Here is a 70,322-nt window from a genome sequence, read left to right on the forward strand (position 1 = left end):
ACCTGCTGCAGTTTGTCTGCTCTGCACAAATGTCTTTACAGCACCTAGCAACCTCAGATAGCACCATGACATCACAGGAAAAACAGACCCTCATTATAGCTCTGAGCTCACTGGTTGCTACTGAAGTCATGTTTGCGAGCATAATCGTTGCTCTAGATGTTCCCTTAAGCAATTTCCTGTTGTATCATTTCCTGACGTATTATTTTAGATCCACAGCAGACAAGGAAAGTGTTGGGAGGAAATCTATTAGGGTTTAAAGACCTCAGTTTGCACATGACAAAAGTGTGTTAGGTTCAGGCCTATTTGCGTCTACAGTAGTGCCACCTGTCCTAGTCTGTACATGACATTGACCTTCTTGCACATGCATTCCCCACCATTGTGGTTAACAGCTGAAGCTAACGCTCTCTGCCCTGTCTTGTGGCCTATCTGCTGCCCTGTGTGTGCACACAGGTCTCTGCTGAGCACACAGAGACATCCTGTCAAATATGCCTGGTATCCCACACCGGTCAGTCTATCAAAGGGAGCTGTTGTCCCTCCTTTTTTTTCCGATTCTCCACGGCTCTGCACCCCGCTTTCTCAGACAGTGGGCTGAGGGATTATCGGACAAACATCAACACTCTGGATGAGAATTTAAAAGAGGAATGCCACTGCTGACAGGTGCCAGGGGCACTCAGAAGGTGTCGCCACTTTGGTGTCATTGCAGAGTTTTTCCTCATCACCACACCGATGTCTGACTCACCACTGCGTAATGGTGTTTGAGTTGATTTGTTAATGATGAGTCACTGGGAGGGCACTATGTAGAGAGTATGTGTACAAGGAGTGACTGTGTAAAGTGTGTAAATGCTGAAAAACTACGGTAGATGCTGATGCAGACAATTACACAATGAATGTCCTAAAAACAGCTAATAAGAGTGAATCCTCACATGGGCTTCCCCACTGATAAATCAAAAAAATGCTCCCTTCTGAGGTAATTAGCTTAAGTAAGGGAAATTCCACACTGCCAGGATTTATGCTCGCATCATAACAGTTGTACATGGAGTTGAAATGGGGCTGACACACATTTTTTTTACACAATAATGGACCTTTTTACATATTACATATCATATTTAATGTCATGATTTTGACCTTTTACTACCTTGTGCACTTTTTTGGCAAATTTAAAGCAGCACAATAAACTGAAAACATAAATCATGTTGTAAAAGTTGTTTTGAACCCAGAATTGCTCCAGATGGCTGTTCCATCGGTCTGTGAGTGGATGTGTGACCGGCTGAGCACAGAAATGTGGTGGGGCACTTTGGATAGGAAGCGCTGTATCACTCCTGATGAGCATACTGCACCTGGCATGACAGCGTCTGCCATCAGTGAATTAATGTGTGTGTGTGTGTGTGTAAATAGGGAAATGTGATAAGCTTTGCAAAGTGCTATGTGTGGCTGGACTATGAAAGCGCTGTTTTAATGCTAGTGCATTTACCATCAGTCAACACAAAGCAACATTAGATTAATTCCGACTAGTTTTTCTGTCTACATGATGTTCACTCTCTCTTAGGCTCTGTTTTGGTCCGCACGAACACCTGAGAGAAATATTTGTCTCTTTAAATTGCTCGCAGACAAATTGCGAACTTTTTTCTGTCTGACATTTGGCGCTGAGCAGGTAGTGTTCAGTGGGTTTATCAGAGCCAGAAAAAAGGCACTGATGAGCAGTGAGAGTGAAGCAAAACAGTGAAGGGCTATAAAATATGGCCCCTAAAACCAAAACAATGAGCTGAAAGAGGCTAAACCACTCCTGGGCTGAACTGCAAAATTGGGTTATGGTTTGGTATAATATAGTTATAGTGTTGTTTGTCACTATGAGTGAGATGTTTCATATTATGTGAAGTCATAAACACGCTACAAGGAGAATTTAACTGGTTATGAAATAGTCTCAATTTAATACTGATGCCTCTACATGATCTGCTGTGCATGAGCAAACAAGACCATCAGTGAGAAGAATGACTATTTCTATATTAGTTATTCCTAATGCCTGTCACCGGGTCAGATTCTGAGTATTTCGGGTTAAATAAGTCTTAAAATTAAAACTGGGGATTAATTGAGGGCTCTCACAGCCTGAGGAAAGAAGCTGCTCTGTAGTCTGGCACTAAAACAAAGTTCGCTTTGTTTCACTAACGTCATATTACAGTTAATGATCTTCCATTGCCACAAAGAGATACATTGCTTCACATTGCCTGTATTTAAAAAAAGAACAATAGCGTTGAAAATGTCGTCGTTCTTCCGCTTGTTTTCAAAACAACACGCACATGCTCGCCGAATCAGGACAAAAATTTGCATTAAACTCGCTTCGCAGTTGGATGGATGCATAAAATCACCATTGAATCTTGTGCGAACCCGTGTTAATCCAAGGGGATGCATTTGTAAAAAGATCAGTTGTGTACGCCAGGTAGTGTTTAGTAGGTCACTCATGATGAATATGCCAGACCCAGGAGATGAGCTGTGATTTGCAGCAATACCCCAAACAAAAGCAGTTGCTAGGAAATCATCTGCGACAGGCTGGAGCTCGGGATGGAATCAACTGCATCATTCACCGGTAGAAACTGAAGCCCAGGAGCCAGCTGGACCCACTGATGTTCTTGTGTGTGTGTTCAGTTTTGACGCAGACGGTCAACACACCCATACTGGACACATGAGGCTCACGAGAATAGAAGGAATGTACTTAAGTCGGCAGTTACTAAAGAAATAAAAGTAGCAGCTATAGTTGGACAAATACACCATTTCAATACATTTTTATGATCAGCGAGGAATGATGCTTTTACACTCTAATGGTGCATGACAGCAAATGTGGTTTCATCCTCAATAAAAGCTTGAAATACTGTAACTCACGGTGTTTTTTTTAGATACATCCATCTCCCCCTTCACCTCCACGTGAGCTGCTGTCGATGTGTCTGTGTGGATAACCATATGGGAGGCAGACCCGCTGAGCAGCACACTGACAGCAGCAGCTAAAGAAACCTTACACTGTCAAAACAAAGTGTGGCCCACACATTTCAACCGTGCCAGCAGAAGCCGCTGGATTTGAAAGCCTGTCAAAGGAAATGTATACACATAAACATGCATATATAAAGACAAAGACAGTCACAAACAAACCACGAGCAGGGACCACCATGAGTGTTTTCTCTCTCTCTCTATGTGTGATAAGAAGTCCCTTTCTGTCTGCCCGTCACGATGACAAGATGATCAACCGTCGAGCGTTCGCAAGGATCAGAGGTCACCGTTCGGCCTCATCCTGCCCTCGCATCAAACCACAGCTGTCACAGCTCTGCGTCTGATGTTTGCCCTCAAACACCGGGGTTTCTTTCCAATCGCCTTTTCCCTGAAGGCTCTCCAATTGCTGCGTAAAGACAGGCTATTTTTGCTCAAACGCCCACGTGCGGAGAGGAAATGAAGTCGTTCTCCCCCTGCTCTCCAGCTCTATCATCATCACAGGGTGGAAAAAGAGTGCAAGACGGTAGCTGTGTTCAAGTGGTCTGGGATTCGTAGAGAGTGAAAGTGATGAGTGGTGACTTAAAGGTCAAGGGGTGACGGCGGAGGTGAGGAAAACACCTACAGAGAGGGAGAGGCATGTGTGTGTGTGTGCGTAAGGGAGATTGTTGAGGAGGCTCAGAGGGGTTCAAATGGAAAGTCAGTCAAGTGTTGTGTTACGTTCTTTTTATTTCCCTTCTTCATTCCCTTCTTCCTGTCTGTCTGAGAGGGAGCTGACGAGGATTACTGCGTGCGCCTGCATGCACGTCTGCAACTGTGCTTTTCACACACCATTTGATTATGCCTTCCAGTAAATGGTTCATGTAAATTTTAAAACATCAGGACAAGAGGTAGGATTACACAGTAACGCTTGTCCTGGAGAGCTTATTTGATTTTAGTGGTTGATGAGCAAAACAAAAAACAGGACACGTGATTTTAAAAAGTGATCGATCAAAAGGAAAAGAAGCAACAGCAAGAAAGCAAAGTAGAGAATAGAAAAGTGACCAGAGAGATAAGTGTTAAACTGAATAGCAGCAAGTGTAGCTGCTGACTTCTCTCCAGGAGAACGCATGCTCCATGCAGTCCTGATCAGACCCAGATGTGCAGAGATGTGCACAGCTGTGGGAAACATGACTGCATGTAAATATGGACATTTGGGAAACTCACCGTACATACAGTATGTATGGCCAAATTTAGGTTTTCATGTGTGACAACCACAAAGAGACGTTTAGATAAGCATTTGCTTAGGAAGTGAATGCTGCTGACAAATGACAATCTTGTCCCAGACACAGGAAGTCACAGTCACGGGAGCACTATGGACCGAAGGGCAGAAGACCATCAGGGTCATGTGATGAAGACAAAAGTAGATACCAACAAATTGTCCCTCAATTCCTAAAAATATAATATTTTCAAAGAGAATATGTTGTGAAACCTGCAGGGGGAAATGTGAACTGAAACACAACAAGGGTCATATCATTATAAACAAAACACACCAACGTAAGCAGCATGTAATATAGTACTCTGAACACACAGTGCGCATTACTACTAACAGCACAGGAGTCTAAAATAATGTGGAAATGTTTTTTTGCATTGACATTTTAGTGATGCTTAAAGGTTATAAAAGTTATAGAACCATCAATAAATGTGCAAACAAGCAATATTGTCTCATTATTCTACATTTAAATACATTAAATGACAAAACGTAACGTTGAACTGCAGCCTGTACGCCAAAAAATACCAAAGAGACCAGGACAGTAGACTCAATTGGTGTTAGCCCGTTAGCTTGGTAGCTCATTATCCTGTGGACATTGTTCTCGGCTACCTGCCAGATTGATTGCTGCAGTTCAGTTGATAGTCAGACAACTTTTCATGGCTTGATTTAAATCCTTGATTGTGTTGAGGTCATTTCTTATTTCTGCTACTGTCTCGATACAATATAGCCTACATATAATGTTTTTAATTGTCTGTTTGTTTATTTAATGTGAAGATGATACAACAATGGACAACACAGCCGCAGTCACAGTAAGTAAAGGAAAACACTTCTTAATTTCACCAGTTTTATATCAGCCTAGCTCTCACTAAATAGGGCAGATAATGATGTAAACATCACTGTACATCCACTTGATACCCACACATCCTTTTAGTAATGGCCCACAGGTTACTCTTGTGTCCTGGAAGGTGTGCAACTCCCAAAACCTAAAAGCTTGAATATATTTAGAGGTCTGGACCAGGGTATACTTATGCAACATAAATCAACTTTACAACAAGCAATAAACTCACGACACACTAGACCAAGAGGAACAACGAGACTGGACTTTGTTTGCTTTTGTAATTTTCTTTTGCTTGTTTTGGTAAAACTTTATCCACAGAAACATTGGAACCCGTCCCCATATACACTGTTAATGAACCTGCACCTGCATGTTGTTATTGCAGTAACCACCCAAAACAGTCCAAACTCGGTCGGAGTAGGCAGAGTTCCCTAATACTACACAACACACAAGAGTTTGGGGAAGTTGCTTCACGCACTGTGTCTAGGAGACGGAGGTCAGAGGGTGAAAGCGCTAACATTGAGACAAAGGTTGATTTCACAACATGGATAAAGTCCTCGAGACGCCGGGGTAGAAAACCAACAGGACGGGGGAAGGCAGCGAGTTCAAAATCTGAACGGGATTGTGAGCAAAGTTTTATATCAGTGAGGCATCTGCCAATAAACCGTTTCATATTTTTTCCACCTTGGAAGAGAAGGCTTTACTGCCATGTGCTTTCAAGCTGTTTGTTTTTAGAGGGATTTCATCATATCATATCAAAAGTCTTATTTACTCTATTTAAGGATATATTATGAATCGTCAAAGCTGCCACAATACAGAAATGTGTGGTCGAGGGATGAAAGCTCAACTGTGTTGCTGACTTGACACTGTCCAGATTGCTTTTCTGCTTTTTGCCCAGTGCATGCTGGGATAGGGAGCAGTTCAAGGGAGGGTGAAGGAGATGGATGTGTTAAATGAGTCACTGTCTGACAAATAATTTCTGCCTTGCATAACCCTGACTGATGGTGGTTCTCCCGCACACATCGCCGTACAATTAAGCAAGTTTAAAATGGACCACGGACCACAATCACATGTTGGTATGACTTAGCGTAGCTTCATCTCATGTAGCAGGACAATGAGGAGCCACGTATTTATAGCATCTTAAAACTTTTATCAAAACAACTTGTCGATGTTATAGCCGATCGCTCAGAGGGTGATGACCTTTATACGTTTTATGAGACAGATACCGCGGTTTTGTGTCCTTTGCCACGCAGCTTTAGTTGTTCATAAGTTGCATTTAGCTTTTAACAACTCCGTGTTTAACTGCTGTCAATCAGTTGCCCTCTGGTGCCAATTAATACACTGAACTGGACGTATTTGCGTCTCTTAAAATAGAGCTGGAAGGATGCAGATGTCTGAAACCTTTCCTCATGACAGGAAGCAGAAAGGAGAAGAAAAAGAGAAAGTCATCCTGCGGCTTGTGTGTCACCAACCTGCACATACATTTTGACGGTGTTGTTAGTGTCAGATCGCATTTGAACAGAATACAAGAGAGAGAGAGGGACCAGAAATCCCAACAAGAACTGAGCTTGGAGCTTAGTGGGACTTCACTGACACCAAGCAGAAACATTAACAGGTCGGTAACAAATCCTCAAATGGTGTTTATTACAGTAAATCTGGGCGAGCAAATTTGGACTCTATTTTGATTTTAGGCAGGCAGTTTATATAAAGACATGAAAACTACAAGTGTGCACTGTAAATGTTACTTAACTTGGTAACTTTCAGGTAATTGGTTTCCTCGATTTAGGCTACAGTCAGATTTAACAGCGTATGAATTCTGTTTGTAGGAATGTATTTTATAATATGACACTTTTTGACATAGATTGAACATGTGCACAATATGTTTATGTGTGTGTTTATATATATAGAGAGAGTAGTAAATCTTTATATACATATACAAGAGTTTGTTTTGAGTAATTTTGACTTCACTTCTATTTTTCAGGAAACACTCATGGAGAGAAATGCCACTTCCCTAACCTTGTTCCCCATCAATCACAACCACACCAACACCACTTGTTCCCGTGATAACGTTTTGAAGACGGTGGTTTTTCCCGTCCTCTACTCCTTTCTCTTCCTGCTGGGACTTTTGCTCAATGGCGTGGCGGTGTGGGTGTTTTTCCGCATCCCCTCCAAGTCTCACTTCATCATATACCTGAAGAATATTGTGGTCGCAGATGTCATCATGACCTTCACGTTCCCTTTCAAGGTTTGATTTGACTTTTTATAAGGGTTAGGGTTAGGCAACAAAACTTCACCTGACTTTCCATCAGCACGGGGGTGAGGAGATAGTGACTGCATTCTCATTTTTGGGTGAACTGTCCCTTTAAGTTTCTAGTTATAAATGTTAACAACTCATTATAAATGGTATTAAACCTTATTTTTGTTAAGTTACACATGTTAAAATAGTTTATAAATGCATCCCAGATGTCATGCAGCTAAGAAGACAAAGTGTCCTAAAGATTTTTCACAACTTGGCAACCCAAATGTTCTATTTATTGACTTACAACTGAGCTATGAAGCATATGCAAATTATCTAATAATCAATAATACAATTAGAGTTTACAAAGAGAGGCTAGTTAGAAAATATACATACTTCATGGCTTCAATCTGCGTGTTAAACAATAAAATGTAAAAGCCTGAACACTGTGTTTCCACAGGTGTTAGCAGACTCCAACATGGCCTCCACTGGGCTGCGTATATTCGTGTGTCGAGTCTCCTCGGTGCTCTTCTACCTCACCATGTACATCAGCATCCTCTTCTTCGGCCTCATCAGCATCGATCGCTGCAGGAAGACCATCAAGCCCTTCAGGGGGACGAATGCGGCCCGGTTGACCCGTCGCAAACTCCTCTCTGGAGCCATCTGGACCTTTCTGCTGCTTCTGTGTCTGCCCAATGTGATCCTGACATGCAAAACCCCGACCTCTCCAAACATCAAGTGCAGTGACCTGAAGACAGAGGCTGGGCTCTACTGGCACGAGGTGGTGAATCATGTCTGTCAGGTTATTTTCTGGGGCAACCTGGTGACGGTGATTGTGTGCTACACTCTGATCACCAAAGAGCTGTACAGATCCTACTCCCGCACCAAGGCTCACGTGGGCTCATGTCGAGCACCAAGCGGGGGAACAGTTCGGAACCCCGGCCAGTCAAAAAGGAAAATGAGCGCCAATGTGTTCCTGGTTCTGGCGGTGTTCTTTGTCTGCTTTGTGCCATTTCACTTCGCCCGTGTGCCGTACACCATGAGCCAGACCCGAGGGGTTCTCTTTGACTGCAAACTCAAACTCTTCTTCTTTCAGCTGAAGGAGAGCACGCTCTTCCTCTCGTCCTTAAACTCTCTCCTGGACCCTCTCATCTACTTCTTCCTCTGTAAGTCATTCAGGAACACTTTGTTCAAGACGCTGCGGCTGCCTTCCGGTACCTGTAGCTGGATCACAGGTGGTGGGTCAGACACGGACACAGGCAGCACCCCTCTAAGAGTCGCCTCTGGATGTACATAAAACCACCGGACATGATAAAGACTTTTCTAATTTGGCACATTGCGTTGCCAGATTATGTACTATGTGACTGTAAATACAGATGACGGACACAGTGATCTATTTTCTCTCATTTGCCACAATCAACATGTTGACAGGGGCAGAGGTGGAAATGAAATATAATCTCATGCCTTTCAAAATCTGCAGGTTCAACATTGTAACTTAAACTAATCAACTTTTTATTGTTTGTGGACATAAGAAGAGTATTTTCCTGTAAGTGACCATGTATAAACATGAATACTTAGTTAACTTACCTGCGTTAGACCTGAAATAACTGACAACAGCATATTTCTGTCTTTCTGTTCTCCATTCCAGCTCATAACAACATGAAGTTCCTCTTCCATGTTTTCATAGCTACTAATCCTAAAAGAAGAAATGTGATGCAGTGATTTACAAACTGAAAATAAATCTCATAAAAGGACATTGCAGCGCTCCTCTAATAGTCTTTAGACTGTAAGTCTTAAAAATATCATCAATATCTGATTCTTCAGGTGAATGTGTCAAAATGTTACGTCTGTAGACATTTGTGATTTAGTCTTGTTCATTTGCGCCGTTAACAGTAATCCTCATTTATGAAGTCTTAAAGTATCTGATATCAAATGCACTTAAGTATCAAAAGTAAAAGTGAATTATACATATATGAAGATGTATGTATATACTTTATGCTATGGGTCAACTGACTATTGACCTGGCCGCTTATCGGAGCTGATATTCATCATTTATTTTGATTATCAGAATCTGTGTTTCAAATTGCAGACCATTTTAAAATACGCTGTTTTGCAGCATGATATCTAGAAAGTATGTAGTAACTACATTTATCAAATAACTGTAGTGGAGTAAAAAGTACAACGTTTGCCTCCAAAATGTAGCCGAGTGGACGTATAAAGTTGCAGAAAATGGAAATACTCAAGTGAAGAACAAGTGCATCAAAATTATACTCAAGTACAGTGTTTCAGTAAATGTACTTTATTACATTCAATCACTGTTTCTGATGAAGAGGAAAGTCCTGGAGGACAGTAAACGGGGGATTTCCAAGTGACTGCCTCGTTTTACAGAAATTCATGGAGTAAAGATGCAGCGACAGCGTCACTGTTTGTTGGTCTTGCGGTTTGTGCCACATCATGTGATACAACAACACATTTCACACATTAAAGCCTGCGTGGCTCTTTCAGCCACAACGTATGATTCATAGTCACTTACAGTACCTACTTCTCACTGGGAATGTACTAAGATAAAAAAAAAAAAAAAACTTTATGAGCTGTAATTTCTGGTATCATCTGTCACATTTTAAGAAGTAACCATTAAAAATGTCTTTGGGAAATGAACTCTAAATCTTGAAACTCAATATTATAAAGACAAATAATAATGTTTATCTCAATATAATAATCAACGTGACTGAAGGGGATTTATTTCTTGCTATCGTCAAGTTTATCAATCAACTGTTGTAGTAAATATGTGAATTTAAGCATCTTTCCACGGTGAAAACAAGAGACACATGTCATACATTTTGAGAAAAACTAGCCACCAGTAGAAATGATGCAACAGGGAATTGATGATCAATGACGGACAGATGAAATCAGCTTGTCCCGAAAACACACAGCCTTCCACAATCTGTGTTATTTGAATCCTTTTCCCCCCCCGCAGCAGCTGCAGCACTCTTCATGGATTTGCATCTCTCTGGTTCAATAGGCCCGACACACTTTGCTAATACATCTGGTGGAGTTGTTAATTCCTCAGGCCAAGCACTGTGGAGGTAGGGAGACAGCCACTGTTGGTGAGTGACCGAATATTATGTTTGTTTCGTAACGTTTTTTGGGGAAAAAGATTAGATTGAGAGGTGGTGGAAGGAATCCAAACTACATATTGATTAGACATTTAGAGTGAAATGACTTGAGGACATTTGCTTTGCTTAAATATGGTTTAGTCACCTGTGTCTTTCTGTGGAGGATGAGAAATACCTTAAAACTGAGCAATGTTGTAATTTCATGATATTAGAGGAAAATATAACACAGTCTTATAAGATTTTATTGGTCAAAGATAAAATCGTGTTGCTGGGAAGCTTTAATTCTTGATTAATTCTTGTTTCTTGGTCATAAAAATCGAACCATCACTTGTTTTTTCTTCTGCTGCCGTAGTTATTACTGTCATTCTTCATTCATTGTAACTACACCAGTGAATACTGAATGCATAAAATGCACTGATGAAGTGAATCAGATGAAACTTTTACACTTATCAAATCCAAACCAATAAGAAAGGAGGCAAAGAAGATAAAAGATTTGAAACACTGTGCAAAAAAGACTGTAGCTTTAATAACAGTCCCTGAACGTTGTGTATTCATCATGTGTCTATGTGACAAAAAATAAATAAATATATAAATATAATCCAGTTTGTTTTGAGTGAAAACAAATCCAAATATTACATAATTTCCGTCATATATGTGTCAAAAGTGGAAGTGTCAGTTTCCACATCCAGGATGCATTCAAATGCTCTGGTGGTGCATTCAAAACCAAATCCTTGTAACAAAAAAATGTCTTTCAAACTAATGACACATGCAAATCATGTTTGACTGCGCAGGCAGGAAACATTTAAAGCAGTCCTGGACCTCAGCTCACCCCAGTCATTTACTCTAAAACCCCTGTGCACTAAAGCTTGATGTTATTTTATCACATCAGTAAGTGATCCTCCAGCACTTAAAGGATAAGTTCACCCAAAAATGAAAATTCAGTCATTACCCGCTCAATCGAATGGTGAAGGAAAGTCGGGGGAATTTGCATAGAAAACATTCCTGGAGCTTCACGGCAAAACAGCGTTGCAGCATTCTGCTTAACAACTGAAGTAGATGGGGACTTGTTTTAAATCAAAGTAATTGATAATCACATCTGCTCATTTTACTTCAAAATTAGTTGAAACATAATAAGAAATAAGAATCAAAAGCAGCAGATATGGGTGGTCTACCGGGCTATAAACTCAGTTTTTCCTCTGATGTCTGTATGTGTTTTCTTTCCAGATATCATGATGGGGTTCAACACCACAGCGCTCATCCCCTCTACCTGTGCTTCTTTAGACGCTGTGACCGCAAAGTTGTCTGTCGTGTACCTTTACTTCTTCTTGTTCCCCTTTGCGTTACTGCTCAACGGGCTAGCGGCGTGGGTGTCCCTGCACCTCCGCTCCACCTCCACCTTCATAGTGTATCTCAAAAACCTGGTGGCTGCTGACCTGCTTCTGACGCTGACGCTCCCGCCGAGGGCAGCTAGCATGCTTCCCAAAGCGGCGACGTGGTTGGGCTTGAAGGCGTTCGACTGCCGTTTCTCGAGTACGATTTTCTACACCTGTTTGTACACGAGCATCACTTTAATGGGTCTCATCAGCCTCGACCGCTTCTTCAAAATTGTTCGACCGTGCGGGAAGTTGTTAGGACAAAATGTGGTCTTCAGTCTCGTGATGTCCGCCTTGGTTTGGGTGGTGTTATTTGGCGGGACACTTATTCCAACTATCATTCTGACAGATCAGCTTCCCGTCAATGTAACAGAAGACTTCTGTATGTCAATGAAAAGTCCAGCAGGTGTGACTCTTCACAAGTACGTGGTCGTGTGTATGGAGGCCCTCTTCTGGCTTGTCAGCATCCTGATCGTGTTCTGCTACATCTGCATCACCATGAAAGTCCTGCAGTCCTTCAGAAACTCCGGGAGCAACAACAGCCGAGGAAAGAAGAAGACCAAGCTCCGAGTCTTCCTCATCCTTCTTGTGTTTTTCTTGTGTTTTGGGCCTCTTCACATCATGCGTATTCCATACACACTGAATGAAGTCTTTGACATCGACGCCTGCGATGAAGCGTGGGTGATAACGGTCCACGAGTTCGTCCTGTGGCTCTCGACCACTAACGCCTGCCTGGACCCTTTTCTCTACATCTGCCTGTGCAGGGAGTACAGAGACAAACTGGTTGACATGATGAAAGCTAGAGGGATCTGTGTCAGGTTGTATTCAGATGAAAGAGATGAGAAATAAGATGTCATCAGTCACTAATTAGGCTGTGCTTTTATATTGTTGGATGACAAACATGAATAAAGTAGGGAGCAGGAGAGCTTTACAGTAACTCTGGAGCTTTACATTTTATATCGTACTGCCCTCTGGTGACCAAATGAAGATGAGCATCTATTGAGACTAAGGAGAAAAAAGGTAGAAACATGATAAATAAACAACATATTATAGATTAGCCAATTTAATTCACAGATACACACAATAACACAGAAATTCTATGTAAAAATCTCAGGGATGTGTCTTAATACTACATAGATATACAGTATACATACATTTATGTATATGTTTATGTAAGTACATTCTTTCAAGTTTTCATAACTCAACACCATGTTTTTATCCCATGTTATTGTGAGACTTATATATTTGTATGTACTTGTATATCCATAAATCTAATGTTGAAGTCGTCTTTTGTTCCGTCTCTTGTGTGATGAGTTCACCGCAGATACCATTTACCAACAGTCTGAGTAGTAATGTAACTCAGTCTTGTTTCCCCATGGGATTTTAAGGGGTAAATGTGATGGAAAGTATAAAAGTTTTTTGGGTGAATTAATAGACAGTGTTGTAAAAAGTGCACAAAGTCATGCTACAGATATCGTGTTAAAACATCACTTTGTTAAAAGTGAAAGTCACCTGTATAAAGGGAAATACTCGCGTAAAGTACAAGTACCTGAAAATGGTACTTAAGTTCAGTACCTGAGTAAATGTATTTAGTGTCATTCCATCACTGTTTATAGATCATCTTCTTCATCATTATTCCTTATATTGCCTGCAACATTACTGGACTTCATATTTCTCTTCAAGGAGACAAAATAAAGGTTAAAAGATAATTTATTAGTAATTTTACAACACCAAAACTTAGTTGAGGTCCCGTTATGCTACATAAGAGAAAAGAATAAAAAACAACTTATGAGGGCGGAGGGTGGATTGAGGAATCTCAGAGCATGAGGAGAGAAGCTGGTGGTACGACACGGATACTTCTGTATAAGTGCATCCTACAAAGTGTGGGCCTCTTAAATTAATGGTTACGTTAATGTTGCCACAACAATTCTCATAAATCCTGCATCCGTATTTAATAACTCTGCTGATAAAAAGCACTGCTCAGTTGGCAAAATTAATTTCCTAATTTATTATCTCTGAGTAATAAACTCCGAGGCAAGCGGTGAAATAAAACACGTCACCACAATACACACCGCTTGTGCAACAGTAGTTTTGGTCACTAACAGACACTAAAACATTATCAAAGATTTCTAATGGGTCTGACTGAAGTGGAACTGAAATCCAACCATTTTCTTGAGCTGTTGCACTTCATGTGTTTAAATGAGCTCCATCAAAGCCTGTAAGTGCTTTTAATGAGGCTTTAATCACTGAGGCCACCTTTTGGTCACATGATGTCACTGCATCAATTGCTGCAGAACCAGCTTTTCAATTCTTGCAGTAACTGGTGCATAAAAAAAAAATTAAAAAATAAGAAGAATTTGCCTAAAACAGTGACTTTAGGTATTTTCAATTACATGTTAATTGTTTAATTCTATTACATGAGTTCAGTGTAAAAGGTCATATTTAGTGTGTACAACTTAAATAACAGGAGCTAGAATAACAATTTTAACAATTTGAAATGAATTACTTTGATGTTTTAACATTATGTTTATTAAGTCTCCTTTAAATCTATTTAATTAGACTCAGTTGATTCATATATTCACATTGACTCAACATCACAGAAACACTTTGCATTAACTGTGACCCTTCACATTGAACTTAAGTAATATGTAATTGAAATACTTAAAGTCACCCTTTATAGTCATTTTTCAGAGTGTGCAGTCAATCAATCAGTCTTTTAATCAATTAGCCAATCAAGAAACAGAGTTACCCAAGTTATTAGGAGAAAACAAACACATGAAGAGCACTGAAAGAGAGAAAATACAAAAAAATAGCCCGTCCGTTCAGCGTTTCTAAATCAAAGATTCATCAGTTGCTGCTACAGTGTTTCTTAAAGGAAAATGTACTTTCCGCTGCCAGTAACAACCAACACAACCATGGTGAGCAGGGAAACAAATGATGTGTATTTAGCCTTCCAAATGATACTCAGAGCTAAGGGTACATCCATATGGGGAACATTTGTTAAGCTAATGACTTAGTGGAAATAACATCACACATGCAGGGCTGTCGTGTCTTAAAACAACCTAAATGCTTACTTTATCAGCTCCATCTCAAAGTTGAGGCAGGAGAGTCGTGTGCAGACTGAAGGAAGTTTAAGAAAGCACGATCCAATTCCTCCCTCATCCTGTCTGTGTTTAGACTGTGGGCTGGCTGTATGACATCTGTTCTTGCTTTTGGCTAAAGACCACTGAGCTTTTCCTATTTTTGCATACCTCCTGATAAATTGCCTGTTTGATCACAGCTCATATGTTGATTTGTTTGCTAGGTAAATTAACAGTGTTTCTTAAGCTCCTACTGCATCAGATCAGTGCATTGTCACACATGTCTTCACGCAGCTCTGTGACTGAGACGAGACAATCGAGCCATCAAATGTAAGTTATTATCAAAATGTGTTTTTATTTAGGCTACATCTGCATCACGAGTTTGTGATATTGTAGTTAAAATGCTCACAAAAAAAGCACAGTGACAAAACAATTGGATTATTGTGGAAGGTCTTAATGAGTTTATATTTATTAATATTACATTCAGGAAGCTATAGAGTCACTACTGTTTGAACAGCTAGGAAATACTGCTAAGAAATGGCTTTAATTTGATTTAATACTGATGCCTCTATATGTGCTGCACACTGTAAGTGAACGGCACCATCAGCAAGAAGATGAGCTGTTTCTGTAAATTTATTGTCACTGAGCTGGATAAGTCATCAAATTAAAATGATTTTTTATGGCAGCATGATTAAATTATTATTAATCAGAGGGGAAAAATCTTCATTGATTGATTTTCATGCCTGAACAAACTAAGTAAGCAAACTCTCTTTGTTTTCATGAACTTAAAGGACAACACAGTTTCATACTGTTTTACTTTGTTTATATTTGGCGGACCCTGCCACCTTTCTAGCTCCAAACAGTGTTCTGGGGACCTTATTTTCCTCTGAGTTTGTTTATTCAGCTATGGAAAAGATAAATATTTCTGAATTTGTTTTATTATCTCAGCAATATTGTTGATATTACTTTTCCGAATTCCTGAATTTCTTTTCCAAAACTAAATAGTGCAGCTTTAACTTTAAATTTGTATTCAAAAGTATTTAAACTTTCTTTTTTTTCCTTTTGTACGGGGTTCATTTGTAGCAACAGATAAATGTTGTTCTTAAAATAGATAAACCAACACCAGTTAGATAAATATTCCCTGGAGTGCACAATAAAAATAAAAGATTTGGGAAAATCAAATATCTTACTTAATATCCCGACATCAGTTTGTATCATGATCATTTTTTTTGCAACCCATACATCACTGAATAGAAGTGTCGGAAAGCTGCATGCATATATAATAGAAAAGATTATAATAAAAAGATTGTTTCAAAACAAATGTATTTATACTGCTATGTGGTAAACCACACAAACAGCACACTGCTCCCTTTGCTTTGCTCAGCCTGCCACCCTGACTGGGATAAGTGACGGACGGTGGATGAACGTGAGGATCTTCTCTTTGACACGAACCAGCACAGTGAGTGGAGTCAAAATATTTGCTATTGATTATTATCAACTGTCCAAATAATACTGCATTTATTCAGAGGGAGAATCTGATTTATTCCTTGCCTACATAAAAGCTGATGCTTCTTGAAAAGTTGATTTTCTGTGTTTCCTCAGGTGCAGTGATGTCATCCAACCAAACATCTCAAAATGACTCGGGGTGCCCCAGCTTCGTTTACAACCCATACGCCGTCCCAGTTCTCTACTTTCTGATGTTCCCCGTCGCTCTGTTGCTGAACGGTGTGGCAGCCTGGGTTTCGCTGCACCTCAAGTCCACTTCCACCTTCGTGGTGTACCTGAAACATCTGGTAGCCGCTGACATTATCATGACCTTGACCCTCCCAGTCAAAGGCGCAGGTAACTTGGAGAACGTATCAAAAACAATTTACATCATTTCCTGTTATGTCAGTCCCATTTTCTACAGCACACTGTACACATGTATCACTCTGCTGGGTGTGATCAGTCTGGACCGCTTCTTCAAGATCACGACACCCCAGAGCAAGCTGTTTGGTAATCTGACCTTCGGCAAAGTGGTGTCATGCTCAGTCTGGGTGATACACTTTGGAAGCGGGGCAATACCAAATATCATCTTAAGTAACAGATCAGTAGCCAATCTGACAACGATCACCACATGTATGAACCTGAAAGGACCGGCTGGACTCGACTTCCACGAGAGCGTAGTGATTTACCTGAATGTGTTCTTCTGGCTTGTCAGTCTGGTCGTTGCGGTTTGCTATATTTGCATTACACACAAGGTGATCCAGTCTTTTAGAAACTCCGGCAGCAATAACAACCAGGGAAAGCAGAAGATCAAACTGCGTGTTTTTCTCATTGTCATTGTGTTCTTTGTGTCATTTGGACCGTATCACATAGTCAGGATCCCGTACACCTTTCAACAAGTTGCCCTTTCATCCCATAACAGCTGCTTCTACATAACAGGCAGGCTGGCCAAGGAAGTCAGCCTCTGGTTCGCTGCCACAAACATCTGTATGAACCCACTTCTGTACGTCTTTCTGTGCAGGGAGTTCAAGGAGAAACTGACGTCTATGACGCAAAACGGGCCCGTGTCATTCTTAGCAGCCTCAGCAGAGAAAGCAGAAGTGGCTTCAACACAGAGCAGAGTCTGACACAGGTGAAGAACATCAGGCAGTTGAATGTCACTAAGTACATTTACTGAAGTGCTGCACTCCCGAGGTATTCGTACTTTAATTTAAGTAATTTTTTAATTAAGAGTATTTCCATTACGTAACTTCATATTTCTACTCCACTAAATCTCAGAGACAAATATGGTACTTTTTACACCGAAACATTGTTTTGAAAGTAGCCATGTTTCCACAAAATGTTGCAAAAGTTTGCAAAAAAAATACATGCGAATCTTGTGCGTTTCCATAAACTATTTTGAGCAAATGAACTAGGCTACGTAAAGCGTATTTTTGTCAGAGGATGACGCGGTGTGGGCTACGTGGCTACGTCGCGCGTGGATGTGGAAATAAACAGAGGCTAGAGGTAAACAAAACAGGAGACAAAATGGAGAGAGGTCTTCAGGAATTACTTTCGATAGGGCGAGCATACTAACTTTTTTTGCAAATTAGAGGATGATTTTTTCGAATTTTGCTGTTTCCGTAAAATGTGATATTCTTCAAAATGCTTTAAGGAAACACGGCTAATTACAGTTTATCATTCCCTTCCTGTCCAGCGAAAACCATGGCTATCCAAATGTGGCGACTTTAATGTGAATTTTTCCTTTAGAGTTCCTTTAGAGATAAGAAACGTGCACACTTTTTATGCTAAAAACCCCTTGGAGTGGTGTCAGGCTCAGTCTGGGTTAACAAGTAGACTTTTCAGAGAAACATGGTTCACACAGGAAGGGACAGGTAACACTGTATATTAACTGCCATTAATAAAAGGTACATTTACAGTTAATTATACTTTAGTTAATAGTTATTTCACTGTTAACAAACAATTAAAAGCATTAAAAACTATTGAGCAATTTTTTAACAAGAGTTGTTTGTTCATCTGTACGCATTATTTGGATGGCCGTTATAAAGTTGCAACTGAAGTTTAAGAACATTTACAACTGCTTAATGTATGGTTTATAGCACAGGAATGTTGGACCGGTTGTTCTTCATATTCTGTTGATAATTTTAGTCAACGTTTCAACTAAAAGTCTTACATATTGCACCTGTAAGTAATGTGTTGCATGTACAGCTTTTATTCATAGTGGAGTATTTTTTTACCCCAGGAAAGGATCTTTATACTTCTGAAAATGTTATGTTATGACTGAGCTCTTATGTCACTGTAGGTTTTGTAGATTAAATGTCAGATTATTTTTTCATGTATATATTAAGATTTTGCTGCTCGCTGCATTTAATTTCTTAAGCCTGTGTTAGTTGTAGTTGTAAGTTGTGCTGCGCTGTTTGGTGTCTTGTCAAAGCGCCGCTCTAAATAGCTTGAGAACCATTAACAGGAAACACAATAAGGATGGACGAGATAAACAGTAAGAAGCCGGTGATATAATGCTGTTTTATGTGTCAACAAAACACAGTTTTAAAGTAGCTCTGGAAGTTGAAACTCAGAGGCAAATAAAGACCGTGAATGAAGCTGCCATGCAAAGCAAGTTCAGTTGAAGCTTGTTAACATTTGCACGCTGAAATTGTACAATGCTTGTGGTATCAGTAAAAATGTATCTAAGGGTGCTGCAGATATTTTTGCAATGTGTCAATCAGCCAGTGTCATCAGTTTGCAGCATGCTAACCAGCACTTAATATAGCAAGTGATGAGTGAAGGATGTGTGCAATGAAGATCACGTTAGTTTCACTGGTGTGTGTCCTCTGTAAAGATTGTGTTCAGCTGTAAAACAAATGAAACAAATGTGCCGTAATTCCATCAAATGTGGTGATCAATCCAAAAATAAATGCAAAATTGAGGCTTTATTCTGCTCAGTGTGTAAGTGTGACCTTGAAGGACTTGTGAAGTTTGTGATTCTGCAACAGAAAACCTGACAGCTGGTACATGCGGTGACGAGATGTTTATCTTTTGGTACAGTGTGATGCGATTGAACCAGGGCTGTTATTTTTTCACAATTGCCATTTTGATTATTGTGAAAGGAGACACATTATGCTTTTCCATTTTTGTTACTTTCCTTCAGTGTTTTATATATATATATATGTTATGGTGCATGTGAAAAATCCACATCAACAGAAGCTCCTCTCTCCCACAGAAAACGCTGCACCTGAAACGCTCCTCAGTAGTCCCGCATTTAATTCTGTGACTTAGTGACATCACACTACGTCACCATGTCACATATTTGCATAGTTTATGCCTAGCGGCTAGTTTGGCGCTTAAGAATTGATTTAGCACAGCTGCTCTGTTGTTGTTAGCTCTGCTGGCTCAGGCGTGTGTGAGCTGACGAATCAGAGGAGACTGGGTATTGGGGGGGGGGGGGGGCCTTAAAGAGACAGGAGCTAAAACAGAGCGTTTCAAACAGAGGGGGGATACATAGCTGCAGCACTGGACAGTATGAGAAAAGTGATGTGTTTTTTGAGCATTAAAGCATGTAAACCTATTCTAGTAGTAACCCAAAATAAAATGAGGAACCTGAAAATGAGCATATGTCTCCTTTAAGTCTGAAAGCTACATGTATCTGCGTCATTGTCATATAAACAGATTCTGATTAAACAACAACAACAAGTTACTCTGTCACATAAGTTGAAAGTTCACTGGGGGGCCTGTTGTAAACACATGCATGTCATCTCTCAGCTGTGCGGTTTCCCATCGGTCATCATGTGGCCATGATCCAAGGAGGATCACACAGGAAATCGTGTTGTGTTGTTCTCAGAGTGCACTATTTTTATCAAGAGAACACAATAGGGAATTAAACTCGAGGAAACGTGTTCAGATATGAGGGAGAAGGAAATGGTCGGTCACTTATACACTGTTTTTGTCGTGTGTTGTCTTTGACACAGACAAGAGAGTCGTATATCTGGTTTTAGTAGTTCTACATAAAAATACTAAATGACATTTTGCACCGAGTACTGTATTAAATGAGTTCAGGGGAGCAACAAAAGCACATCACACGAGAAGAGTCTCATCATGAGCAGAGACAGACAGATAGAGGTGGAGTAAATAAGCCACAGGATGGAGGGGGGAGCGGGGGGGGCAGGAGGTCTGTAGATGTGGGTCGAGAAATGAGTCCATGGCTTTGGTGTTCGCCTGTCAAGAGCTACAGAGACTGACGCAAGCTCACGGAGGAAGGGGGCCTGGCACGGAGCAGAACAAGCCTCTCGGCAGACAATTGGAACAGGAAGCGAGGAAGGAAAGGGTCTTTCACCCGGAGGAAGACTGGCAAACTCATTGGGATTGTGACAAGACAGCCACACAGTAGCTCCAGAGACCACCCATTGTAAGAGCATCAAACACACACACACGCTTAAAGAGGGAGAGAAGTACTGAGAAAGACAGAGAGGCTGGAACCTCATTAGGTCAGCACGGGTTTTTTCTAGATTGAACTTTATACTAAAGAACACAAGGTAATCAATTTTGGGTTTTCTAGTGTTTCATTTCCTTCCTGTGAGTGGGAAAGAGAAAGGGGAATTGGATATTTCTCTTCTTCCTTTTTTTTTTATTCCTTTATTTATTATATCTCACATGCCCCACAGTCACAGACGATAAGGACACGATAAGAAGGTAAGACTCAATTATTGGCTTTACAAGTATCATCTTCTAGAGAAAACACCAGCTTAAGCTAGGAGGATAGATTTTGTGTTACAATAGCTGCGACAGACCTAATTAATATTAATGTGCACTAAAAGAGAAAAAATAGTTGAAGAGTACAGCATATGCGGGTTACCATGGCGCCTGCTCCTGGCCTCGGTGTTATTTAAGGCTGTGACTGTTTTCCAATGTAAAGACAGACACACCAGCAGATATACTGTCAGACAGCAGGAGAATCCTAAATGAACTAAGAGAGAGTTTGTTAGTTGGGAGTGGTGTAAATAAGAAGGGGAAGAAGAAAAAGAAGAAGTCTTTATTTTTTCACATGCATCAGTATCATCAGTGTGTTTGAGGTAGGCAACTTTTACTTTACTTCTTTTTTAGTCTTTTCTTTGAATGCAATTTCTATTTCGCTGTGTTTCAGAGGGACATGTTGGGATTTTTACTCCGCTACATACACACTACTTTCTGGTTACTTCGCAAATTAACATTTAATTAACAAGAGCATCATAAAATATAATGTTTTGTTATAATTAAACCACTCAAAAGTATTTACAAGTACAGCTGGAAGAACTGGTTGACTGAAATCTTTCATGCAAAAACATTTAATGGCTCCATTTTTTTAAAATGTGAGGCTTTGCTTCTTTCACTTTCAATTATTCGGATTTAATTTGAATATATGTGAGTTGCTGTTTTTTTACTATGGGTTGGACAAAACAAGAATTGTGGCAATTGTAATGACATTTTCCTTACTATTTCAGATTTTTTACAGTTAATCAAGAAAATAATCAGCTGATAAATCCATTTTTTGGGGCATTTTTTGTGCTTTGAGTACATATTCCAGATATTACATACTTTTACCTACATAACTTACTATACTGTTAGCATGAATCTATAAGTATGAATATACTTATACTTCTCCCTCCACTGGTTGTTGGACACCTTCATCACTGTATATTAAGCGTATCTGTGCATTCTGAATTAAATTGGTAGCTTTACCAGTATAAACCTTCAGATCAGTCAGTTCTCCTGAGTGACCCCTTGTCTAAATGTGGTGAAATAGAGTAGTTACACTGTGTTTCGTGTTTAAATGAAAAATAGTATTAGTATGCCCCTGAAATTGCCATTTAGGAATAAAGTTAAAATAAGATCGTACAAGAAATAAACTGCTGGAAATATAAAGTCTATGTGGGGAGAAAAGTCAGTGTGCAGTATATGTTGATAATTGTCATAAACTAAGAGAAACAAGCACTACGCTGATTAAGAGTGTTTAAAATGTAGGTATCTGTATCTGTTATATTGTGATCATCTATTTCTTTCTCTTGTATAAAATGTGATCAAGCTTTGACGATAATGTAACTTAAACATTCATGCAAACAAAGCTCATTTGAATCTGAAAGTTTGAGTGACGCAAACAGCTGACAAATGGTTTGATCTTTGCATATGTATAGCTTCTGTAAACAACACGTACAGAGTTCCCTCTCAGCATAATTTGTTTATGTATTTACATGACTTTACTGTGCATTCACCCTTTGTGTCAATCTTACTCTCTTTTTATCGTCTTTCCTCACTCTCACCCTTCTGAAGGTCCGCCGAAGATCAGAAGATGAACACCACCCTGTCAAACACTTCCAAGTGTGTTCGGGACACCAGTGTGACAGCCGTGGTGTTCCCCTGCCTCTACAGCATCCTCTTTATAGTCGCCCTGATACTAAATTCCCTGGCTGCGTGGATCTTCTTCAACATCCCCAGCACCTCAACGTTTGTCGTCTTTCTAAAAAATGTGGTAAGACATGCAGGCTTTTGCTTCATATGTGTTGTCAGTGCAGAACAAAATGAATAAATAAATAAATAAACCCTTCATTACCAGGTGGTGGCTGACTTGCTGATGACCCTGACCATCCCTCTGAGAGTCTTAAGTGATGCAGGTGTGGGCTCCTGGCAGCTACGCGCCTTCCACTGCCGATACTCTGCGGTCCTCTTCTACATCACCATGTACATCAGCATCCTCTTGCTGGGCCTCATCAGCCTGGACCGCTACCTGAAGATAGTCAGGCCCTTTGGGAAGTGTCCCCTGCAGAAGGTGCGTGTGGGTCAGGTGCTGAGTGCAGTCGTCTGGGTGGTGATGTTATCTATAGCATTACCCAACGTGATTCTGAGTGACCAGTCACCAAAGGTCTCTGGAGACAGACTGAAGTGCACCTCCATGAAGAGCAGAGCCGGCATGATCTGGCACGAGGGAATCAACTACTTCTGTCAGGTAGCTATAAAAATAAAGGAATAGTTACAAAATCAGCCTACAGGCACCTCTAAAGCTCACTAATCAACACATAGCATTGGGTTCCTTTCATACAAAGACTAAAGTGAAAAAAACACACTATTTGGTTTTATGGGTAGATTTTGTCGGACTATTTCATGGCCAGGTGCAAAAACCACAACGTCTCGTTTTTATGTATGGCTTAAACTAACAAGACCACAGCATGACATGTCGGTGAGCTTTAGAGGTGCCAGTATCTGGATTTTGTTACTCTGTTTCCAGCAGTAGCTTCACATTTACTGCACAGACCATAGACTGTACAATAAACATGAACATAGTAACCGTGACAGGTCAGTGTGGTGGCTTTGGCCAGTAATAATAAAATAATCCTTACAGCAGCTTTATCTCCCTACTAATCCAAAAACAGGCAGCCTGGTAGCTAACAGCTACACCATAAAAACTGGTGCTAAATAGCACTAAAAGTGGTTCTTTGGCTCGTAATCATGGGTGCTATATGTCACCTTTGTCAAATTGTGTGTATATATAGAACTATTAAAAGTGCCATACAGCACTAAATTACTTTCACAATAAGTGTGTATAAGAAGAAGTGCTGCTTTGGCTCATAATCATAGAGGAACTTATGAGGGTTTTTAAAGTTTTTTGCACGGCAGTACTGTTATATCACACCTCAACCACCTCAAAGAATAGTTAAAGAACCACTATTTTTCTCTATGTAGCTAGACAGCTAGCAGCAATCCGTCACTCAGATTGCCAATGCCTTTAATTATGCATACATTTTGGCCTACACCGAATTAAAATGAATGAGTTATACAAAATTCACACCCATACAGTCACAAATGAGGGATTTAGCTACAGAGACCAAAATCTTTTATTGTACCAGGCTCTAAACATGTTATCTAACGCAGACAGTGTTGAACTTTACCTGTAAAATATCTGCATTGTGATATCAGCACATTTAAGTACTGTGCACTATTTACTATAGAATTATTGAAATGGTGGCACTACAACTGACTGAAACTGGCTGTGAAAACAACTGAGAAACCACTGTCCTCATTGTGTTTTTTTTTATGTGTACTTGCAGGTGGTTTTCTGGGGGACACTGGCCTTGATGGTGGTTTGCTACACATTCATCAGCAAGAAGGTTTATGAGTCATACAAAGCCTCAAAGAGCAGATCTCAAGCAGCCAGTCGCAGAACCAAAGCAAAGGTCTTTGTGGTGGTGGGGGTGTTTTTTGTCTGCTTCGCCCCTTTTCACTTTGCCCGCGTCCCCTACACTCTGACCCAAACCGGCAGCTTGGCGGGTTTTTGCCGGGCACAGAATGCACTTTATATCGCCAAGGAAACCACCCTGTGGCTGTCGGCCACTAACGTATGCCTGGACCCGCTCATCTACGTGTTCCTGTGTAAAGTGTTCAGGAAGAAACTGACAGCCACACTCTGCCGTAGGCCGCTCCACAAGGGCGGCATGGAGTCTCCCACGGCAACGTCAACTCAGCTGGAGATGTCGCAGATGGCCCAAAGTAACAAACTGTCATATAATGGGCTGCCACAGTAACAAAGAGTGTAAATGGACGATGGGACATTATAAATAACTGTCTGTCAAGACTGCCTGAAAGAATGTGTTGTTTTACTTGTAAATATAATTGTATCTCGATGAAATAGGTTGTGAAATTCATGCAATGTGATCAAAATGTAAAAAATGTGATGAGGCGTTCCTGAACAATGACTACTGCTTTTGGTACAGTATTAACCAAGCACTTCTGCTACATGTTTGCTAAGTCATCCCACACATTTCCTTAATTGTGCTTACTGTCATTTTCTGCTTCCTTCTTGCTAATCTCGTCAAAACTGCACTTTCCCTTCTCAAAAGTTGGGCTAGAGGGTGAACATCTTGAGTGCATATTCTCCAATGATTACACCACACACACAAGGACTGAACGATAACAAAATGAGCAGGGAGCAGAGGACAGCAATAGGCACTGCTTACAGCCATAACTTCTGTGTACTATAAATAACAATAATAATAAAATTTATATATTTCATACTACAACTGCATGGTGTTCGACTTGAATGCTGGGAATCTTAACCAGCATACGTGTTTGTATGAGTCAACTTGGTTGAGGGGGTAGGAAATGAATCTAAAACATGTGACAAAATGACATTTCTGATTACATCTGTCCTTCAAACCCTCATAGACACAAGATCATGAGCAATGACCGCACGAATGCACATGAAGCACCTCGCTGTGCAACAAAGGCAGCCGATCACATTGGAGGATAAAAACACCCAAACCTATCTCCTCTACCACAGAAGTCTATACAGATGGTGATGATAATGACTCAAAGTTCATAACATGTTCAAACTAATGTAAAATATATCCCAACAGAGAAGAAATAAAAGGATGGTTAATTGATTTTTGTGCAAAGGAAATGTATTATGCTCATTTTCAGGTTCATAATAACAGGTTACATGCTTTAAGGCTCACAAAACATGTCAGTTTTCTCATACTGTCCAATGCAGCAGCTCTGTATTCCCCCTCTGTCTGAAATGCTCTGTTTTAGCTCCTGTCTCTTTAAGAAGAACCCCCCCTCCTGAATACCCAATCTGCTCTGCTCTGATTGGTCAGCTCACACACGCCTGACCCCCCACTAACAACAACAGAGCAGCTGTGCTCAATCAATTCTTTTGTGCCAAACTAGCCGCTATATAGGCATAAATTAGGCAAATGTGTGACATGGTGATGTAGCGTGATGTCATTAAGTCATGCAATTAAAGGCGGGACTGCTGACGAGGCGTTTAAGAGCCGTGTTTTCTGTGGGAAAATGTTGACTATTTATGGTGCTTCTCTTATTGTTAGCACTAACTCGAGATAATGATTCATTTATCACTGTTGACAAGTCTCTGTGGCAATTTTGATAATGATTGCGCAAGAGGCCAACAGAAACTGTAGACTCATATCACTCTATTGGAGATTAGGTGATTCTATGTATGTAAACCAAATAAAACAACACCCAAGGTGGTAAGCATTTGCAAGTAGGGTGTACAGTATTGCCTTTCACAATACTGCAGTAGTGTCATTGTGTCATTAATTTTTGAATTGAACAAGAGCAGGAAAAAAATAGAGAACTGGAATAAATTGACTTTTTTAAACACTGCAACACGCCGAAGACGGGTTTCAGGATATTCACAAACCGGTTCTGCAGGATTAATGTCACCTCCCACCTGATTTACAATCGTGTCTGCATGTGGCTTTGATTAATGTAATAATGAAAAATGATCTTCCTCCATCCCACCCTCTGTTGGCTACGACAGAGGCTGATATTTGGGCAGGAAATTAATGAGCTACAGAGCGGTCGGAGCGGCGGCTGCAGCCGGGGGAAGGACCGTTTGTCACCCTCAGATTAAATCCTCTGACAGATGACCCTGCAGTAGTGAATTATGAGAAATTCTAAATGACATTCATGGAAATTAAATAAACCCTGGAGATAGTGTTGCCTAGCAGTATGCACGGACACAAGTTCAGAGAAGAGGTAGATAAATAAGAAGCAGGTAGAGGTGTGAGCTGACAGTTTCATATAACTAGATGCATGTGGACAACCTAATGAAACATGGTGATACAGCTTGCCTGTCAGAGAAACCTGTCAAGTCTGCATGTCAGAAATGCCAATCAGGAGAGGTTTATAAGCAGTTTTATGTCATGACGCCCCAGGGAAATGGCTTTTAGGCAGCTTATTAGAGCTTAGACTTAAGCTTTGGGTCAAACATGTCATCGTGACACATTGTTCAAACTTTCAGTAATGGATACAAGACACTGAAACGCGTACCTCACTCTTCTTAAACACTTGGAAAAAAGTTTAAATGTACATTTTAGATCACCATAGAACTCACCAAAATAGAAGAACAAAGGTGGCCTTAACTTTGACGCTGATAGAGAGAAAAGCCCTCAAGCCGAATCAATTTTGGCCACTAGGGGGGCAAAAAAGCCCCAAAACTGGAGGACACGTAGCTCAGAAATGTCATTGACTCATGCAATACATAAATAAATGAAAATAATGAAAATAATTGAGAATGAGTTGGCTTCTACATGTCTCTGAATGGTTAAAACGTTATTTATTTATTAAGTGTAGGAGGGTGTAGTAGTTACACTTCAAATCTGAGTCACTTAATAATATTTTAATTTTAACCAGGGTTTGAAGATGCTGCAACACTGTTTTGCTGTGAAGCTCCAGGAGATGTTTTTTGGACAACGAAACTCCACCCAAAACATAAACTCCGTCTATGTCTAAGACCCATAAGATAACCCAGAACATCTCATTTCTGACTCCATATCATTTCTATGAGTACATATCATTTTCTCTCTGTCCCAAAAGTAATATTTAAATATTAATCTTAAGTCCACAAAAGTCCAAACAATTAAAAAATAAATTATTACCTCATATTTCTCAGAATACAACATATAATCTTCCTATAATCCTTTAAATTACAAGATGACCTTTTTTAAAACTGTTTCTCACCACTACACGTGAAGGCATATGTAATGACGTCATGGTAAATGCAATTACACAGCCAACAACAGCCCGGGGATAAAGACGGAGAGAAACTCCCCAGACTCCATTTCAAAATCACTCAATTTTGTAAGATGTTGAGTTAGGAAAAACTTTATAAACTTTTTGAAATGCTGACTTTGACAAATTCTTACCCATTCGGGCCTTCTTGTAAATTCGGCACATGCTAAATCAATCGATGGTCGTTAAAATACCTTGTTTCAGCACCAACACACCCTCTGCCCATGTGTGAAGCAATTTCCCTTTAACCGTCACTTTTACTCACAACGACGCGTTGCTTTCGGGCGCGCTCCCGCTAGCTGCTTGAGCTTCACGGGCACGCGCGCCGACATAAACACAACCGGATGGGCACACTGGCTGCTGCTGCTGCTGCTGCTACAAGCCACGTGACGTCCCAGCCGGGTCATGTGATCCGTCTGCGTCCTCCTCCGCTGCCGTCAACTTTTGTCCCGCACATCCCAAACAAACGAACATGGCGGACTACGAGGAGCGGCGCAGCCTGCTGGGAGACGAGGACGAGGGGCCGTCCGGCGGCAGACACACGGCCAGCGGACCCGGCAGACCGCTGTCGCCCATCTGCGACCCCAGCCACCTCCTGCACCGAGTGGTCGTCCTGGTGTTCATGTGCTTCCTGGGATTCGGTGAGTGGAGGCGAGCCATAACTTCCCTGTCGACACCCTGAATGCTTTATTGTGAAGATTCAAGTTGCATAAGTTACTCTTAGCTGAGAGAAAGCCCACATTGTGGCTCGTAACGTTGAATGAATGCGGTGTCATCATGTATGTGCTGTGTTAATTTGTTCCAGGAAGCTACTTCTGTTATGACAACCCGGCTGCACTTCAGACTGAAGTCATCCAGGTAATTCATCCTCTGTGAACGCACCATAAATGCCACAATTCACATTCACACGGTCCCCCTGTTAGTCATGTATTTTTTACCTAAAAGACAGATTAGGGAAGCATCTGTGCATAAAGAGAAATTTGCATAATAATCCAACCAGAACAGTCAAATTAAACTACTCATATGTGCAGCCATTAGAGATCATACAGCCTGGGTTTCAGTTCAGAACCTGATGTGATTTCCTCCCTGACTGCACCAGGATCTGGACCTGAACACTGCAAAGTTCATGCAGCTGTACGCCTGGTACTCCTGGCCCAACGTGGTCCTCTGCTTCTTCGGGGGATTCCTGATAGACCGGGTGTTTGGCATCAGGTACAAACACAGTTCTTCTACTTTGAGATCAGTGTGTGTTTGTGTTCAGCACAGGTGAAAGTGAAAGAGTGGAGTAGCTTTTGCGCTCATCATCTAGGTCAGTTTCATGTTTCATTTTTCTTTTTGTTTTTCAGGCTGGGAACAATTATCTTTTCCCTCTTTGTCTGTGTTGGGCAGGTAGGTTGACTTTGAAATCTAGATAGTAGGAATCAATAGGTAGAGAAAATTGGTGCCGATGTAGTAACCCTTTCTTTTTTTTCTTATGTTTGAACTTTTCCTCTCTGCCAAGGTAATATTTGCTACCGGAGCTTTGGTAAATCGTTTCTGGCTGTGTGAAGTTGGACGGTTCGTGTTTGGGTGAGAAACTAAAGCAACCTTATGTAAAAAATTTTACCTTAAAATAACAGTTTCTAAATCATGTTGATGGTTCAGTGTCTTGTAATCGTGTGAATGGTGTCTCCGCACAAAATAACCATTTCTACCTAGTGTTGCTTTAAACGGTGCTCCGGAGGGTGACTACTTTGGTCCCATGTATGTCAAAAAATCTGGCGACTTAACATTTTTATTTGTCGCATCAGTGAATATAGGCTAAATAATGCAAATGTGTGTCACAACGTCACAGACTTAAAGGCAGGACTACGGACGAGGCGTTTCAGGAGCAGTGTTTTCTGTGGGAGAGAGGAGCTCCTGTTGGCACAGACTTTAGGCTTTTTAACTTTCAAGACCTTTTACATGCACAAGAACGTACAGTTTATAAAACACTGATGGAAAGGGAAAAAAACAAAAAAGCATCATAGGTCACCTTTTAAAGCCCTGTTAATTGTCCGTTTCTCAGCCTAATGTGTTAAAAAAAAAACATTTGTTGTTGTTGTACTATTCCTTAACTTACACACTCCCTCTCCCTGATTTCCTTTTCCTGGGCAGTATCGGAGGCGAGTCCTTGGCTGTGGCCCAGAACACATATGCAGTCAACTGGTTCAAAGGAAAGGAGCTAAATCTGGTGTTTGGCCTTCAGCTGAGCATGGCTCGACTGGTGAGGACACCACCAACAGATCATGGAGTTACACTACAAACACGCTTTTCTGAACTGTTATTACAGTGAATGAACCAACTGTACAGAATACGTGTCATCGACACAGTGAATTAATGCATTGATCCTCCTCTTCACTCGTCTCAAGGGCAGCACAGTGAACATGAACATCATGGGCTGGGTGTACGGCAAAGTGGCGGACAGCGTCGGCTCTCCTGGACACACTACACTCGGAGTATCGCTCATGATAGGTAGATACTTTTTGACGCTTCTGCTTGAAATTGATGAGTTTGAAACATCAGGACTTGGATTACATGTGCTGCATCTGTAGTAATGCTATATCTTATCTGTGTAACTAATGATCTCAGATGTCACAGCCAGCAGACAGAAGGGAGAAGTGGTAAGGAGAACTAAAAGTGCTGCTGGCTGCTACAAATGAGTCACATGTGTTCGAAGAAGTGTCAGTTCTTAATAATTGTCTCCAGTTACTGCGTACACGTTCTAAAAGTGCTTTCACTTGTGTGTTTTCTTTTCTAGTTTGTATCCATTGCCACTTTAATCTGAGATAAATTCATATGAACAATAGAAACTGTCAGCAGTTGTAGTAATGTTTTAATCTTTTTTGTGGCCTTAGCTTCTGTAACCTGCGTGTTTTCACTGGTCTGTGCCTTGGTGTTGGGGTTCCTTGACAAAAGAGCAGAGAAAATCCTCCACAAAGAAGAAGGAAAAACAGGTGCTGATAACAAGATAAAGTCTTTGCTGTTATCTTTTGTTTTTCCTCTCTCGCTTCACTGGTTAATAACTACTGGAGTTACTTTCACAGCCTGTGTGGACCACGAGAGACTTGGTGTTATCTACCTAAAATTGACATTCTGGCTGGATAGTTCATTGACCTCAGTGCTTTCTCTAGTGTAGTGTGTCCTCTGTTCTCAGAGAGGCCGTTGCTCCTTTTTACAGTTGTTCAGGCGTGATGTGAAATAATACTTTTTATGACTATATATGTTTATAAATTTCAGGAAAAGCTTGAAAATGAGCCCTAAAAACACTTAAAGTGCTTGAATTTGACTTTGGAAAAGATGTAGGAACCCTGCAAATAATGCTCTCCAGCTGACCTGCTTGTTTCACTAATCTTCCCTTTTAGGCGAAGTGATCAAACTGACAGACGTGAAAGACTTCCCCTTCACTCTGTGGCTCATCTTCATCATTTGTGTGGGATACTACGTCGCCATTTTCCCCTTTATTGGACTGGGACAGTGAGTACTGCATCAGTGCCCTCTTATACACACACACACTCATCCTAATCCATCATATTGATTTTTGAATTTAATTTATTCGAACTGTACTTTTATGCTTATACTTGGCCAGCAGTTGATGTTGTTATATTGTATCATACATTCAGTGATCACTTTATTCAGCACACATGCACAATATAATGCAAGCCAATGCAACAGTTCTGCCATAAAGTCTACTTTTATGAAGACCATAATGTTTTTTTGGCGACCCATTTACACACTGGCATGCACCATGTGTGTAAACAGGGAGGACACAAAAATTTAATTGTTGGAAATGAAACATTTCCAACAAATGGAGCTGTAAGGATTAATTGATTAGCTGTCAACTATTAAATTAATTGCCAACTATTTTGATAATCGAGTCACCGGTGTGAGTAAGAAAAAAACAAATTCTCTTTTTGAATGCGAATATGTTTTGGTGTCTTTTATGATCTTTATGACCATAAACTGGATATCTTTGGGTTAGAGACCGATGTTACGACAGGACTGTTGTATTGGATTACATAAGACCGCTCAGGTGTATCTAATAAAGAGGCCACAGAGTGTATTTTTGTAATATCAACAAATCCAACCATGAAACCACAACCACCAATGCTTCCACACCCTGTCTGTGTACATGTTTATAGTTTCATTTCTTAAAAAAGGCTTAGTAGTTCCCTTGAACAGCCGTCCATGTATTCACAGCAAACACAGCTCAAACAGAAGTAAATACTGTCCACTATGTTCAGCTGTGGATTACCACCTCTAGAGAGTTACTGTACATGGCAGCAAGACCGTGTATTATTGACTCCAAACAAACAATGCCCATGTTCACTGTAATGAAGGAGAACGTCAGCCTGAGTTAGAGTGCAGCTCCCTAATGTGTGTTTTTTCATAGTTTTTGGACAACGGTAGAAGTCTGGCGCTCGATAATAAGATATTTCAGGCTTTGGATACACAGACAGTATTTGTTGTTAGTTTAATCTTTTCATGTGATGAAGGAGTGAAAAGGGATCACCAGACTTATCCTTTGTGCCACAAATGATTCAGATCTTTCTACAAACCTTTGCGCCAACAGAAAAAAAGGTGCTATGACCACATAATAATTCTGAAAACAGGGGCTTTGTTTGCCGATTGGGTTTCGTGCTTGATGAAAATATCTCGGTCGATTCTTGTCTCTGAGTAAATGAAACATATAATTCACTTCAAGGCGGCATTATGGTTAAATTGTGTGTTATGAATTAAATAAATAAGCTCCATTAAATTGGCACAATGCCTGTGTCTAAGGACAGATTCAACAGTGCAACAACCTCACAATGCTGTGTTGTCCATGAACCACAAAGGGAGGGAGAGGGAGTTAGGAATAGAAAGAGGTTTGACAAATAGGTTAGCGCAGAAAGAAACCAATTGAAGCCATCACAACCTGCATTTCCTTCACTGAAAGGCACTGTCGAATCACTTAGCAACTGACACGGTGTTTCCACAGAGGGTCACTGCTTAGAGCAAATAGTTGTTATGCAAATGGGTCAGAAAACAATATATGGAGGAGCGAGAGCCACCTGCAGCAGGAGTCGGCTCCATTTCTCCTCCTCTGGTGGTGACATCAGTGTGAAGGCTGAGCAGCAATGTGAGCCTGAGCTCCTGTCTTTTTATATTTACAGGGTGTTCTTCATCGAAAAGTACAACTTCTCCCCAGCTGAAGCCAGAGCTGTCAACAGGTAACTCACATCACATGTAACGGGCCACTGAATCATCAGGATTAGCATTTCATTGCAACTCCTGGTTTGGTCTGAATGAGGTCTTAGTCCTAATAACAGTTTTGGGAAGTAGTTGTGAATTTGTCCTTTAAAATATGTAGCTATGTCCTTAGTGTTCACCCTTCATGCCACTCTCTTATCTTCCTAAGCATTGTCTACATCATCTCAGCCCCTGCATCTCCAGTTCTGGGCTTTATGGTTGATAGGACAGGGAGGAATGTGGTTTGGGTGATAATAGCCGTGGTCGCCACTCTCACCGCTCACATGATGCTGGCCTTCACCTTCTGGAACCCATGGATCCCAATGGTAACGCACCTGACACAATGTTTATTTTGTACATTCATAAACATAAAGCTGTAGGATGAACTGAACGAGGGAAATCAATGTTAGTGTAATCAGTGAGTGTTTTTGTCCTACTTGTTGCAAACCCACTGATTTGCTTTGCAGGCACCTCATTTGTTTTAATTACATCCAGCTAAGTTGGTGTTTGCCTATAAAGAAATTAAAACACTAATTGTGTTGCTGTTTAATGTAAAACTATTCAACTCCCACTGGATAGCTGTAGGAGCTCAATATGTAGCTGAACAAACCGTTTTCTGTAGCAACGTAACTTAATGTCCAGAATAGTAATTGAATCTCACATCATTTTAGTTACTTTAACGGTGGTACATCATAAGCAGGAATCCTGTGGAGATATTCCTGGAATGTAAAGTAATGACAGCATGTGTGTCCTCGCTTGTTTTCCAGTCCCTGCTGGGTGTCTCCTACTCCTTACTGGCCTGTGCGCTGTGGCCCATGGTGGCCTTTGTGGTACCGGAGCATCAGCTGGGGACGGCCTACGGCTTGTATGTACCTCCCAACGAGAATGTTACACACATAACCACAGTTAAAACACACACAGTTAGGAATCGGTGTTAATTATTGATGTTGCTTAATCTTCTGCTTCCGTCCGTCAGCATGCAGTCGATCCAGAACCTGGGACTTGCTCTCATCGCCATGGCTGCAGGAGCCATCCTGGATGCCAGAGGATACCTGTTTTTGGAAGTGTTTTTCTGCACCTGCATCTGCTGTCAGTATTTTATGTCTGTCTGTTTACTTTCCAACTCACGTCAGACACTTTTGAGTGACTGTATTTGATTCTCAACATTGTTTTTCTTTCTTGCAGTTGCACTGATGGCCGTGGTGTCGCTCTACTTTGTGGATTATCTTAAAGGTAAGAGAGGACTGCAGCCTTCTCTCACCCCACTCTGCTGTCCCCTCTTCATATTGTCTCTGTTTTCTTTCCTTTTGTCATGTGACATCTCGGCACACCCCTCTTCTTACCGCCACTTGCTTCTTCCCTCTCTTTCTTGCTCCAGGAGGAGATTTGAACCGGTCAGCCTCAGCCAGAGCCAAACTCCAGAAAGAAGCCACTTCAGACGCAGAGTGAGTAGCTTTGACCCTTCTTCACCCTCCATCACTGCTTTTCCGCCCACTTACCCAACAATTAGACAAGCATCTCAGAAACATAATGACAAACCCACTCATATAATCAAGTGGCACAGGCAAAAATGGGATAGGAGCACTAGTAAGAGCCCCTGCTGTCCTTAGCCGACCCTGATGCAGTCAATTTCATCTAAATACCGAAACTGGTGTATTTACTATTCCATTTTATTGTAGAGTGTCCTGGGAGATAAAATGAACGATTGAACAGGTTATGCATGATTTTTAATGTGAGTAGTTACAGTTCATGTTTTCTCATTAAGAGACTCTCAGGTGATGTTTTTATGGATTTGTTCTTTGAGCCCATATTCTGCATCGACCACATGACTCGCATGCAGAGTCGCAGAATCATGCTTCATTTTACTGTGTATGTACAACAGTGCAAAGGAGGTCATGAGCCTTGTTGTCATCAATATGTTGTCTGATTGGGCTTTACTTTTTTCTTGAGTGGTTGTTTCAGCAAAACTGCTGGTGGCCTGCTGGTAATAAGGTACAGCGTGTCAGTTATCTGTCTGTACCTGTAAGTGGAAACTGTCCAAACTACAGGTGTGAACTTGGCTTTACTTATGCTCGTGCAAAACATTGTTTAATGAGCTTTAGCAGTTGACCTAACTAGACACATCTGCCATAAATATGACAAAAAGCTAATTAAACAAGACTTCCTTTATTGCAATCTAGTAAAGGAAATGGTTGCTATATCAACTGCTTATATTGTTAAACATAAATATTTGTACATCAGGGTTTCTGTAGGGCCTTAAAAAGCAAATAATCAGAATTTTCTACCTTTTAAAGGGGCTGGGTGGAACATTTAGTGCTTTGAAGCTTGTTGAAAGTAATGAATTTGCAGCTGAAGCACTTAAATCATGAACATTGGGTGTAAAGGCACTAGAGTAGCATGGGGGGGGGGGCAGTAAGAAAAACATAAAGCTGCCATAAAAAACCACAATCAAAAGTCTGCCATCACCCAATGTAGTTCTTTATTCACATGGGGAGCATCACTAAAGTCCATCCCCAGAGTGACCCACTCTGCACTTACGACGTCAACTCCTGCAGCTCTGGTAAGCACCCTCTGCACAGTGGATTAGGGGTTGTTTTACATGAAATAAGTCCTAAATGGCATTCATAATGGTCTCAAGAGGGTCTTAAATGAACTTGTTGAATCCTGCAGAGACCCTGGTACATACTGAACGTCACATGTCAATAGCTCACCACTTGTGGTTGGTTTATTTTGTGTTGAAACAAAAATCCAAACCACACAAGTACATAAGCTCTGGGTATCACTACTTTCTGTTCTCATTCTTGGCACGCAAGTGTTCTCAATAAGCACTGAGGTTACAGCTGTGTGTCTTTCTCTCTGTCTCTGATTCTTGTATCTAATCTGTGTAATCTCTATACACAACATGCTCTGTGTTGTGTATAGTTTGTGTTGTATGGAAATACAGACTAATACTCTCTGGTCTGTGCTGTAACTGATATTTTCCAGATGATGATGATGATGATGAGGGAACACACATGGTCCTGGGCTTCGGAGCCAGCAGGCTGCACTGTCCACCTCAGAGCTGTCAATCAACTGCCATGGGGCGGGACTGCGCTACTGACTCCGCCCAGTGCTGTCATCTGTGGCTCTTCCCACCAGAACTGACTGTCTGGACCCGCTATTGACATGACCAACCCTGTGTTGATAGCTTACTACGTCCCTTTCTGGACAATTGACACGTCTCAGACTTGACGCACTGACTTCATCTCCTCCAATATCCACTCTCTACTGGCTCCTGTGCGTGTGTGTGCATGTGTGTGTGTGTGTGCGCGTGTCAAACTTGGGCATCAACTTTTGTGAGTTACTGAAGATCGTTAGGATGCTTGGAGGGTGTTTTAATCATTTTAAATGTTGAGCAGAAGATGAGACTCTTATCCTGTGAACAGGTGCCTATATCTCTGATAAATAGTGCTTGATTTTATGACATGTTATTGGAGCTCACAATGTAGGAGTCCTATATTAATTCAATTGTTTTATATGTATATAGAAGTAACCTTGTGGACGTTTTTATGTTCCTTTTTACAAATTGTTTTCAGCAGGACTCTTTTACTGGCCTTATCGCGGACCACTCAGCAGTTCATTTATGTACATATCATCTGTCAGCATTCACAATAATTGCCAACCAAAATCTTCCTTAGGCAGAGCGAGTTCATGCTCAATTTTAATTTTATGCGTCATTGACCTTTTATGGGGGATAATCTCAAAAAGAGCATAGCTCTTTATTGTTTAAATCATTATCGGTCAATTCTTTTATTTCTTAATTCTTTTATGCGCTCCTCGCCGGGTTTGGAAGTTCATAAAAATTAATTTTCTGTTGAATAATCAAATGGCACATTACTATAAAGATATGAAAGATGAGACAAAGAGAGCGGCACACTCTACCCGTATAATGATATTCACAATATCAACTTCATACAAACTGTTTTATTAATGTGACCTTTTTAAAGAATCAGTTTCACGTTTTAAAATATGTTTTCTAGACTGTTTTGCTCGTTTATCAAACTCAGGTAATTAACTTGTGGTGAGCACTGCCCCAAATTGTTGCTTGCTTCATCTGAACGGTGAGGCAAAGTATTAATGCACTCTGTTTAACTCGCACCATTCCGCTAATGTGGAAAGAGATTTGTCTCCCTGTGTTGTTATCGGGGTGGCAGACTGTGGATGATAAACATTCACTACCTCAGCTGGGCAAATAACTCATCAAAACCTTAAGAGTAACTTAACACACTGAACATTGTCTTTTTTTCCTCCTGTGGGTTAACCTCTTACTGACATCACCACCGGATATCATGTTAAAATATTACTTTGGTGAAAGTGGAAGTCACTCATGAATAGTGCTTGAGTAAAAGTCTGATATTTAATGTACTTAAGTATCAAAGGTACTGGTAAAAGTAAATTCTCCACATATTTACATTAATGGATATATACTATAACCGCGTATCAGATTCTGTATTCAGCATTTCTCTAATTATTGGAATCGGTGAATCATTTGGCTCTGATGCAGCATGTAATCTGAAAAGTAACTTGTAACTAAAGTTTTTAAATTAAAATCGCCTCCAAAATGTAGTGGAGTGAAAGTATAAAGTAGCAGAAAAACAAAAATACTCAGTACAAGTACCTCAAATTTGTACTTAAGTACAGTACTTGAGTAAATGTACTTAGTTACATTTCATCACTGGAAATACTAAAGTACAAGTACCTCACAATTGTACTTAAAGGTGCAATATGTATTTAATTCATACTCCAAAGAAATGGGGGGAGCATATAACCAGAATAACCGCTAACTGCTGCCAACTGTAGCTGCTGTTGGCTTTCTTACATATTGCACCTTTAAGTACTGTACTTGAGTAAATGTCTGGTGTTAAGTTACTCTTTAAAGAAAAAAGCCCAACACACATAAGAAGACGGTCAATAGCGTTGAAGTTCAAATGTTGTAGTTGCACATTAAAATGACCATTGTCACAGCGACAGACACGCTGCGCTCCTCACCCGTCACTCACTTGCACTGTGGTGTTGTGACGGCAGTGCGGTCTCTGCTTAAAGGGCAGCTCCACCAATTTCAACACATTAGTGTGTGTTTACAGGTCATGGGGAGAACTACTGCATATGTGATGACGCCTTTTGTGGCTCCAGAGGAAGCTGCTTGTAATCTGACAAATTGTCTCCAGTGGTGTCACTCAGTTGCATTGTGGGTAATGTAGGCGGCAGGTTTTGAAAAAGAAGAATGTGTGGAATACAAAAGTGTGAAAAAGAAAAAGATATGATTGAGAAATTACAGAAGATCCCATGTGCAATCAAAGAAGGTGAGATTAGAAGGAAAGTCATTTGAAAATAGTCTCTGTTTGTTGAACCAAATCACATTTGATACCAGGTTGTTGACGGAACAATTACATTTAATTAAACACACGTTTTTGAAAGCATCTGCGTTCTCTTGTTATTGTACAACTTTGTTTGTGGTAATAAGTTACTTTCACTGTGGGCGATTAATCCTCTTGGTAACATCAATATAACTGCACTCATGTCAGTGTTTGCTGTAGAGATGGTAAAGATGGCGACGTTGTTATTCCTGCAGGATTAAAAGGCGACCCAGTAAGCCGACAGAGGGTGATCTCGCTAGACTAACACCCATGTCTGCTTTCGGCTTACGCAACCGGTACCTCTCCAGGCTGGGCGCACAGGTATGCACACACACAGCACTTATGATTAGACATAACTCAAACAGAAACCCATTTATTTTTACATCCAGCCTATATAATCTTGACACTGGCATACATTTGCTTTTTTTTTTTTTGAAAGAAGGCCAGGAGGGTTTGTTTTACAGCTTCACTCTATAATTAAACACAAGTCTCTCTTCCACTTTTATCTGCGGTCTTTGGTTTTCCTATTCACTGAGTCTTTCTCTTCCTCTCTGCTCTCAGCTCCCCGACCACTGCTCTACCCATCTGTCATCACTCGCTCACAGGAGTGTACTGAAATGATGTCCTTCACTCCCTCTGTGACTAGAGATGATTATGCACTAAAAAAGAAAAAGGAGGATGCTTGCAAAGTCTCCTTTTTGAACAAGACGTCGCACTTTATTTTGCCTTGAGTGTATTTTTAAATGACTGTTCTGGGTGTTAAGACGGGTTTTGGTTTAATGACTCTAAAGATTTTTTCTTTTGACTGGAAATTTTAATCAGGAGAGAATCATCTTCATTGACTGATGTTTTTAATGCGTAAACAAACTAAATAAACAAACTCTATTGGTTTTCATGACTGAATAAACAAGCTGACCTTAAAGGACAACACAGTTTGATACTGTTTTACATGTTTATATTTGGCGGACCCTGCCACCTTTCTAGCTTCAAACAGTGTTGTGGGGACCTTATTTTCCTCTGAGAACAGCTTGTTTATTCAGTCATGGACAATATAAATATTTCTGAGGTTATATTTGTTCTCCAAAACGACATAGTTCCCCTTTAAGGATTATATTTGACTGGATCTTCAGCTTTTTTCCTTACTTTTGAACAAGAAGATGTTTTCCAGGAGATTTTTGTATCATATAAAACTGGACTGATGTTTTTCCCTGTGCAGACGACAGAGGGCGCTAATTCCCTCAAGAGTTTAATGTCACCTCCGGCCACAGAATCAGATTTACAGGCTCAGTATTTGCAGTGTTAGTTGCAGGTTTCTTAGTTTTGCTGAACACTCAGGTTGTGTAAGTTGCAATAAGTTAGAGTAAGTCAACGTGCCTCACGAGTGAGTGACTTCTGTGACCTGTTGAATGTTGTCAAATCCATTTTTATTGTATTTAAAATAATAAAAGTTACAAAACACAGCTTTTTTTGTGGGTCCAGTCTTAATGTTACTGCTGTTCCTCTGATGGATGCCCTCTACCCTCCGGTCCTGTTCGTGCTCACTGCCTCCACCACACACACGCTGGGCTGCACCCTCTTCCTCCTTCTCCACAGCCAGGCCCTCACCTTCTCCCGGTGGCGCCCGGAGCCAAAAAAGTAAAGCAGAGGATTTGCGCAGCAGTTGAAGCTCACCACGGGCTTCCACACCTTAAAGGAGATCATGACCACGTTCACAAGTTCACAGTCTTCGGGCATGTAGACCCTCACGAACAGGTAGACGGTCCGAGCGACGTGATAAGGCACAAAACACACCACGAACATGAGACACACGGTCACGAGGGTGCACAGGGACTTGTTGCGCATACGAGCAGTCCTGGCGTTGTAGATGCTGTCCGCGGCCCTGCAGTACAGCACCTTCATCATGGAGAGGTAACAGGTGATGACGATGAAGAAGGGGATCAGAAACCCCACTATGGCTAGAAATAATCCATAGGGGAAGTAAACTTTAAACTGCGCCGGGTCGGTCATTTCAAAGCACACGGTCCTGTTGTAGATCACCCCCGTGTGCGCAAAACCAAGTGTGGGTAAAATCTCCGCGGTGGCCAGGATCCAAACTGAGCCTGACGCAAAGAGCGCGACTTTCCTGGTCCTGATACGCACGGCGGCGATGGGGAAGCACACTCCGATGAAGCGGTGCACGCTGACGCAGGTGAGGAACATCATGCTGCAGTGGAGGTTGACGAAGAAGAAGAACCTGACGCTCTTGCAGATGATGTTGCCGAAGGGCCACAGGCCCCCCATGGCGTTGCTGATGATGAGGGGGGGCAAGGCGAGCACGTAGAGGAGGTCCGCCATGGCCAGGTTGGTCAGGTAGATGACCGTGCTGCTCCAGCGGCGCGTCCGGCGGCAGACGCACCACAGCAGGGCGCCGTTCAGACTCAAGCCCAGGAGGAAGATGAGGCTGTAGGAGACTGGGAGAAGGAGCCTGAGGTAGTAGCTGGTCACTGGGCAGATTTGGAAGCGATCCATTCAAAAGAGCGGCCAATATCGAGGCCTAAAGCACCTCACCTGTCTGCCTCTCACCTGTCTGCCTCTCACCTAACCACTGTGTAAAGATGACGTCCGCTTTGTTAAAAAAAACGCCACATGTTTGCCCAACTTGTGCGTCCCAGCCCCACACCTGTGTGATGCGAACCATTATGACACCATATCTAGAACATGAGCAAATAGATTGGCACACGGTGATGCATTTCAAAAGCTTGGCACAAAAGGCTGAGATACAGTAGTATGCGGTCACCACCTCCCCAGAGAGGGAGAGCGGTGTGTGCGTGCGTGCGTAATAATTAACGCTGTGATTAAAGCCCCGCGCCAAGTTAAATGGCACAGTCAACACACGCACGCACGCACGCTCGGACGCTGTGTGTGTATAAATGTAAGAAAAGAGGCGCGCACGCTCAGCGCCCCATTGGCTGAGAGAATTTCTCCCCAAGTCTCTCCTCTCCGGCTGCTCCCGACTCAAAGTGCTCACTTCATCCCTGTCTGACCGCGCAGAGAGAGGGAGGGAGGCACAGCTCGTCATGCTGAGGAACGGCACGTACAGGTTAGTGTCACATCCACTGCCACACATGCACGCAAAGACGGGGTTTTATTTAGGATGAATGAGGAGCTCCGGCGCAGGCACTGCTTCGACAGGCACTGATGAGTAGATAAAAAAAAAAAAAAAAACCCTGCATGACGGCACTCTCTGCAGCTGCACAGAGAGGAGTACAGGCTGTTCACATCACTGAGAGCACAGATATTGCATATTCGGAGAGTTTTTCTTCAGGGGTCTTAACTTGAGCGGTGTCCTTTCCAGAAGCATGTACCAGGGAGAGGAGGCGAGGCTGCGCAGCGGGAGTCTGGCTGTGGCTCGGGAGAGGAAACACCTTGCTCTGTGCATTAATAACCAGGTAAGAGGCATTCAAATGGGCGGTCTGTTATAGAGTATATGTCATTCCTGTAAAGTAGACCGAACATATTATCTCTTTGGAGAAATTGTTGCGAAAGGAAGGATTGGTGTCTTCTCTGCTGGTGAGGGAACATTTCAGCCATGATTTAATTCACTTTCTGATCTTTTTTAGCAGCAGCAAGTTGATGCTGCTCAGAGGCTAAGACTCTCAAAGGGAAAGAAAAAAAGACTCAGATTTTAAGAGAAGTGTGATTCTCTGCAATATGACAAAAGCTGAGGCAACTATTCCCCAGAGAGACAACAGAGGAGTATCAGCACCATGGACAGTGAAACCTCCTGGAAAACTAAAATCCAGGAGCCTTAAAGGGGCGCTTTGTAGTTTTGGAGAAGAAATTCAAACTCATTATTGTAATATTTACAATATTAATGAGGTAATCATACATTTTTTCCCCCTATAAGTGAATAAACAAGCTGCTCTTGGAGGAAAATAAGGTCGAAGCTAGAGAGGTGGCAGGGTCCGCCAAATATAAACAAAGTAAAACAGTACGAAGTTGTGTTGTCCTTTAAGGTCAGTTTGTTTATTCAGTCATGAAAACAAAGAGACTTTGTTTATTTGGTTTGTTTAGACATAACAAAATGAGTCAATGAAGATCTTTCTTCTTTCCCCAGAGCTACGCAGCGCACCTTTAACTGCTTTGAATTCTACTTCTCTTACTCACCCATTCAGAATGGCACAGTTGGCTGAATTCAATATGGTTTTGGCAAATTGCTTTTTTTCCCCGTCTTGGCTCGAGGCCACTTAAAGATTTTTATCATGGCAGCAGCTGAAAAGGTCTCATTAATACTACATATCGTACCTCCCGCTGTAAATGACTTCATTATCAGCGGGGAATGGTTGGAGGATGGAGCTTCAGCTGCTCAGCCGACTGAGGTGGCGTTCCCCGTCCTCCTCAAGTTTGACAACAGGGCTCGTGTTTAAAGGGACACTATGTAGTTTTGGATTGACTGATTCTTTTTAATGCCCAAACAAACTTAACCAACAAACTCTCTTCATTTTCATGACTGAATGAGCAAACTGACCTTAAAGGACAACCTTACTGTTTTATTTTAGTTATATTTGGCGGACCCTGCCACCTTTCTAGCTTCAAACAGTGTTCTGGGGACCTTATTTTCCTCTGAGAACAGCTTGTTTATTCAGTAGTAAAATAAATAAACATTTCTGAGTTTGTATTATTACCTCATTATTATTGTGAATATTAAAAGAGTTTGAATTAATTCTCCAAAACTACACACTGCCCCTTTGAGTGCTTTTCAATCTCATTAAGTCGGTTTGTTGTACTCGGCCTCATAATGTGACTCAGTTTCGCTGGAATCAGCTCTAACAGAAGTATGTGGTGTTTTTCCTGTGTGTGCTCGGGTGAGTGTAGGTGCACAAATTCACCTGGTTGTATTGAGCTCCTGAATATTTAATGCCAGTGATGTAGTGCTGCACATTATCGGCGGCTGGGGATATTGAGCGCGTGAGCACTGAAAGCACTGTTCCATCACAGCTTTCGGCTCACTCTGCAATATATTATGAAGGTGCAACACACACGCACGCACACATACACTTCTTCATTGCATGTTCGTTTAAACTTTCCCATTTTCACTCCAGATTTGTTCCAATCCGTTTCCACTGCACCACCACCATGGGCAGGATTTCATTAGTGAATTCTCCAAAAAATTACATTTTCCAAATTGATCCAGCTTAACTCTTTCAGAGGAGGTTCATGTGCGACTGCTGCCGAGGAGGACGTGAAGAAGAAGAAGCTCGGCGGAGGACTAAGCAGTAATTGGCGTGTGAAATATGAGCGGGGATGGAAATGCAGGTTATTGGATATGGAGGGCTGCTCCACTTGCTGTGTCTGTGTGAGTGATTCAGATTCATTGTCGAGGCGTGAACCCCCCTGAGAAACACATTAATCTATCCAGCTATTACCCCATAATCAATGGGACAGCTGGATTTTACGGCCACGGGCCCGTGTTGTTAACCATTTTACACAGAGCTTATTTAAACAGCATCCCGTAGGGGGGGTCACGTTTAATGGGGTTAAGCATGAAATACACAGTACAGGTGACATTGTTGACACAGCACTTGCAGCTTGACTCTTGGAATCGTTCATCAATATCTCGCGTGAAGCCCCTCGTTGCAGAAATGTCCCAGTGTTTCCAGGATAATCCAGCGTGCAGGGGGGCATCAGTTCACCGAGGGAGTCAGACACACATGCATGTAATATATAGAGGGATGTATAGTGGGGAGTGTGATCCCAGGGAAGGGTGTCATATTTCAGAAGCGCATTATCTTCTCTCCCCCCCCCAGTGGGACGGAGCTGTGCTGAGTGCTGTCTGCGCCAGCTCGCTCAAATGCCCCACGATTGAGACGTAATAACCTGCGCATGGAGCGAGATGAGCCTGCACGCTGACAGATAGGTGTCTCTTGGTATGCCACGGTCATATGATGAAGAGATGTATGTCCTCTGTGTGTGTGTGTGTGTGTGTGTGTGTGTGCTGGTTCAGTGCCACAGAAACACACACACACACACTTCTGCCAATTTGTAGTCATTCACATCCCATCCTATTACCATGTCTTGGAAGGCTGGTTCGGTCTAAATGAATGAGTTCAGTCTTTGATCACTGAAAGAAGCCCCTTCAACGATGATGGCCGTGTGTGTGTGTCTGTGTGTGTGTGTGTGTGTTAACATGCTCTCACTCCCTCCCTCCCTCACCATATGTTAACCAGAGCAGCAGCCTATTGGTTAATAGTAGCAGAGGGGGGAATAGTCCCAAGTGCTCCATTCGGCATGTTGATAGACTGTAGAGTCATTTTCTCATTCTCGCACCTTCTTCATCTCCACTCGTCATCCTCAACCCACCGCCACACATCTTCTTGGGACACATTCTTCTTCTTCTCTCCCAATTTTAAATGAAGGCATTAACTCCTCTTCCTTCTTATTGATAGCCTCTCGCCTCCCTCAGTGCACATCCCAGGTACACTCTTTCCGACCTCCTTACATCCTTCACTGCAGTACCGTCAGCTCAGTGTAGGTTTGAAGACTTCAGCTCTGTCTGCATTAGTGCAGGGATGATTAATTAATCAACCCGCAATGATTTTGATAATCAATCATCGTTTATCAAGCAGAAATGCCGAATGTGGCTGTTTGATATTAGATTAGGCCTGATTGGAAGGGAACTGTTGGGCCTTGGTGGAAATATGCACTTAAAATGCTTTAATGCTCATAAACCACATCAGTTTTTCATCTGTATTCCCCCACGCTCTGTTTTAGCTCCTGTCTCTTTAAGGCCCCCCCCACCACCACCACCAAATATCCAGTCTGCTCTGATTGGTCAGCTCACACATGTCTGAGCCAGCACAGCTAACGACAACAGAGCAGCTGTGCTCAATCAGTTCTTAGGTGCCAAACTAGCCACCATGCATAAATAAAGCAAATGTGTGACATGGTGATGCAGTGTGATGTCACAAAGTCACGGAATTAAAGTTTTCTGTGGTAGAGAGGAGCTCCTGTTGGTGTGGACTTGGACCTTTTAACTTTCAAGCCTGTTAAGTGCACAAGAACCTCTATAAACACTGAAAAAAAGGAAAAAAATGAAAAAGCATAATATGTCTCCTTTAAGGTCTGAGAACTTGTGATGTGAATTCTTCAGCTTTTGTTAGATTTTCCAGATAAAACCATGAATGGGAATAAAAGATCAAACGATATCTTGATAATGACCTCTAGTGCAAACTTTTAAAAGGGTCCTCTAGGGCAGCCATTTCTTTGAAATCCTACCTATAAAACCTGTGAAAGAAATGGCTCTGTCTGTATGTGACAGACAGCTTCCCCACAGATATGAAATTAACCTCACATCTGTATGTTGGCATGGCGTCGCTGTTTCTTATCTGTGCCTCATAGGTCAGTTTACACCTCCTGCCTGGTATTGACGGCTGTGTAACTGCAGCCGCCTGTGTGAATGTATGGGCTCGTACGCGCTGTTATCTGATCAGTGTGAAACTGCTTTCTCACCGCAGCTCTCAGTCAATGAAAGTTTATCATTCTGATTCTTTGTCAATTTACGCCCCCAGTTTCTTTTTCTTTCCGTCTCCTGCTCGTGTTGCTTTCCTCTCTACTAAAATAGGATTTAAAGCTTTGGGTAAAATTACATCAATGCATTTATTTCCTTCAACAGAAAGTACTTTATTTACCCCGTAGCCATAACGGTAAGAGAACATTTCAAATCATGTTATCTCACGAGCACATCAGTTACACCTGCATCTCTCAGCTGGCTCGTTTTCTAACTCAGGTGAAAGAGTAAATGTTGACTTTCATATCACTCCCTGCACGTGCTGCGCATGTAAATTGATTTCCAATGTTCCGATTAACGAGCATCTCCACTGCCACGGCTCCTCTCCTGATTGGACATTTCCCCGGGCTGATCGGCGAGTCGAGCTGCGGCTAAACAGCCGATAGTCTGATGCAGATCACCGCACTGCAATCAAATCCTCCGAGATCAGATTGATGTGTGTGTGTGTGTGTGTGTGTGTTTACATGTGAGTGTGTGATGGTATGTGTGCATGCAGGCGTGTTTTCTCTCTCAGTGCACTCAGGTGTGTGTTTCTTGTGTTTGTGTGCGGGAGTTTATCCCACTGAGAGAACACACTATAGTCTGAAGGGCACAAAGAGCTGACCATCACACACACCTCAGGGAATAAGCTTTTGTCTTTCTCTCTCTCTCTGTGTGTGTGTGTGTGTGTGTGTGTGTGTGTGTGTGTAGACATTCAGCCGTGCCTGCCATCGATCTCTGTGATAGAACTAGGACTCTAGGAAATTATGATTTTAATAACTCATAAATTAAAGGGCAGCTGACTTTCTGCTATGTGCTGTTGTTTTTCTCTTCCCTTCCTTCCTCTTTTCCTTCCTTCTCTCATTTTTCAGTGACATAATGCTGATTACTGTCCACCTTCACCTTCTCCAGCCTCTCACTCTATTGATTGCCCTTATTTTTGCTATTGAAAATAATGCGATTAAGCTGTTTACACGCCGGGCAGAGGAGGATTAGTTCTGTTAATTTCCCCGTTCTCATGCAATCATGTATTCAGCTATTGATTTAATAAGATCGTCGTGTACCCTATATGCTAAAAGTAATGTGTTGGTCCTGTCATCGGCTCCCTTGGTGTTTCTATTGCTCTCATATAACTTTAGTGCATTTGATCCGGTCCAGAGACCCAAGACATTATTGTTGGTTGTAAACACACAAAAGACAGTGGCTGTAAAAAATGAGTAAACAATAATAGCGGCTGCAAAGAATGACAAACACACAAAGGCATTGGTTTTGTTTCCTCCTTGTTGGATTTGGACTTCATTTCCTGCATTCTGCTTTCTTCCTGCACCTTTTCTGCATTAATTTGTGGTGGACATGCAGGCCGGGCCACTAAAGCCAACAGAGGTTCCCAAAACAGTGTACTCTGTGATTATCTGCCATAATTGAGTTTATTGTTTTTTGAAGGGGAAAGGGATACTTTATATGTTTAGTCGGCTTTTTGTTATTCCCAGTAATTGAAATGAACATTTTAGGAAAAATGTCTGCATTATTTTGGTGCATTTTGCTAGAAAACAGCTAGAAACAGCCCTCTGGAAATGTCTTTTATTTAAGTACAGGAATACAAAACAATTAGGCTACGTGTATAAAATCCAGTTGATGAAACTCACATTTGAATGTCATCAAATCCCACCCTGCTGTTCTTTTGACTCTCTTTGGCCAGCTGCTGCGCTGCTAATGCCAAATAACCTATTTCCACAGCGCTTCTCCAGTACTGGAGAAAGTTTTGGCTGCACCAGTTACCATTGCGATATGGGGGATAAAACATTTTCTGTAACATTCCAAGTATAAATGCTCTGAATGTTCAACCAGAAGACATTTGGTTATCATAAAGTCATTAAGATGTATTACTGTGGCCCTCTCCCTATTTGTATATTTCAGCATAGAGAACATTTTTCTTTAAAATGTATTTTAATCACACATTTATTTTATCATTCACCGGATTAAACACCACCATTGTCATTTGTCATGGATTCTTATTTTAGCCCGAGCATCTGGACGGAGTCGACAGTTAATACAGCACAACGCCTGTTGATACTGTTATGTTTTAAACCCTCACTGGCCTTTTGCCTGGCATCCTGAACACTTAATCTCTACTGGCTTCGGTGAGAGAAGACGCAAGAACATTCAGAACTGTTGAAGTAATGCAGCAACAGTACACAGTCTGTCTGGACTACATGTACCCAAGTGTACACTACATAAGCCGAGATCCACACAAACACACAAATGTAACCAGTGCAATGATGTGTTTTACACAGTTTACTCCAGTTTAAAAAGGTGACAATATTTATTGGGGTTTATGGACAATTTAAAGGGGCAATATGTAAGGGTTTTGTTAAAACATTCAAAAATGTGTCAAAACCGTCAGCAGAATGTGAAGAAATAACAGTTTAGAAGTTATGACGTCTATTTATTGTGTTGCAGAGAAGTTAGCATGCTAACCAGCTAACCCCAGTCTGTCCCGGTCTGAAGCTCCTGGTTTAGCAGCGTAAACATCAACACACATCTGGTCCCCAATCTCCTAGTCCGGCCCACTAGCTGCACGGCTAACTGAGCTAACTAGCTAACAACAGCTACAGTTAGCGGTTACTCTGGTGACATGCTGCGCTTCATTTGCTTTGAGTAATGACTCAACAGGTGGCCAGTTCTTACATTTTGTACCTTTTAAACATTTTGTAAAGTTCAGACATTTTCTCATTCAGACAGAACAAAGGTGACATGGCACATTTTATGCTAAAACCTCCATTAATCAAGCAGACATGGAGCAAAATGAGCCCTAACACACCCCTTACACCTTTGATGTGGACACAAGCACACAAATACTCACAGCTTGCACCCTGCTGGCTAACAAACATGATTGAATACTAGAGATAAAGAGGAGCTGCTTTGCTGCTTTGGGAGCACATCCATCTGTCCGATCCCGTCGAGCTTCGTGGCACTGACCCCAGAGCTGCCCGAGAGGGGCCTTGCACCCTTGCCTGCAGCCGGTGTCGGGCTGGTTGGCACCTGCAGAGCACAAACGAGTTGCTATGCATCAGCAATAGCCTACACACACACACACACACACACACACAGTTGTTTTTTTTCCCCTACTGCTATGTGTTTATGATTATTTATGTCTTTGTTACAGGCACATAGAAGCTGCCACTCTTAAGGTTAACAAACAGATAACAGAAAGAAATATATATATATATTTTTAAAGAGCGGTTTTCTTCTGTTGCGTGCGCTTAGTTATGCAGCTCTGCCAGACAGACAGAATGTGTGGGTGGAAATTACACATACAGGAAATGCCGCAGATTTATTATTGTATCCTCCAGTGTCATATCTTTGGCACAGACAGTTGAAAACTTTCTTGACATATTGGTGCTTTTCATTGCGCAGGAAGAAGTGAAGAGGTATCATCGCTACTGCAACCACAGTGGCGGGCAGGCAGCTCCGAAGGTGGACAGGTAAGAGAACCCTCGTGTGTCATGGACAGCACTCGATCGATAATAGGGATGGTATACTGTAATGTAGAGCCGTCTTTCCCTTATTCTACCATAACAAGGCCTTCCTCTTGAACCAAAGCTCTACCTTGACATCCTCTTACCAGCATACAAGTGCAGCTGCAGCCAGTGTTCAGTTTTCTGATCTGTTTTTTTTCTTGTTATAATAATAGAGGCCGTCCTCGCAGGAGTGAGGAAGAGGATGACAATAGTCCCCATCGTCGTGAGCAGCAGCAGCACCTGGAGATCAAGGCTATTGTGTGAGTATTTTTTTCCCGAATATCTTTTTCTTTTCTACATTTTTAAACCAATTTCACATTGAGTGTCACCTACATTACCTCTGACCTTAAAAGTGCATTATGTTTGCTGTCCAGGGGGGAGAACAATTTATTTGTGGCTTTAATTCAATCATCCCTCTGATTAAGTTTCAGAGTCGGGGTCAGAGTGCACATCTGAGTTTTTGAACCCTCGTAGACCGCCATCGCCATCTAACACCATTTTACTTAAACATAGTAGGTGTAAGAGGGAAGGACAGGTCTCGCCTCAGGCTTTCACTTCCTCGAACGTCTAGGATTGAGAGGAGAAAGCCAATGCTTTTGCGTAGAGTTAACATGATTGGGGTGTAGAAAGGTGAGATGGATAGAAAAAAAATGGCAGAGGAACAGGAAGCAAAAGGGGGAGAGTAAAGGGAGAATAAAAGTGGAGAAAATAGGGATGGAGGAAGAAGAAGAGTGGGGGTATTGGTTTTGGAGCTACGAGTTATGGCTTAATTCAGTTTGTTCCATTCGGCTCAGCTGTCTCTCTGCTCCACTGGAGGTGAATGTGTTTCTCCATTGGGTAATTGATCCTACACTCCATCCTGGACCCTGGCGTCGGGGTGACTACAGGGATGAAAGAGAGAGTGGAAAGAGAGAGACGAGATGGAGTGATCCGCGGAGGTTGAGAGCTGGGGTGAGATGGGTGGGGAGGGGTCAGGAGAGTGTGTAAACAAGATTTAAAGGTAAGAGAAGTAAGAAGAGTTGGGGGAAAGATGTTGGAGAGGAAGGTCTCAGAAGAAGAAATTGAGATGTTGATATGGCCAATGGTGACATCATTTACCCACCATGTTTCTGTAATAGTGATTAAACTAATGAGTTATTCTACAGTTCAGAAAAATATATTTATACTCTCTTGTATCTTCCACCAATATTTAAAAGCATGGCGATATGTTATCACTTATCAAGACAGGAGGTGTTGTTTTATGCCTACGTGTCGACGACAGCTGTGGTCCGAGGCATCATGTTTTGTTCCCCCATCTCATGAGCAGGATATCTCAGGAATGCCTCGAGGGAATTCCTTCAAATTTGGCACAAGCGTCCACTTGGACTCGAGGATGAAATGATCAGAGTTTGGTGGTCAAAGGTCAAAGTCACTGCGACCTCACAAAACACGTTTCTGGTGAAAGTCATGACACTTTGTATCCAAAAGGTCAAAGGTCAACTTCACTGCGACATTAACATGTTCTGCAAAACATCATCCCCTAAACTACTCCTCCAACCAGGCAGCTCCACAGCTCATTTCAGCTCAACTTTCATTATAATACAAAGATGTCACTGATAAATATATTCTGTCCACTTATGTTCCCAGGATCCAGCGGGCCTGGCGTGCAAGAGGGAGCTGGCAGGGACAAGACAAGAACCGCACCAGCCATCACCTGGCCGAGACGGTTTCTGCCGAGAGCCTCCAGGACGCCGTGATGACCACCGATCTTACTCCGGTAGGACCGCACACAGAAAATCAAACAGACAACCGTATGGTGCGACACGAGAATGAGGCAGGCGGCGAGTGATCTCGACATCTTTAAGTTATCAGCTGTGATCTGTTGTTTGTGCAGAGGATGAAAAAAGAACGGGCGAGTGGATGCATGGATGGATAGACTAATAAAGAAGAGAGCAAAGGAGGGAACGAGGGAGGGGTGTTTACCTCTAGTGTCATCTGGGGGACTGCGGGGGTCGGTATCGGTGGAGGTGGATGGGATGCCAGCTGGCAATGTGCCCAGATCTGTAATTAGCCGTTAATTAGGTAAATTTTCAAAGCTGGTTGATTGATTAATGAAGTGCCTCTGCCCTTGTCCTCCCCCGTCTCACCCCCTGCCAGCCTCCTCACCCATTTCTGCTCCCGAGGGAGCACGGGGGGGGGGGGAGAATTAAACAGTGCTCACAGGGCATGGCAGCCAAACAAAAAGATCGACTGTATGAGCAGCGGATAAACAGAGAGAGGGGAAGGAGGGAGAGAGAAACAAAGTCAGGGGAAGGAGGCAGAGATGAATGCAGAGATGTAAGAAGATGCCTTTAGATCGCCTCGAGTTCTAAGTGACAGACGAGGACACAAACAAACACACACATGCACAGTCTGCTCTGCTGCTTTTTCAGTTTGTGTTGGCTCTCGCAGTGTAGTAATCACACTGACACACACCAGCTACCCACACACGTCCTGCCCACGCTCAGTGCAGAGACTCAGCACAGAAAAATATGATGTCATGTCTGCATGATCACTGGTGTGTGTGTGTCTGTGTGTGTGTGTGGGATGCATTTTTCCCACTCGCTGTTTAAGCAGTGCTGGAGGAAAACTAGATTCCCTTAGCAAACAGATGGGCTGATGTCCTGGTGTGTGTGTGTGTGTGTGTGTGCTTTGTTTTTAGGTTGTTTGTTCTGCTTGAAAGAGTTTGTTGTTCATTAGCACAGCAGCAAATGTCTTCCTAATTAGGAAGTTACTGTAACTTAAAAACCAAGATGACAAAGAATCCCCCACCGCCCCTCCTCCATCTCTTCCCTCTTAATGTCCTTTTTTTTTTTTCATTATCCTTATTGGGAATATAAAACTATGTATTAACTCACCAACCCACCAGTCCTTTCAGTGCAGTGGTGCCTTGGTAGGTGCTGTGGCTTTTATACCCTTCCCTCGCGTCTCCATTTTTAACAGGGTCTGGGCACCAGTGAAGTATTTTGATTGAGTATTTCCATTTAATGCCACTTTAAATGACTTCTCCTCTACATTTCATCAGGAAATATTTTATTTTTATATAAATATACATATATTTTACGTTGGTGTCGGAGGTTGGACTTCTCAGAAGCATACAGAAGCTGAAGATGTTATAAATAACGCTTCCTCATTACAATATCTTGAGCTCTGTTGTTGATTTTGTTAAGTTGTGTACTTACGTCATGCCAAATGTTTCCAAAAATGTTCAAACCCAGAGAAATCCACAACTTTAATCAAGGTAGAGGCGTGTTTATTTCGTTATCTGACTTCCAGGAGGGGCTCAAACAGCGAAGAAGGAAAGAAGTGAGCAAATGTGACTAAAAATAACGTGAAGTCGTGTCAGATAGATGTCAGATATAGTTTAACAATGACAACTAGGTCTTTTGTTTAACCCTTAAGATTTGAGAGACCTCAAGCAAAAGAAATCGCATCCTGTGTGCTTAAAGTTGGCTTATAATTAGATTGATCCAATAATAACACTTACAGGGGCCTAACTTTGATACTTTCAGTACACGTTGCTAATAATACTAACTTTCTTTACATTTTCAGTAAGGGTGGGACAAAACATCGGCAATATATCGTGATACTTCCACTTGCGATACGATTATCGATACGCTGGCACCAAATGTGGATATTTTATTAAAACATGCTGCACATTGAAATGATGGTGCGTGTGAACATGGACAAGCTGCAGTCAGTGCGTGTGATAAAGAGGCTACCGGGGTATTGCAACTTTTACCTGAGTAGAAGATTTGAAAACTTTCTCCACCACTCATCAACACACAGATTACATCAAAGCCTGCAACATGATCGGCTGCAGTGTTATTCTCTTCGGTAGATACAAGCCTCCAGAAATACATTTCCTGAATCCCTCCATCCTCAACAATAACAAATACTTAAACACAAACAAAACACATTTAAATTATTCATATATACAAATGAGGAAAAGGATAAAAATACAACTAATATTTACCTCCTAACGGGAATATTTCACCTACATGTCACACTAGACCTAATGTGCACAGTAATCCTTTACTGCTGAATATGGAGATCTTTTAAAAATATTGCTTTAAAGTCATTTTATTTCGAGATTAAACACACCTTATTGTACAGCTGGACAGGACCTGCTGCTCTTCACTCCACCCTCTCCACTCCCCTGCATGCCTCCACTCTCCAGCCTCTCCTTTTTTTTTTTCTTCTTACGTCACCTTTTCTCTCGCTCTCTTCGTCTGTCCTCATTCACACTGTATCACTCTCCTGTGGCTGTTGTGCTCTCTGAAGGACAGACATTCATCAGCGTAAGGCCGGGGTGCCACATTATATCTGTGTGTGTGTGTGCTCATGTGAGCTTGTGTGGGCTTGAAGGACCTTGCTACTGGCCTGTAGGGGAGGGGGGGGGGGAAGGTTCAAACATACTTCATGCATATTTCATGAAACTCTGATATTCAACACTACACACACACAAATAGTCACACACACACACCGGCATATATAAGACACTGCAGCACGCGCCAAGGTTTTTCTCCCTCATTTTCCTCGATCCACCTCCAAGAATACAACTCTTCGACTTTATATCAATGTCAAGTTGTCTCTCGCGTCTTTCTGCGAGTGTCTTCCATGCAGTGCAGCTGTCCAGCAGTGGTGGGCCTCGAGCCTGCTGTAACCCCATGGACCCAGATGCATTATTTATACACAGAGGGGCCAGGCCCTACATCTCCTGCTCTGGTCATGCCTGATAGTAAATCAATAGGTCTGACTGTTCTGAACACACGCTGCTGTGTGTTTGCTGACCTGCGGGGGCTGCGGTGTTGATGGTTATGTAAGATGTTGAGTGTGGGGATGTTCCAAAATATACAGTAACACAACGTGAGGAACACAAACCACAACATCTCAGCACCTGTCAAAGTAGTGATCGATAATGCTATAAAAAACCCTTTAAAGTGGTCATTATGTGTGAAATACTTAATTAAAGGAACGCCTGTCTGTGCGTGTAGCTCCGCTCCGCCCTCAGTCAAACAGACACACAGACCTGCTGCTCTTTATACACTCATAATAAGCTGAAAGCGGAGGTGAGACATTGAGATAGAGATTTGATCTGGTTGCTGCGTTTTTAGTCTTGCCCTCAACCCCAGTGTGTGGTTTTATTGGGGTTATGTGCAGGACTATTTCTTGGTCAGGTGTACTGACTCCCTGGAGTCCACACTGTTTACCTGGCAACCACACAGTAATGGTGAAACTCTGCGGTTTCCCTTTGCTTCCACTGTGTATGCTCAGATAAGCCCCTCCTGGCTGTAGCGTCAGATTTAGCAGATATACAGTATATATGGTATCGATCTGTTCATCTAACTCTCCCTCTAACACATCTTAAAATACTGGCATCCACCAAAGTGCTCATCATGTTCAAGGCGAAACGCTGAGGGCAGTACACATAGTGGTGCAAGCCACATGTCTAACTTAGCTCCAGGCTAAACTTAACATTCTGCATGTCCACATAACATGAATTTGAAAAAAGATAACTGATTGGTTGCAGTTTTGAATACAGACGACGTCTCGGACACAGCAGAGAGCCTGAACCTGTGAAGTCTAGTAAATGAAGATCAGACACAAGGTGGATTTCAGTGGGGTTTTTTGGTTTTGTTTTTTTGCTTAGCATAAAAAAGCAGCTTTGCGCCATATTTAACTTTGAGACTGTGCTCTTTTGTAGTGTGACATAAATGTGTGCTTAAGGGTGCATTTTCATGCGAGCATCCGCACGTGCCGACTTTGTTGCTTGGATCCCCATGATTCACCGCTGAGTGTGACCCTCTGGGACTGTTTGGTGAGTTTTATTCAGAGACACAAACCCGTGATCAAAGCTGAAGTGTTGAGATGAAAATGAAATGCTTCAATACTGCGCCTGTCATTACAAAGAAACTAATACTGCTGCCGTGCTGCCTGAACACTAATGAAATGATTTCAGTGATGGATCGTGAAGAGAAGAGAAGAGAAGCACCGTCAGAAAAAGAGAGAATTGAGAGTGAAATATATATGAAAACACATTACATCATCTGTGCTCGGGCTGTGCTAACACAAGTTTGTGCGTCCGTGGCTGTGTTTGTTTGCTCGCAGTGTTTGTGGACATTGATCTCTTCCTATCTCTGTGACATGTTTGCATTTTTTCCCCACCCTCCTCCCTTTCTGGGGCCCAGGCGGAGGGAAAGTGTCAGTGTAAGCATTCCTGCAGCCTGCGTGGGAGATCATTCTCTCATCTCTCACCGCCAAGAATCTCACAAAGCGAAGTGACGGCTTCATCCGTGCCTCCACCTCTACCTCCCCCCTTAATCCTTTTTTCCCACCCTCACTCTATGTCATCCCTCGCTTCCCCTCCCACTGCTTCTTGACGCACATCCACGTTCGCAGACACACACCAGTTTTCCCCCCGTTTTCTGCAGACAGATGCTAACAGATTACTTGTTTTATTGGTGTCAGTTGGTGTCTCATTTGAAATAAATTTATATACCTCAGCCCCGAAGTTGACATCGATCGGGCTTAACTCATTTAATAACCATGACATTTGCCTATTAGCTTATTTACCGTCAAAACAGGCCCAGGCTCAGCCGGCTTCCTGAGAGACTGTGACTCTCGCATTTGTATCCGTTAGGGAACAAAATGTGATTGCTTGTGCAAAATATAAACTGCGAGTGGAATATTCAATTCAAGCACACACACAGACATGGACTCACACATACTGAAGTTAAGCACATGTTCATTGCATACCGTGCATTTCCATACAGCAGCCAGGGACATTATTTAAACTGCACAAGCTTATATTTTAGGGAGATGTCGCCCCGTTTTCTAATCTGCTGCCGTTTTAATCTGCCGTTGTTGCTGCTGTTTGCTGGCGGTGCAAACTCAGCCCATTTCATACTCAATGTTTTCCCATTGTCTTGATAAATTCAGGATGATATACATTTTCTCAGGACTTATTCCATCACCACAACTACAAGTGCTGAGTTTTATTCAGAGTAGCTGAACAGACGAAAAACTGCACAGTAGAAGTGGTTAGATTTGAGTACTGATAAATGTCTGTAGATCGGTGAGTATGACTGTTGTCCATGTGAGCCATTACAGCATGAGGTTATCACATTTCCTTTAAATGTTTTACCCTGCTCAACATGCCGCCTGCTATTATTTGTAACTCTGAAATTAATTTCACACCTTTTGGTAATGCTTTATAATAAGGTACTTTTCCTAATTATCAGTCAGTTCTACGGCTGCACAATATATCTTAGTAAGACAAATCAGCTCTTTCACATTCAAGATGTCTTTTTTGTGTTTCCGGTGACAATCAAGCTGAATGTAAGATTATAGATCGTGTGCTTAACCTCTACTCATCTGGTGAAAATTATAGTAATATATATCACAGAAAACCAAAATATTGCATATTTTTATGAGGCATTGTTCTCGCTTTAGAGCCAGTTGCTGCCACTGCCACTGAAGTTAGCATGCTAATCCACTAGCCCCGGCCATTCCCAGTCCAAAGCGCCTTTGCTAGTAGTGTAAACACCAACACTCCCGTTACTCTAGGCTCACAGTGCAGCTGCCAATAGCTAATGGCAGCTACAGTTAGCCGCAGTTAGAGGTTACTCTGGTGATGCTGCCTTCCATTTGTTTTGAGTATGAATTCGACAGGTCTTTTTATTGCACATATTGCATCTTTAATAAAGCAACTAAATAAGCTCAGTAACACTGACAGAATAGGTCTTAATCTTAAGAAACTCATGAGGCCTTTGTTAATGTTCTGAGGCAAAATGCTTATAATGTCCTTGTCTTTATCTGACAATAACAGTGTTTATGATGCTATTATTACACACGCAATGTTGATAAGCATCTTAGGACTTATAAGAGCCTTATTACCTATTATTACATTATTACCTCAATATAAAGCTTTATCCATCTTTTTTATTTTGAGATTTTTCCGCAATGCAATAATCTACTTCGACATATCATACATAACCCAGCATGCACACAATCTTTTACCTAGAAAGTGATGCTCCAAAATAGCCATTGATTCTGTAAAAAGCCCACTGGGTAGATATCTCAGAGATTTATCATGGCTATGCAGTAAAGAGGAAAAACGAGAAGAGGAGAGAGATGATGTCTCGAGGAGGTGGAGGGAGAACGATGAATGGGCTGGGAAGCTAAAAAGGAGGTGGTGAAAGAACATTGGGAGGATGTGGTAGATTTGGGAGTGATTATGAGGATAATAACTCCACATTAGAGCCTCCATAAGCCTCCGATTGTGTGGGTGTGAGATCGAGTGTGTGTCTGTCAAAGTGTCTAATTTCCTCTTCGTCGCCGTCTCTGTCCAAACTGCTCCAAAGACAAATGCTGACCATTAGATCCATGCACACGCTTTAATGCTCACATCAGCTCATGTACACAAATATAAACACACCAACAGTCTTCAGTGGCACATTAAGAGCATCTTATGACCCCCTCCAAAAAAAATCAATGAAAGCTGTTACACAAATGGAGAAGAGCTGACAGGTGAAAAAGAGCAGGAGGGCGAAGAAAGATAGATCTTGATCAAGGCACTGGGGGGATGATGGGAAGAATATGGAGTGAAAAGGGCGCGAGCATTTCATCTCATTTCAGTCCTCTCTCTTTATGGTGTTTACTGTTGTTTTTGTGTCAGCGCGAGATCCTGAATCACTTGATTGGATATTTACAGCGGGCTGTGTGTGGCATTTCAATGAGAGCGATGGTTTACAGCCGGTGTATGGGGATTTGATTGGATGCTGGAGCTCGCTGCAGTCTCCCCCTGAGCTTCTAATTGGTTATTTATCTAGAAAACATGCCATTTAGCTGACATTACTTAAACTAAACAAGCACATAGCTGCACGCATGCATCGCATATGGCCTCATACAGGCATGGACGTACCACATATATACACACGGGCAGACTATAACGAAACATCAATCTGCCGGAAGCGTCTCCAAACCATCTGCAGCAGTAATAACAATCTGGTACCTAAGGCTATATGCTCTACTGTTCTATTACAGCACACTTCTGCAGCCTCCTTATGCTTTCCACCACTCTCGCTCTCAGTCTCCTGCTCTCCACTCTCCTCTTGCACACAGGGCTTGTCCCCCTCTTTAGCCCCATCTCGTACGCAGATCGGCTCAGTCCTCATGGCCTGTGAGTCTTCCATAATGAGATCCCTGGAGGAGAGAGGAGTAGCGTGGAGAGCAGAAGGGAGGAGAAGAATTGAGGGCTGATCGCCTCTCTGACCCGCTCGCATCGGAAACCTCTGGAAGAGTCCACCCCTCTCTCACTCTCCTCTCCGTCTCCCTCGTGCCATCATCTCCTCCACCCCTTTCCCTCTCTTCATCAGCCATCTACCATTACTGTCCATTAACCAGATCAGAGGCATTATAATCCCTTCCTGACAGCATTCCTGCTGTGTGTACAGTACACTCGGAGGGGCTGGGGGGGGGGGAGAGAAGTGGAGACAGAAATTGTTTGCAATCCTCAGAGAGAGGAGAGGGGGTATCTGCGTTTTCAAAAGCTTGCATATTTAAGAGGAGGCTGGGGACGGCGGCGGGGGTCAGAGCAGAGAGAGAAAATGAAGTCCAGGTTGTGCGTTACATGTTTTATCTCATGCGGTGTGCGGCAGGGTCCAGAAGGTATTCGATCCATGGGGAGAGAAAGCTAACGACTCCTCTCATTTTAAGGTTGTTTGTCCTCTTTCTACGAGGAGCTCTCTTGCGTTTATTTAGCTGCAGTTTAGACCACCCAGCCACAGATTAGTCATCCTCCCATCGACCATAAGGACGCTTAAGTAGAAAGGAGTGATGAGCGGGTCAATGACTGTTAAACTAGAGGCACCTCCCTGATATCATAAAGTCCTGGCTGTGATGGCGAGCTGCTGATTGTCTCATTAGCCTGTGCCTTAATGGAGAGGCAAGCCTCTCGTCTGTGTTTAACAGTTTAAGCACAAGTCCGATAAAGGGCAAATGTTCTCTGGCCATTTAAGGAGGTTTTTGGGAATGTGGTTCTCCTTCCCTCTTTCTGTTTGTCTACGTGTCTGCTCATCTTTCCATGCATCTGTATGCTCATCTCCATCTCTTTCTGTCTACCTCCAAGGCACACCTAAAGTCTTGAAAGGGATTATACTAAATGAGGATTCAAATATTCAAGTATTTCAGTTTCCCGTGTGCTGTTGTGTCAGCTGTAGCAAAGCAACGATCTTGCATCTTTTCTGCGTCGTGACGAGAGGCTCTCCGGGCTGTTACTTGGTCTTTTATTTTTATTTGCAGCTTGAAAATGTTCTGATGTCGTCCTCAAAGTGGTCACAAATTACCCACCAGAATTGTTTTTGAGTAAATTGGAGTTAGGCAATACAGTTGAGAAGTTATGTAGGGCTGAGTCATATGGTGAAAATCTCATATTGGGATATAGGTCACAAGGTTTCTGCCAGTGTATTGCAATGCTGATGGTCTGCTGGGCATAAGTTATTCGTTTTTTTTGTAACTTAATCAATCATCAAGGCATTATTTTACTCCTGCAGTGCTGATAGTTAGACACAAGTTACAGGAAGTTGGTGAGGCAGCACGTCTTGTTATCATCTCCTCAGCTTGCTTTTTCGGTCAGGGTTGGGGCTGCAGGGCTCGGTCGATTCTCCGTCGATTCTCTCAGACCCGGCTTCAGCGAGGCTTACCTTTTACCGCTCAGCCATGTTGAATGTGTGCACCTGTGTATGCAAGTGTGTATTGGTGCTATCGGATAAGTGCGCTCAGTATGCCAGTGGAGGCTCTGGAGATGTCCTGTGGGTGGATTTCTCACAGGCACATTTGATCTCTGTCTGCCCTTCCTCGTGTCTTTTTGATCTGTGAGTCGGGGATGAAGGGAGGAGGTTTTGTCCTCAAGTTTGATGCACGTAATGAGTATCGCTTCTTTACCGCATCGCACAGAAAAGAACGCAGCACATTAAAGGATAACACGGATAGATTGGAGGACGCTATGGGCTGAATGCCAGGCGTTGCTCTAATGCGGTCCATGTGCGCATGTTAGCGTGTCGGATGTGAGGGTGCTTTAGTGTGTTGGGGAATCTTCCAAGCCAAGAGCCTTTGCTTTGAAGTTGTGCTTTTGTCTATAATAGATTGTTGAATCTTTGAAGCCACTGTGAAAGCACTTGTATTTGCATACGCAGTTATATCAGCTGTAACTGTACAGGCATGTGTGTGTGCTCGAGTGTGTGTGTGTGTCATGTGCACCCACGCACGGCGCACCTGTCTCGCTGCCCCTCCAGCAGTTTAAATATTGGCCCAATGTGTCCTCATAATCTTCTACCATCGCCATGGTAACAGTGGACTTGCTCAGGATGCCCTTATTTACTTATGCAAATGGCGTCCCGCAGCTCTCCCACCTGTCAATCACAGTCCTGAGCTTATTGTAAAAAAATCCGGACAAAAAGGTGAGAAGCGTCCGTCTCGGCTTTGAGTTACGTAACCTTCACCGAGAGGCGGTTTTGTCCAAAGCACCGTGTGCTTGTGCCGAGCACTCTCTGTAGAAATCGGCGCTTCTGAAAGTGTTTGAAGACGCAGCGAGTCTCGCATTACCTCATGGCCGTGTTGGTGAGTTTTAAATTAGAACTTTCTTTCTTGTTTATCTATTTATAATCCTGTAGTCCACGCTTTTCTTTGTTGTGTCACTGTTTCTGTCACCGTCATTTGAAACTGCTGCGGTGTGAATTACCTGTGCGAGCTTCAAGCAGACCCAGCAGCATTTCACACTCATTTTGTCTGTGCGTTTTCATTTAAATGTTTTGGGAAATAAAGAGTGATGATTTGCTGCTGTTTGATCTGAACCCACTGTGCCATTTCTCACGTCTGTCTTTCATTTTCTTTTTTAGTCTGGCCTGAGACTTCTCTCAAGCCTCACCGCTTCAGCTTGCATTTGCGTATTCACTGTTTGACATAACAGAAACTCTTCTTCTTCCGGCTCCTTCATCTTTCTCTTCTCTTCTTTATCCGCCTTTCTTTACTCCCGCAATCTTACTCGTCTCAGTAGCTCCTTCTTAAAAACTTCTTATATTCTATATTATTATACTTCTCATATTTCCTTTTCAAGAAGTTCTTACAGTTCATCTTCTGAAACCGCTGAATTGACATTCAACTATGCAATGAAAACGGGTTGGGAATGATTTGCTGCCTCTAACTGAAGGAGTACAAGTATCTCTGGGTCAGACTGACAAGCAGATCAGTGATTGTACCGATCATTTCGCAAGCCGAACCTCACCTACCGGCCATGAGCTTGAAAGCATGAGATTGTGGATACAAGCAAGCAAACTGAGTTTCCCCTCACAGGCCAAAAGTAACTAGAAGAAGATGAAGATGCTGCTCCTTTGCATTTGAAAGAGCCTGTTGAGGTGGTTCACATATCTGATAAGGATGCCCCATTGATGCGTCCAACTGGGAGGAGACCCTGAGGCAAACCCAGAATATGTTGAAGGTGTTACATATAAGGCCTTAGAACACCGTGGGAACCCTGAGGGGGGGAGCTGGAGGAAGTATCTAGGGAGAGAGGAGTCTGAGTTACTTTGCTTCGCCCACTCTTTCTTTGACCAGGACTTGTAGCCCTTTTCCATACACATGTGCTGGCTTGGCTTGACTCGTGGATTCAGTTCAGACCAAAGATTCGCGACAACAGAACGTTGCAAGGGAAAGTTGCAGCGGTGTGACCTGATCCATCTCAGCTCGACTGAAGCCGTCTGATTGTGTTGGCTGCGACTCAGCTTGTCAAGTCGCTGGTGGCTGGTTTTAGAAAGCAATCACTGCCTAGTACTAAAGTCAGCGAATTAAGCCAGTTACAAACTGTAAGCTGGTGAAAAGGAACTTTAATGAAACTCACTATCATTATGCTTATTCATACAAATTATATCCAGCTGTATTAAAGCCTGAAAAGCCAGCAGTTAAAATAGAAGTACAGAGAGTTGTTGCAGTTGAGATGATAAGCCGTCTTGTATCAGCCATTTGGTGAGAACTGGAAGGTTGTTGGAGCGTTGCAGACTGGCACATTGCAAGTTTCAACTCATCCTGTCATGAATCTTTGGTCTGAACATGGCTTAATATTTATCTGGAATAGAAAAAGGAAGCTACCATTCATCCCTACATTATGGAGAAGCCCATCAGACGTCACCGCAACCTGCTTGTAAGCGGTCAGGCGCTTTGAACTGACACCAGAGCTGGTCCATGTTGGGCGGAAGTTGGCACGACTCAGCGCGTTTAAACTGGTAATGGAAACACAAATCAATGTGTCATGGTTTGACTCAGCGAGGGCAAAAGTGCCAGTGGAAAAGCCCCAACAGATAAGTGGCAGAAAATGGCTGAAGATGGAAAATAACAGTATCGCATATCCTGACAACTTGGTTGGTAGGAACGATGGCTGAGATCCCGGACATGTCTGATCATTGTGATTCTGATCTGGGCGCATGAAACACAAACAGCTCAGTCTTCCTCTTCATGAGGCAATTTCAAGAAGCCTGATCAGTAATGGCAAACAGGAAACACTCTGAGTCTGTAGCCACTGCGTATGGTTAATGACTACTCATGAGTTACTGTTCTATCTCCCTGAACATAATGGTGTGTGTCTGTGTGTGTGAGGCAGAGAGGTTTACGATACTGTTTACAGTAAAACATTTACTTTGAAAAATGATATCATGCATCAACTCCAAGTGTTCCTCCTCCTGCAGTCATTTAGCAGATGTTATTTCCTGCCACAGAGTGAGCAGGGAATGACAGAGCAGGATAAGTATTAAACCTAAACTACAAAGACGGTGAGAAGACAGAGCAGAAGCAGAAGACCAGCTGATCGTCATCATGTCTCTACTTTGTGCTGCTGTTGACCACACAATGATGGGCATAGTTTTGGAGGGTTAAGGTGCTTCAGATGGTTTTCAGAGGCAGACTTTCCTTTTCCTTTTAAATATGAAGCCACTTATACTGTAAATGTATCACTAGACTATAAAAAACTTTAAAATTTAATATACTTAATTAAACGAATGATTTGAAATGACCTTTAAGCTAACTTTAGCTGCACAGTTGTGTGGTTTCGTGCTCACTTAGGCAAAGTTTGCCATAGTTACTGCATGTATTTGCACACTGATATGAAGCAGGCTTAAAATAAACTCAATTTTCACATGCATGTGAGTTTTTTCGTGAGGCAGAAATATTTTTAATCTCTAATTTTGTTGTATTTGCTCTTTTGCTGTTGTGGGCACATTTTAATCATTGCGGATATACAGTGGAGGTGTGGTGAATGATTTTTGTGTGATAATGTCACTTACTACTGATTGTTCCACGGTGTCAGTCTTAAAACTATTCAGGTAAATAAGGGTCCAAATGCGGAACTAGCGTAACATCATGTGCCCACATGACAACACAAAAAAGTGAAGCCCATCACAATTTAACGTGTCCTAAGGTGATGTCTGCTAATTGTTTATTTTGTTTGATCATGGATCCACAACCCCGACACATTCAAACTACAGTAATATGAATCCTCACGTTCGAGAAGCTTTAACTGGCTAATACCGGCTATATATTTTTTTTACTTTTTATTTTTAAACTAGCTGTCTATTAATTGTCTATCAAGCAACTAATAGATCAGTTGATTTACTTTTTAACCCTTAATGCAGTAGATAGTGTACATGAGCCTTCAAACCTACATGTGTATTAGCTTCTCATTTACCCTCGTTGCACCTCGTCTCACCATGTTCACATTTCTCAAGCTTAATACTGAAAGATCTGAGGCGGATCCTATTATAAATTACGCAGGGTCGGGAGGCATATGTGCGCAGTAAGAGTGAAAGAGTAGGAATATAGCACAGGATTACAACTTTCTTTGCCGTTATTGTTCAAGCACAAAAAAAATGAACATGATACATCGTTCTATGTATTCAGCGAGAAGTTGGCTCAGAGTCACAGGAGACTAAGTTGGCAGGAGGATGAGGAGATAAAGAGCTTAGGTAAAGAATGGGGCGTATGAATCTTTAAAACTGTAATATGCAGCTTTCAGGAAGAAAAATGACTCATAAAATAATTTAGCTTTTTTCCAATTTATGGCCACACGGAACCTTTTAAGTGAGGCGGCTATCAGAGTATGTTACCCTTATTAAATACTGTAGGCGGAGAGGAGCACCGTTACAGCGTGGCGGCTAATTACTAACCCCAGATGGCATTCTGGGGATCCAATTTTTCCTCTGCTGGAGTTTTATTTACTCAGCACAAAACGACACTTAGTTGACTTCCAGAAGTTAAACATTTCTCCTCGTATCTTTTACTCCTTTTAATTGGTGCAGTGGTTAACCGTCTCCTCCGGTGGTGAAACTGGCCGCACAAAGTTTAAAGAGTCCATTTCAAATATAATATAGACAGAGGAGGAATTACTGGGCTTACGAGCTTAGTTTTAATTACCTCTCATCTTACAATCTCTGTATCTTTTTACATCTCTTCCTCTCTCTTTCTTGTGCTCTCACACTCTCAGCGTGTTGACTGTTAATTGGCTTGTCTGTCACCCCGAAATACTTCTCTCCTTTGGTGTGTGAGGCATAAAAATAACCGTTTTCTTTTAGCCTCACTCCCTTTTTTATGCTCCCTTGTTCGACTCACATAAAATCGGAGCGTAAAGGGCGTTTTTGCACAAAGGGGGGGATATTATTATTCAACAAATGTAACACCTGCAATCACAAAATGAGGAGTATTTCAGGTATTTTTTTAAGATATGGTAACCTAGATTAACTGTCTCCCTCCCTCTCATTATTCTCTCATTTTTTCTTCTTTTTCCTCTCCACTCTTCAGTCAAAAAAACGACATCTTATTAAATCACTCCTTGTGCCTTGTGCACCTTTTGCGGTGGCACTGCTGGACAAGGTCAGAATACTCATATGTGGAGCACACACATTTACACAGACGGCAGGATGGAGCTCAGGAAGGAGCAGAGCTGCGATTTCGTGTGGTGAAATGGAGTCTGGATTTCAGTGCCGCGACAACAAAAGCACTAATTACCCTCTCGTTAACTTGTTACAGAGTGTGTGTCCTAAAATATTCAATGTCACCTTTATCGCCTCTGTTCTGGACACAAAGGGGACATCTTCACACAGACTCCCTGCAATGTCTCACCTCCTTAAATGAGAGCAATACTTCAAGATGGCTCTGAAAGTAAAAACTCGGCAGAAACGAAGGCGAGGAGCTTTATGTGAGCTAATTATCGCTTGTTCCTGAGGTGGTGCTGCAGAGCTCCTTCCACTGCAAGTCGATCCTTTAAAGAAGAGTTAGGAAATGTGCTTAATCATGTTCTTTTTGCAAGTTAGACGAAAACATTTACACCACTCTCATGTTTTTGCAGTGTATCTGTAGCTACCATCAGCGGCTAGTTAGCTTAGCTTAGCGCAAAGACTGGAAACGGGGGGGAAACAGCTAGCCTGGCTCCGTCAGAAAGTAACAAAGTCCTCCTACCTGCACATCTAAGGCGCACTAATTAAAAACCAAAGTGTGACATGTTGTTTTTACATTGGTTTTTGTACGTGCTAAGCTAACGCTGCTGGCTTTAGCATCATATTTACTGTACAGATATGAGACAGTTATTAAACTTCTCATCTTACTCTAAGCAAGAGAGCACATGAGCACATTTCCCAAAACGCCGAACAATCCCTGTAACATCCCTGCTTCAGCACAGCTCAACATATAGCATGATTGAAGTTCAGATTATCAGAAAACATGCAAGTAAGTTTCCCATCTCAGCTCATCTCAGTGTTTGTAGCCAAACACACTGTAAATCAAGATAATTCAGCAGCCCGGCTGTATCAGTGACAGCAGGGCTGGTGTCTGTAGTAGCATGTGTAGAGGCTCTGTAATGGTTATATTTAGCTCCTTATCTCCCAGACGGCTCTCTGAGCACACAGTCGCCTGGCACAGCAGCCTATTCTGGTGAGAACTGTAGAAACTGGGAACAGTTAATGCCATTCTGGCCCAGACAAAACTATAGCATCAATACAAATATTTCTTTTGGACACAAACGCTGCTCAGATGAAATTGGAAAACAATGACATTTGAAAGAATGCAGGAAGTTTCCCCAGATACATGTACAGACATACAATTAACAATTAACTTCTACTGTACCACACTGGGTTCACCTCTCTGCCACCCGGCTGCAACTCTGACACCGGCATGGACAGGTGGAGAGGTATTTGGGAAAAACAACACTTTTCTTCATAAACTTTGAAAATGGACTTTTGTGTTGCACTCGTATTATTTAAATGTAATCTACCGTTTTTAATCATGTTCAAATTTATGCTTAATGGCCTCCCAGTGCCGCTGAGGATAATAAAACTCTCAAACTCGAGCAACAAACATATTTATCTATATGCTGCTGTATGTTTTGTGTGGTAAGCATTTCTTACATTAGGGAACGGACCTACAGTTCAGTTCTGCTCAGTTTATTACCAATTAGAATGGTAATTTTTGGGTTCCCATGATCAAATATTGCGGATGGTACCAAAAGAAGCACTCCGTACTGTCCTGCTTTTTCCCTTACCCCTCCGTTGAGGTATCAAGCACACTGATCGGATACTAAAAGTCACTATACCGAAAGTACTTTAATGGAGACGAGGCGTTCGTAACTTTTAACCAACACTGGGATGAGGTGCAGCTGATAACAGGAATATATGAGCCTGAATGTCTTCCAGCTGACATTATCTGTGACAGCAGGCGTGTCGCGTTCATGTTAACAGGCACACTCAGCCTGTACACTGATCAGTGTGCTATGTGCTCTGGCTAAAGGGCGCACTTCACCAGTTTATCAAACAACCAAAACAGGCAGACAACTAATGGGGCTGAAGGATGAAGTGCACCAAGAACCCTTATGTGATATCAGCTGGACTTTTCTTGTAGATTAGTCACAGAAAATGAGAAACCTTGCAGGTTTTCCTGTTATATCAAGCATGTAGCATGAGGCGTTAATTGCCATCACGAGTCCTGCAGTGTGACAAGTAAATACACACATCCCGGTGTCGATGCTGAAGCCGTATATCACGCGGCCCTCCTCTACTGTGTATAATGATAGTCATCTTTTTTGCAGCGGTTGTCAGTTTTATTTTCCCTCCAGCCTCACTTTTAGCCTAAGAAACACAGATTTCCCTCATTTTTCCCTTTTTTTTTCAATTCCTGTGAGTTTTCTCCTCACCTGTATTGTCTCTTTACTTTCCTTTATTCTCTCCCCGAGCTCGTTTCCCTCAGTAATCTGTCTGGCAGAATGCGAGTTGGAAAGCGGGTTTGTGTTTTTTGTGACAGTGTGTGATGTTCCTTCTGATCCCTCTGAGTGTTTGAAGCCGCATTACATCAGATTCCCTATACTGCCTCCAAAGCCCCTCTGTCATTGTGTATCTGTGTGTGAGGAGGAGCTGAGGCATTGATTTTTTTCCCATACATGCTGTATAAACATGAGAAACACACACACACACACAAGGGTTTTCTCTTGTACGTCCTCATAGGATTGCTCATAGGCTTGCTGCACACTTTTACACTTGCAGGTATGTGTGCAGATGACATCGGTATATTCTGCTGCTGCTGCTGCTGCTGCTGCTGCTGCTGCTGAGACACTGGGGCTTTTCTCTTCTGCATTATAGATGAGGAAGCTGTGAACAGCATGTTTGCTTTCTAAATTAAGTTTTTCTCTCCCCTCTCTCTCTCTCTCTCTCTCTGAGAGTTGTTGCATGGCTCTGTGCACCTCAGGACGAGCCAAAGCTTCTTTTTCTGCCGTTTGCGCCCGTGTCCACAAGCGTAAGGAGGCTCTCTGCTGGTATGTGGTGTGAGCGGCTCTCATCTTTAATGCATGCTGCCCTGTGTATGTGGAAGTAACACCCTCCAAGCTAGAGGCTTTCCAACTGGTTAGCCTCTAGCAGATTGCTGCTAGTAACTAAGCACATAGATACGCATGTGGATCCTACACAAAACTCCAAAGTTTTGTCCGTTTTCATTCCAAGCTTCAAAAATCCCTTCATAAAACCCAGTTGCGGCATTATGTCCATGCCTTTGACTATCTCCCACTGTTCCTGCCCCGTCTAGCTCTGTCTCTATTTCATTCTCTCCACCGATCACAGGATGTCAGACAAAGACAAAACAACGAGGATAGGACAGTGGGTAAAGAAGACTGTCGGACTTTTTTTTTGTGCTTTTGTCAGAAACAATCATCGGTGACGTTGCGCACGCTTCCTGTTGTGCTCCTGATTTGATTTATCTCAGAACGACAGAATACTATAGTCTGAATTAACAAGATCATATGTACAAGTGCAGAGCATTTTCAGTGACGTTTATTCCCGATAAATCAAATGTTCGAGTCTGTACTCTTCGGCTGCACTGTCTCAGTTACTTTAAGAAATAGTTTGCTTCAGGGCGACTGTATTTTTTCCTGCCCTCCCACAGTTAAACAAACATATGCTGAGTGGTGAGATCGTATCCGAGCTCAGTTACTGGATATCTGTTGGTTCAAGCCGTGGCTCCACTCTGCACAGACTGATCACATCTGGCAGACCTTACGACACATCCGTCACTTCTACTTGTGGAGCTGAAACCAGCAGCCCACTGTGAATGAAGGAATATTAGCTGGTAGGAACTTTATCTGATTTCTTACATAGACGGTGGCGTATGAAACCCAGACGTTAAACTAAAAGAGAGATCAGTGTGGGTAGATTGACGTGATGGTTCATCTATCAGCCTTTCTGTCTATTGTCTGTGCCTCTTTGTGCTGCTCTGTCCAGCTTTATGGAGCTCTGGGTGGGTGGATGAGAAGTGACTACACCTTTGGTGTAACCTTTAGCTGGACACTGCTGTCCTTTCCTCTCCGGTTTAATTTTCTCAGCTCAGACTTTGACAGAGCTGGGTCAGGGGCCATTGATTCACAGAGAGACAAAGAGGAAGGTAGAGGGAAGATGATGGAGTTGCACTCACACACATATGTATATATATATATAATATATATCCGCTTTGTTTTTCCAAGAAAGACCTGTTGATCTGCCGCAAACACACAGATGAGAGCATCGCCTCACTGCTTGACTGGATGGCAGTGATCGTCCTGTGAATGCCTCTATGCCTCTGGGCTCGTCTTTATCTGTTGCCGAGGCTGATCTCTAACCTTGAATGCTCACATGCTCATCCTATGGACACATACACACTACAGGCATCACATATGGGATCCACAAAACACTATTATGTGGTGTGACGTCTCTCTCTTGGAGGACTCCCTCCTGTCCTGGAACCCGGCTACCCTGAATGTCAAGAAGAAATGACTTATCAGCCTCCCATCCATCTCCTCGTCTCCTCCCTCGCTCTCGTTCCCTCGTCCATGCTGTCTGTCAGCGTGGCCCCCAGAGGGGCAGCTAGCCAGAGGTCACGCCTCTCTACTCCTCTGCTCTGTTTCTTTCCCAACTTTCTGTCCACCCTGTCCAGTGGGACGGAGGGTCACTGACTGACATTTATCTCCACGGATATGGAGTATGCTGTCAGACTGGGGAATGGCTTTTTGTCCATGTATTTGTTAGTGTGTGTGTGTGTGTGTGTGTGAGTGTAGATGAGGGTGTGCCCTTTGGCGCTGAATGTAATATTGTCTTGCAGTTTGTCCACTAATGGTGAAATCTGCTGTTTTTATGACTTTTAACAGCTTCTGAA

At 42.2% G+C, this 70,322-nt stretch overlaps 6 protein-coding genes, 1 long non-coding RNA gene and 1 pseudogene across 10 annotated transcripts; 7 read left to right on the forward strand and 1 right to left on the reverse strand.

Annotated features, from left to right (window-relative positions):
* The first annotated feature begins 6,596 nt into the window (after positions 1–6,596).
* On the forward strand, positions 6,597–9,052 carry p2ry12 (purinergic receptor P2Y12). The gene is made up of 3 exons (XM_073490072.1): positions 6,597–6,675; positions 7,042–7,305; positions 7,757–9,052. Exons 2-3 carry the CDS (start codon positions 7,051–7,053, stop codon positions 8,591–8,593), a joined length of 1,092 nt encoding a protein of 363 aa, XP_073346173.1. The 5' UTR covers positions 6,597–6,675; positions 7,042–7,050; the 3' UTR covers positions 8,594–9,052.
* Positions 9,053–11,644: 2,592 nt separating this feature from the next.
* Positions 11,645–12,634, forward strand: LOC141019745 (P2Y purinoceptor 13-like). Its single transcript, XM_073494748.1, has one exon. The coding sequence runs from the start codon at positions 11,645–11,647 to the stop codon at positions 12,632–12,634; it is 990 nt and encodes a 329-aa protein (XP_073350849.1).
* Positions 12,635–15,108: 2,474 nt separating this feature from the next.
* LOC141008554 (uncharacterized) lies at positions 15,109–16,608 on the forward strand. Its single transcript, XR_012180084.1, has 3 exons — positions 15,109–15,195; positions 16,250–16,324; positions 16,468–16,608. It is a non-coding gene; the product is annotated as an uncharacterized lncRNA (long non-coding RNA).
* Positions 16,609–16,676: 68 nt separating this feature from the next.
* LOC141019756 (P2Y purinoceptor 13-like) lies at positions 16,677–17,477 on the forward strand. The gene has a single exon (XM_073494758.1). The coding sequence runs from the start codon at positions 16,677–16,679 to the stop codon at positions 17,475–17,477; it is 801 nt and encodes a 266-aa protein (XP_073350859.1).
* A 3,116-nt stretch (positions 17,478–20,593) lies between these two features.
* LOC141010279 (P2Y purinoceptor 13-like) lies at positions 20,594–24,980 on the forward strand. Of its 3 annotated transcripts, XM_073483157.1 has the most exons (5): positions 20,805–20,879; positions 21,009–21,036; positions 22,651–22,849; positions 22,934–23,323; positions 24,423–24,980. In XM_073483157.1, exons 3-5 carry the CDS (start codon positions 22,670–22,672, stop codon positions 24,894–24,896), a joined length of 1,044 nt encoding a protein of 347 aa, XP_073339258.1. In that variant the 5' UTR covers positions 20,805–20,879; positions 21,009–21,036; positions 22,651–22,669; the 3' UTR covers positions 24,897–24,980. The 3 variants fall into 3 exon arrangements, with proteins under 3 accessions (XP_073339263.1, XP_073339258.1, XP_073339271.1); XM_073483162.1 differs by lacking the exons at positions 20,805–20,879; positions 21,009–21,036 and adding an exon at positions 20,594–20,752; XM_073483170.1 differs by lacking the exon at positions 20,805–20,879 and having other exon boundaries at positions 20,932–21,036.
* A 3,307-nt stretch (positions 24,981–28,287) lies between these two features.
* mfsd1 (major facilitator superfamily domain containing 1) lies at positions 28,288–40,012 on the forward strand. 2 transcript variants are annotated; one of them, XM_073483147.1, is made up of 17 exons: positions 28,288–28,547; positions 28,712–28,764; positions 29,006–29,118; positions 29,253–29,295; positions 29,408–29,475; positions 30,043–30,151; positions 30,297–30,399; positions 30,783–30,881; positions 31,290–31,401; positions 33,081–33,137; positions 33,326–33,482; positions 33,924–34,021; positions 34,133–34,245; positions 34,342–34,389; positions 34,535–34,601; positions 38,768–38,873; positions 39,114–40,012. In XM_073483147.1, exons 1-17 carry the CDS (start codon positions 28,379–28,381, stop codon positions 39,171–39,173), a joined length of 1,575 nt encoding a protein of 524 aa, XP_073339248.1. In that variant the 5' UTR covers positions 28,288–28,378; the 3' UTR covers positions 39,174–40,012. The 2 variants fall into 2 exon arrangements, with proteins under 2 accessions (XP_073339248.1, XP_073339241.1); XM_073483140.1 differs by lacking the exons at positions 38,768–38,873; positions 39,114–40,012 and adding an exon at positions 36,142–38,615 and having other exon boundaries at positions 28,293–28,547.
* Positions 40,013–40,016: 4 nt separating this feature from the next.
* LOC141010302 (P2Y purinoceptor 3-like) lies at positions 40,017–41,060 on the reverse strand. The gene has a single exon (XM_073483182.1). The coding sequence runs from the start codon at positions 41,058–41,060 to the stop codon at positions 40,068–40,070; it is 993 nt and encodes a 330-aa protein (XP_073339283.1). The 3' UTR covers positions 40,017–40,067.
* A 117-nt stretch (positions 41,061–41,177) lies between these two features.
* Positions 41,178–51,426, forward strand: LOC141019765 (uncharacterized; annotated as a pseudogene).
* The last annotated feature ends 18,896 nt before the right edge of the window (positions 51,427–70,322 follow it).

Source organism: Pagrus major, chromosome 2, assembly GCF_040436345.1.
Source record: "Pagrus major chromosome 2, Pma_NU_1.0".
NCBI lineage: Eukaryota > Metazoa > Chordata > Actinopteri > Spariformes > Sparidae > Pagrus > Pagrus major.

What these genes read in the sequence shown, in the direction of transcription:
- LOC141019756 (XM_073494758.1), top strand. Translation starts at nt 16,677, where the DNA reads ATGACCTTGACCCTCCCAGTCAAAGGCGCAGGTAACTTGGAGAACGTA.
- LOC141019745 (XM_073494748.1), top strand. Translation starts at nt 11,645, where the DNA reads ATGGGGTTCAACACCACAGCGCTCATCCCCTCTACCTGTGCTTCTTTA.
- mfsd1 (XM_073483147.1), top strand. Translation starts at nt 28,379, where the DNA reads ATGGCGGACTACGAGGAGCGGCGCAGCCTGCTGGGAGACGAGGACGAG. An exon ending in GTTGGACGGTTCGTGTTTGG is followed by an intron (nt 29,476 to 30,042) that starts GTGAGAAACTAA and finishes TTTCCTGGGCAG; the next exon opens with TATCGGAGGCGAGTCCTTGG. An exon ending in GAAGCCACTTCAGACGCAGA is followed by an intron (nt 34,602 to 38,767) that starts GTGAGTAGCTTT and finishes TTATTCCTGCAG; the next exon opens with GATTAAAAGGCGACCCAGTA.
- LOC141010279 (XM_073483162.1), top strand. Translation starts at nt 22,670, where the DNA reads ATGAACACCACCCTGTCAAACACTTCCAAGTGTGTTCGGGACACCAGT. An exon ending in TCGTCTTTCTAAAAAATGTG is followed by an intron (nt 22,850 to 22,933) that starts GTAAGACATGCA and finishes CTTCATTACCAG; the next exon opens with GTGGTGGCTGACTTGCTGAT. An exon ending in GAATCAACTACTTCTGTCAG is followed by an intron (nt 23,324 to 24,422) that starts GTAGCTATAAAA and finishes GTGTACTTGCAG; the next exon opens with GTGGTTTTCTGGGGGACACT.
- p2ry12 (XM_073490072.1), top strand. Translation starts at nt 7,051, where the DNA reads ATGGAGAGAAATGCCACTTCCCTAACCTTGTTCCCCATCAATCACAAC. An exon ending in CCTTCACGTTCCCTTTCAAG is followed by an intron (nt 7,306 to 7,756) that starts GTTTGATTTGAC and finishes GTGTTTCCACAG; the next exon opens with GTGTTAGCAGACTCCAACAT.
- LOC141010302 (XM_073483182.1), bottom strand. Translation starts at nt 41,060, where the DNA reads ATGGATCGCTTCCAAATCTGCCCAGTGACCAGCTACTACCTCAGGCTC.